A 72,089-nucleotide genomic window follows, 5' to 3' on the forward strand; every position below is an offset into this window, starting at 1 on the left:
GGTGTGACTCTCTAATAAACAATATAGAGTCAGACTATGTCAGCTACCGTACTCAATTATGCCATCTGCGTACCTCTGATCTATTGTTTGATAATGAACTAGGAGAGTCCAGAAGCCACTGTAAGAGACTGGAAAGAGCGTGGGGGATTAACTTTGCAACATACTTAAACTCCAAGATTAAGAATGCCAAAGCTGAATACTTTGCAAATGAGTTTCTGACAACTTTAAATCTTACACTGGCAATGTTATCAATCACACATAGGGGCATATTTATACTTGTTCTACCCCGAATTTGTGTTATTTTTTTTATGCAAATTCGGTGCAAAACTAACTCCATATTTATACTTTGGTGCTAGACCAATCTAGCGTCAAATTTGTCGAGTTAAAGTCATTTTTTGGATGTGGAAACCTACCTTGCGTTAATGAGATGCAAGGAATGCATTCCCGTGCAAACAATGACTCTATGGCCTTAGCGCCATATTTATTCCCGTGCTAAAATCAGGCACTGGGGGGGGGGAGGGGTCAAATAATGGGGCAAAGCTTGCTTTGCCCCATTTTTTAACACCTGGGTCAGGGCAGGTGTTAGGGGACCTGTGGGCCTATTTCCATGGTGGAACACGATGGAATAAGCCCACAGGTGCCCTCCCCAGGCACCAGGGACACTCCCACCCACATCAGAGGGACAACGGAGGATGGAGGACCACATCCCAGGTAAGTATAGGTAAGTATGGGTACGTTTTTTTTTTTTAAGTGCCATTGGGGGCCCTGAAATGGGCCCCCTACATGGCACTGGGAGCAATGTCTATGCCTAGGGGACCCTCGCCCCCTGTTCTAGTCATTTGGGTGGTGGGCATGACCACTGTCTTTTCCAAGACAGGAGTCATGTGGTATGGATGGTTCTGCATCAGAAAATGACTCTAGGCTGGTTAGAGTGATTTGTTTTACTCTAACCTGCCTATTGCCATTTTGTGGAGGAAAACCTGCCTCTCCCAAACCGCCAGCCCCACCCGGCTAACATCATTTTTTTTTACGATAGCCTACCCTTTACACTGGCTTGCACCATTCCAAAAGTATGGTGCCCGTCTGGTGCACAGAAATGCTGCAAGCCAGTGCTGAACTTTTTGGTTCAAGACTGTGTTAGTGCAGTTTTGCACCAAAAAGTATAAAACAGGGTCATAATTTGTTACATCAAACCTGTGTGTCTCATCCTGCCTTTCCAATCTTTATGTGATAACTCAGGTGCCAATTTTGAGAAGAATATAGTGGATATTTTTGCAATCTTCTTTAGTGAGGCCAAGTCTCTGATTGCTATGTCTTCGGCAGAGGACATTTTGCAGGTAAATCTAAATGCATTTTCTACAGTAGCTGTACTTGAAAAATGTTGTCAACTATCACAGATTGAACGTATTATTATCACTGGCTCAAATGTGTCTGGCTCACTGCTAGATCCATTACGTCCTAGAACCTGAAAGAAGCTTGCTGACTTTGTGGAAGACCCACTAGCCATTTTATCTAATTAATCATTGCAGATGGCAATGGTGCTTCCAAATTGGAAAAAGCACCTGCATGGCTCCTTCTGAAGAAACCCTCTGCTGATCCTACAGATCTTAATAACTGCAGATTTTAACTCTTCTGACCTTATTTGGTAAAATTCTAGGAATAATACAAAACTTTTGGATGTTCTAGAAGAGCATAATTTACTAATGAGGTTCACTTTGGTCTTCAACCTCTCCATGGTACGGAAGGAGCACTGGTTATGTCTTTGAATGACCTACGCATGGCAGCAGATGGAGGTGGAAAGTGTTTATGCAGTCTTGGTAATACTTGCTGTCTCTGCCGCATTTGATACAGTTGATCACAATATGTTACTTTTAAGGTAACCTGAAGTAGGGATAAATGGAAGAATGCTTAAATGGATGGCTTCTTCTTTGAATGGATAAATGCAAGCAGATTGTCTTTCCAAATTTCTCTTATTGTTTACAGGAGTTAAATGGGGAGTAGTTCAGGGCTCTTCCCTAAGTCCAACACTACTTAAAGTGTACGTAAGCTCCATTGCAAGAATGATTGTATCCCACAGCCTTACATTTGTGAAGCATGCTGGAGACACCCAGCCAATCCTGAAACTGGACTGTACTTCTGCTGACCCAATGAGTTCCTTTCACAAATTATGAGACATTTTTCAGTGGCTCAATGTCAATTCCATTATGTTCACATGAATTAGACTGAATTAATGAGTTGCTTCACAGAATCTCCAGAGTGATGTCTACCAGTAGACTTCTGGCCTCCCTGAGGGTAATTTAATCCCATCACATCTGGTTTGGTTTGAAATGTAGGAGTATACAGGGATAATAACTTAGTCCTTTTGTCACATGTGAACAAATTATCATCTGACTGCTTTCGAAAAATGAAGGCATTGCGCCAAAAGAAAAAAGTACCTCTGCTCCCCATTCAATGCTGTCCCTTGGTGGTCCAAAGCATAATCGTAAGTAGACTTGACTATGGTAACTCTTTGTTCCTGGATGAACCTAATTATCTTATCCAATCCCTACAGCACATCAGACTGCATCAGCAAAACTTGTGCTTTCACTGCCTCACCACTCCCTTCACTGGCTTTCTGTCAGTTAACGTAATATGATGAAATCATTTTCCACCACTGAACCCAAGAGAAAGTTCCAGATGATACAGAATTCAGTGGCCAGACTGATCCTCAAACAGCCCAAATGGACCCACATCACCTAGGATCTAAGGACCACTGGTTCCTTGTACAGAAAAGATGCCAATCCAAATTACTGATAAACGTATACAAAGCCCTCCACGACCAAAGACCACCATACATGAACTTTTACCAACCATGCAAAAACCTTCAATCCACCTTCCTCTCCATGGCACAGACCCAGTTCATCCACTATAGTGACAGCGAATGTCAATCCTTCTCTCACCTCGCCGCCAAGTCTTAGAATTCCCTCCCCCTTCACCTCTGAACATCACCCTCACTGACGAACATCAGAAACAGACTCAAGACCTAGCTCTTCCACAAAATCCAGCAGCCCAGCACCTGGATACCCTCAAGGGTGATCAGCCATGCTCTACAAGTACCGACTGATTTACTGATTATTCATTGTACTCAAAGCCTTTCATCAAATGGGTCCTCTTCCACTTTGGTATAAATTTTAACAGTATGTGCCTTTCAAACTATTTTGTTCAACCACTGAAAACCTGCTGAAGGTTCCAAAATCAGAGAAAATGTGGATCAGAGGCAGAGTTTTTTATGCCCAGGCATCTAGCCTGTGGAATAGTCTGCCTGCCTTCCAGTTCACAAATGAACTTTTTGTATTCAAGAAAGTCATAGCGATATGCAGTATAAGCTCTTGACTAACCTAATCTGAATTGGAAATCCAATATTTAGTGTCAGGATGCCTTTAAGGTAACAGTTTTGTGCTTTCAAAGTAATGTTAATACCACTCATCATCATCATCATAATAATAATAATAATAATAATAATAATAATGATAGTAATAATGCTTCCTATTCCCTGGTGTACATTTCTGACATGTTAGCCTGTGACGCTGTAAGAAGTGGATAGTGATCCGACAGTGAGAAGCACATTACTAATAATTGATCAATTGTTTATAATGAGAAATTATTAGGCTCATTTTCTGTTTGTATGGGTCACAAAAATGACACTCTTTTCATTATCAAGGTCATTAAGATTTCAATTTGTTTGTTTCATGTTGTACACTTTGAAAGACTTCGCCATGTCTGAGTGTTTTAATGTTTGCTCCATCATTTTCAGTAATCTTTAGTTTTCTAGCTAAAGTCACAGGGTTTTTTCAGTTGAGTCCATTTCAGTTCTCTGGGCTCAACATTAGAAGAGAACACTGAAGAGGAAATTAAGTTGATTGTCCTGTGTTTTTGTTTTACTGTTTCATGCCATAAAAATCTATCACCTCAAATTTTTACAGTTAAGTGCTTCCCATAACTGCAGCACCAGCAATCAGGTTTAATCTTGACTTTAATAGCCTTGATGTTTCTCCTTGTAGGTGGAGTTGATACTCATCAATAAACGCTGCATTTTTGGGAAATGCTCACAGCACATTCTCAAATGAAGCATATGTGTTGCTTGAAGGTGGACTGTCTTACCTGACCCAATGTATTTAATGAAATATGTTTAGCAGCATTTGTATCTAGAACAAATGAAATGTGATCCTTTCCAATAGAATATTGAACTAAACTGCAACATCAGTGTGTGCAAATTTAATTGAGGGGCCTTCAAGCAAATGCAAATAACACAGGGTTAGAGAAAACATTCAAAATCTAGTATATAAATTCTAGTGATTTAAGCAGAAAACTGAAACATCCAACCACAAGCCATTTAATACCCTATAATAGCTACATGTGCCAGAGGGATTTTCATTTACAGGTAATTGTTTTCAGGTGTGCGTGTAAAATTGGTTCAACTGAAGGGACGCTGAACTACATCTTCCAAAATGTATTAAGCTGTTAAACTAAATCCCAGGAGGCGAGCACTGTGTCCTTGATTCCAGAAAGTCCTCTGGTTACTTTAGCCTACTAGAATGCAGCAAAATAAGAACTGTGTGAGTTATAATCAGCTAAAATGGAACATCTTGAGATGTCTGAGGTAGCCCTTCTTGTCTCATTGATGCCAACATCGCCTCAGTAAATTTTGAAGTTTCCCACAGTTGCATCCCATTCCCACACCCCCCTAAAAGTATCATCCAACTCCTAAAATAATTTCAATTTTGTCAAATGACAGACCTTACACCATTACTAGAAAACAACATGCAAACTTTCAAAAATGCACAAAACAATATAGTCAGCAGCTGTGAATATGATGAAGAGTGAATTACTGCACAGCTTGTTGCTGAGGTCATTGACATTCCAGAAGAAGATGTGGGATGTATTCTGTTCAGAAGATACTCCTGATGGTACCATTGGACATGAAAGATCACCATTACGGATGGATAACTAAATTACATTACTCAGAATTTTACTCACAGAACTCAATCACAACCTCACTCTTTCTATCTCAACCACCAGCACTTTCCAACCTGGCTGCTCCACATTGACATTAAAACTCACCACTACCCAACTTCCTATACCAGAAGTATCTGACATCCTCACTTAGCCACATTAATTTAAAAGGTAGCAAAGAAAACAATGTAGAAACAAGATTAAAAACAAAAATAGGCCCACATCAACCCTCTGCCCTTGCTCCTCAAATTAAGGGAAAATTATGTATCCAGCTCACTTCTGTAGAGATTCTTACATCACTGACTTCAGGACCCTTTGACCAATGGGATAAGCAATGTACACATATATAAGATAAAATCTAGTTTCCCCCTTCTCGAAGTTGACAGCAACAAATCAACAGAAAGCAAAAACATAAACCACTTTCTTTCATCAGCTTCAACTTCCTACATATGTGTTGTCTTATGATGGCTGGTGTTGGTCAAAGTTGTCCTGAATCATATTTGGGTCAGTCACAGGCTGCCATTCACCTCTAGGCTCCACCTGTGAATCGGAAAAAAATAATTGGGAATCTCTTCTTCAAGAGTTTTTCACTAAGAGCCTGTCCTCATGAAAGTTCAGTAGGAAGAGGTATGCCATTATCAGTCCTTCATACTCCTTATATATCCAAAGCTGCCTCAGGAATGCTAAATGAAGGTGACTTCCCATTAAAGGTTACCTCCAGCCTGGCAGGATATAGTATAATATAATCTAACTGTGTTCTTGTAGTTTCTGCTTCACTTTGGTGTGTGATTTTCATTCCCTTTGAAGCAACTTGGTGTTCTCTGGCAACAGCATGAATTTAGAAAACTCATATAACACTTGCCCTTTTTTAATAGCAGCTGAAGGATTTCACCTCAGTCCATGAAGCAGAGAAGTCAGGCAAACATCTTCCTAAGAAGAGTACCTGGAAGGGGCTTCATCATCAATGCATAGTGAGCACATTTGTCCAAAAATCAGGAGGGCCTTCTGCACCCTCAAGGATACCCACCATAGTGAAGGTGTAACACATTGCTCTTATTTCATCACCCATAGTTCATGCTTGACAAAACATGGGCAGTCATCTGGCCACATCACTATGCTGTGGAGTCCACAGACCCTGCTTTCCATTTCACATATGCAGCTTCCTGCTTCTGTGACTCTCTCAACAACATTGCAGAGATCCTGACAGAGCAGCAAGACATCCATTTCCATTTAAATAATCACACCCAAATTGAGTGTGATATCTTGCAAATCAAGGGGCAGATTTAAGAGCCCCTAGCACCTCCCTGCGCCACATTAGTGGCATTTGTTTTACGCTAATGTGCCCAACAAGGCTAAAATGGTGCGCCAAATTCATTAAGTGGTGCAATGCATCCATTGCGCCACTCTGTAACCCTTTGTGCTACATTATGCCTGTGCCAGGTATAATGTATGTGTTAGAAATGGGGTTTCTGGTTGGCTAGGGTATGCACCTCAGCCAGGCAGAACTTACCCACTCTAGTCAGGGCAAAGGAGTTACACGTCCAAGAAACCCCCTGCTCACCCCCTTGGTAGATTGGCACGAGCAGTCAGGCTTAACCTAGAGGCAATGTGTAAAGAGTTTGCACAACACACACAACACACGTGACACAATATCCCCACCACAAAGGAAACACAACACCAGATTAAATGAAAATATACTGTATTGTACACAAGGCAATTATCAGACCAAACATCACATATCAGTACTATCCTGCTACCTTAGCAGTTGTCAGAACGTTACACATTAGTTACTCTGCAACCTAGCAGTAGTCACACATAACACACAGGTTACTCAGTATTCTGCAACATAAGCAGTAGTCAGGAAAACACGTTATTACATCACAGCACTTGTCATAAGAATATCATAAAATGCCCATAGTAGGAACATTAAAAAACATATGGCAAGTTAGAAAAACATATTAGCAATCATGTCCATAAAAGGAACATTTGCATACACATATGTAAAAACATCAAACGCAGGTAGGTAATATATGAATCAAACAAAAGTCTGTAGAAATAACTTTGGATTGCAACTATAATGGTCCTTAAAACAGTACCTGGTTGGATGAAGGCACCTCCAGTGCCTAGAAGGCGAACAATGGGGCCCCCGGCGCTCCTATGCGCAAAACAGGGGCCTCCCTTATACTCTGGGGTCAGAGGAGGGCGACATGCACCTCCTCTCTTTTATAGACAGGCCCCTCTGGGGACCGTGATTACTGGCGGCCCCCCAGGGCCCCACCGGCCCTCACGAGGGGGGCCAAAGCCAGCAAAAACAACTTAGGGCAGGAGGGGGCACCACGCACCCCCTCCAGTTTAATGACAGGCCTCTCCCGGGACCCGTGATCTCTGGGCCCCCCCGGGCCTCCACTGGCCCTTCCACCAAGGGGGGGCCCACAATAATGCCTGTTTTACCTAACAGCAGAAAAGGAGCGTCCTGCTCCTAACGCAGAGGCCAGGGGGAAGGGGGCACTCCACGCGCCTTCCCCTGGTCCTGCCGTGAAGCCACAAGAAGATCGGACCCCTCCTGGGCCACAGCACCCTCAGGTCCAAGGTCCTCAGGTGGAGGGCCCAGCTACAGGCCAGCACAAGGGAAAGGCAGCAAGTGGCAAGTCCTTTACAGTGACCAGGCAGGTCACAGGTCAGCACAGCAGCAGCAGTCCATGGCGGTTCCTGGTGAGTCCTTTCAGCCTTTGGTGTCCAGTTCCAAGATGATTCCAAGAGTCTCCAAATTGTGGGGGAAATTCCCCTGTACTTATAGTCAGTTCTTACAGTGTTTTACAATGGTAGGGAGAGGAGGTTGCAGCCAGTTACAACTGGTTCTGGGAGTGCCCCCTCTCTCCTTTCAGCACAGGCTCCAAACATCAGTGGGGGGTTAACGACCCTATTGTGTGAAGCCAGGGCACAGTCTTTACAAATGCAGGTGTGCCCCGCCTCTCCCTTCTCTCAGCCCAGGAAGACTATTCAGTATGCAGATGCACCTCTGTGACACCTCCACCCTCCCTGTGTACAGGCTGTCTGAAAAGTATGCACAAAGCCCCAACTGTCACTCTGCCCAAACGTGGATTGGAGTCAAGCTACAAAACACCAGAGTCATAAGCACAGATAAATGCGCACTTTCTAGAAGTGGCATTTCTGTGATAGTAATAAAAAATACACCCACACCAGTAAGCAGCATTTATTATCACCATCACAACCATACCAAACATGCCTACGCTACCCCTCATAAATCAGACAATACCCCTTACACATAAGGCAGGGCATTTTTAATGCAATCCTATGAGAAGGCAGCACTCACAGCAGTGAGACACCAAGTTAGGCTGTTTGTCACTACTAGGACAGGCCATGCAATATGGCACATGTCCTGCCTTTCTACATACATGGCACCCTGCCCATAGGGCTAGCTACGGCGTACCTTAGGGGTGACTTGCATGTAGTAAAAGGGGAGTTCTGGGCCTGGCAAGTAAATTTAGATGCCAGGTCCCTGTGGCAGAAAACTGTGCACACAGGCCCTGCGCTAGCAGGCCTGAGACAGGTTTGAAAGTCTACTTCAGTGGGTGGCGCAAGCAGCGCTGCAGTCCCACTAGTAGTATTTAATTTACAGGCCCTGGGCATAGAGATACCACTGTACAAGGAACTTATAGGTAAATTAAATATGCCAATTAGGCATAAGCCACTCATACCAACTTTAGATGGGAGAGCACCTGCCCTTTAGCACTGGTCAGCAGTGATAAAGTGCTCAGAGTCCTAGAGCCAACAGCGAGAGGTCAGAAAAACCAGGAGGAAGGAGGCAAAAAGACTGGTGAGGACCCTGCGCAAGGCAAAAAGTCCAACAGTATGCAAAAGGGGCATCCCCCTGTTAGGGGGGGCAAAAAAGTGGTGTAAGGAAATCTAAGAGATTTCTTTGCATCATTTTTTTCGGCACTTTTAACACCTGCTCAGAGCAGAAATTAAAAGGAGGCACACCATTATTTACAATGTGCCTCAGTGGACTTTGGAAGATCAGCATCAATACTTTTTACGCTAATAATGCAATGCTCTCAACTACCATCAAAAATGTTGATGCTAGTTCCCTAACTACAGCCCTGGTGCACCGTATCTTAGATAGAGCGCACACATGGTGGCATTAGGGAGGCGCTAAGGGACGAAGGTGCAGTGCCACTTTTCTTAAATAAGGCCCCAAGTGTCATATTTTGGTTGCAAGATGGTATCCATGGATGTGGCTGAATTGTGTCTCACCATCACCATTCTTCTTGTGTCATCTGCCCCAGTGGTGGAGAGCTCAGTAAGCTAGTCTTTTGTCATGTTTGCCAGACCCACTCATCACCTGGTGCAGGTCTCAATGCACAAAGCACCTTTGCTTCTTCCAATGGCATGTTTGTTCTACACTCCACACCATATCACTAGAGGTGGTCAGCAGCCAGCCGCACTGGATTCCCTTCTGGATTGATAAATATAAAAGGGGGCAAACCTGCATTCCTAGGAACTAGGGTAATATGTTATATAGAAAACAATGACTCTTTCTGAGTTCAGTTGGAAATACTTAGTTATTGTATTATGGAAATTAAAGAAAAACCTCCTTAGTTTGATGTGATTAGTACTAATAAGACACAACTGCAGAAGCAATAACTTATGATGATGCAACACTGTAAAAGTATTCGTACCAACACACAGTAATACAGCGAAAATACCACACAAGGACTCCACACCAGTTTAGAAAAATAGCCAATATTAATCTAAATCAAACAAGGCTAAAATGACAAAAATCCAACATATGCAAACAAAGATATTCATTTTTCGATTAACAAAAACTGTCAATCCATAGAAATCAATGGATGCATTGTTTTTACACAAAGTACCTGGGATTCATCAAAGATAAAGCTGCACAGATGAGCGCATGTCGGAAAAGTAATTGATGTGTCAATTCCTTACTCTCAAGTGAGGCAGTGCGTCGATTCTTCTCCAGTTGGGTAGGCAATAGGTTGTTTCTCTCTACCGCAAAAGACTGATGCATCGTTTTCTGAATGGACAGCATTGGACTGTGCAGGTTCACTGTGTTCACTTGCTCACTGTGCAACTGGATTCAAGCTAGTCTGGCTGTTGAATGGTGATAACCTGAAACTGGTCCCAGGATGCTTGTTTCAAGTCCAGAGAGGACCTGTCCTGGCAGTTCGGACTGGACTGTTTCCATGAGGAACAGGGTCAAGACTGTTTTGCATATGGCTGGGTCCAAACTTGGGTGGCATGGTGAGCAAAAAAACGATGAATTAAACCCAGATCTGTGACTGGGGGTGAGTGTTTGCATCGTCAGCACTCCGTCCATCATCCTTTTGTGTTGTTATGTAGGACACTCCCCAGCTCCCTTTGTGTTACTATCTAAAGGGAATTCACAAACAGTCGAACTGTCAGCCTGACCCAGACGTGGATTCCAGAGGCAGGAGAGTCACAGAATGGTTAAGCAAGAAAATGCCAGCTTTTTAAAAGTGGCATTTTCAAACCGCCAATCTAAAAAACACCTTTACCAAAAGATGTATGTATAAACTGTGAGTTCAGAGACCCCAAACTCCATTTCTCTATCTGCTTCCAATGGGAAACTGCACCTAAGATATATTTAAAGGCAGTCCCCAAGTTAACCTATGGGAGAGACAGGCCTTGAAATGGTGTAAACTGAATTTGACTATCAAAACATGCAAAACCCATCAGTAAATGTTCTACTTTTAACATGCACTGCACCCTGCCCATGGGGCTACCTAGGGCCTACCTTAGGGGTGTCTTATATGTAGTAAAGGGAAAGTTTGGGTTGAATTGACAGTGCAAGACTGCACACATGGACACTGCAGTGGCAAGTCTGAAACTGTTTAAGGGCTACTCATGTGAGTGGCACAATCAGTGCTGCGGGCCAGTAGTAGCATTTGATGTACAGGTTCTGGGCACCTTTGGTGCACTTTACAGGGGACTTTCTAGTAAACCAAATATGCCACTCATGGATAAACCAATCACCAATATAATTTAGACAGAGAGCAGAGAGCATATGCACTTTAACACTGGTTAGCAGTGGTAAAGTGCCCTGTGTCCTACAGCCGATAGAAACTGGTCAGAACAAATTAGAGGAAGGAGACCAAATATTTGGGGATTACCCTGCAAAAAGGGCCAGGTCCAGCAAAACCACTCACCACCAATACCTTGATGGACTTCCCTAACTGGGGAAATAGAACACGGACCCTGCCCTGCAACAGAAGAGGCACGTTCCAGTTCTACACCTTCCTGAACCTAGTTGGATCCCTCTGTTCGTACTCTCTGGGCCCACAAAGTAAACCAATGGGGGACCCCTCTCTTCATCTGCGGATACCATCTGTGCAGCACCTAGACTTACTTTATTCACATATGTATCCTAGTGGGTAGATAGTACCACCATGGCCAACACAGTGATGTGGCCTACTCCACCAGCGGGGTATAACTCAGGGGCAGCTCTGTCTACCAGGACAGCAGCCACTGTAGCTACTGACAGCTGGATTAAATCCAGGCCTCAGGCCTTTCAGGGCACTCTAACCACTGTGACATTGGAGAATAGGGGCAGTAACCCCAGGTGCTTGGCATCCTTTGTCCACTCTCCCTTCCACCAAGTCAGGAATGGCGGCATGACAACACTGGTCCTCCCTTCTGGGGCTCTGTACACTCCCCCGGGAGTGGCACCCCATAGTCCAGAATTGTCATGGAGCTTGGGGAAGCTGTTCTGCACAATTCTTCCTCCAGTGCAGAGATGTTAACCTGCAACTGGTCTTCCAACCTAAGGGCAGTGCCCTCAGGTTGGACTGTGGTCAGGGGCAAGGCTTTCCTCCTTTTGCTCTACCTTCTGGGGTTATCCACCTCTCCACCAAGAGTGCCTCCCCCCAAAATCTAGAACTATGAAGGTGCTTGAGGAAGCAGTCCTTGACAATTCTCCCACCAGAGCAGGAATGGCACCCTAACACTAGTCCCCCAGTCCAGGGTCTGTACCCTGAGGCTGGACCGGGGCCAGAGGTGAGTCCCTCCCTCCCCTGCCCCCACTTTAAGTGTTCCATCCCACCCCACCTTTGAGAGTACCTTTAGAAGTCTCTCCAGGGGGATGACTGGGCCAAACACCTCCCCAACAGCCCATGAACCTGTCCATCCAGCCTAGGGTCTGTACCCTTAGACTGGAGCACTGCCTGGCAACCCAGGAGTTCATGGGGAGTATCCCTACCTCCCCAAGGAAACACCTTCTTCAGGTTTTGCACTGAGTCTATCTGGTGCTGGTCTCCGGACTCCTGCCCATCTGGCAGTACATGGAGCCTCTCCAGACCAGAAGTGGTTTCACCAGGGTCATTCCTGGGAAGCTCTGACCTCAGAGCTGACTCCTGACTCTTGAGGTCTTAACTGGGGACTGCCTCCCACTCCTACCCAATGTCTGGTCTCCTGCAACCTCCACTCTGGAGTGGTATTGCCAGACACCAGGACTGGGGAGAAATGCTGGTGACAGTTGGTCCCCCAAATCCTCCTGACACTATGAGGTCCCCTTCAGCAGATGACTCAGGGTACAGGCTAGGTTCCCCCTTGGCATTCCCTCATGGACTTCCCCAGGATCTGGGACTAGGTCTCGGGCTACCTGGGCCTCAGCTCACTCCCACTCCCTCTCTCCTGAGAGAGGACATGGGACCCCTCACCTATCCCACTACACTGTGACCTACCCGGATCACTGCCAAACTCCACACCACCTTTGGTTGGGAAAAATCTGTGGCACTTCCCTCAGGAGCACCACCAAATGTATTATCAAACTCTCTGGTACTCACCAAGAGGTCTGCTTCCAGTGCAAGTTCCCTGGGGTCAGAGAGCTCACACTCTACCTGGTGTTGGCATAGATCTGGAAAACAAAGACTGAACATATGCTCTGCAGCAATCACATCATACAGCCCCTCACAGGTGTTAACCAAACTATTCTCCACCTCACCATCCAGTGCCTTGCAAAAGTACCCCACATCACCCTCCTCCTGAGACTGGTGAGACAGTATCTGACTCTCTGACACTCAAGCCACACTCTTCTGGGATGTCTCCATATTTCACAACCAGGACTTCAACCTGGGGGAACCCCTCTCTCTGTCACTCTCACCTAGAGCTGGTAGACTGTCCCTCCAACCACTAGGAATATGACTCCCCTGCCAGTGCAAGACTGCACACACAGACACTGCAGTGGCAGGTCCGAGACATGTTTACAGGGCTACTCATGTGGGTGGCACAATCAGTGCTACAGGCCCACTAGCAGTATTTGATTTACAGGACCTGGCACCTCTAGTGCACTTTACTAGACACTTACTAGTAAATCAAATATGCCAAACATGGGAAAGCCAATTACACCTGCAATTTGTACAGGTAGCACTTGCACTTTAGCACTGGTCAGCAGTGGTAAAGTGTCCAGAGTAACAAAACCAGCAAAAGCAGAGTCCAGAACACAATCAAAACTAGGGAAGCAGAGGCAAAAAAACAGAGGAGGCTACATCTAGGATGCCAGGTCTAACACTGACCAATCAGGAAAGGGCACTACAGGGCTTATGTTGGTAACTTTGTAGTGAATCCTAGTTTGTTTTAATGGGATAACAGGAGTTAGCTTAGCCTTTGGCTGGCAGACTCGTGCCCCCCTCACCTAGTGACTTTTAACCTACTTAGCTTGCTCTGTCTTAGCCCCTTTATTTAATTAATTCTTCTAAGATGGCTGCCATGTTTATAGTTAGGCCATTGTGTTTAACTTTATGTTATCAGTGCTACCGCGCTAAGGCATCAAATCAAGCGACAAAGACAAACAAACTGTAGGTGTTCACATTAGGTACTTTTTCTCTTCACGCTTTTGAGGGAATTGTTTATATTAATTACCGTCCCAAGCATGCTGTGTTATCTATTGTTTGGGAACAACCTACGTCAGGGTCCCAACTAGATCTGTATAAATACATCACACTTTAGACAGATAATCAGAGGATTCCGGGCAGCTACCATCGCTGCTATTGATGCTGCACGTTGCCTTGACGCCGACCCGGACTTCGAGTTCCTATGGAGTCTGAGCTCGAGACCTCATCCAAAGGTAACAGGGGTTGGGGGCTCCTTCCAGGGACATGGCATCGGCAGATTAGGTTCAACATACCCAGCTCTTCTCTAAGTAGAAGGTTAGGCCTATTATGATAGGGTACTAGGACATATTATACACTCTGGCCCTCATTACAACCTTGGCGGTCGGTGTTAAAGCGGCGGTAAGGCCGCCAACAGGCCGGCGGTAAAAAAAATGGAATTATGACCGTGGCGGAAACCGCCAACATAGACAGCCACTTTAACACTCCGACTGCCACGGCGGTACAAGAAAACAGCGCGGCGGTAACCGGCAACAGACAGGCGGAAGACAATGTACCGCCCACCCTATCACAACACGGCAATCCGCCACCTTTTCCGGGGCGGAACCAACGCGAATAAAAATAAACAGCATGGCGGTCTCCGGCAACAGACAGGCGGAAGACAATGTACCGCCCAGACTGTTATGAGAGGCCAATCCGACACCTTTTCCGGGGTGGATTCAACGTGAACAAAAACACGGCAGAAACAGGACTTGGAAGGGAAAACGCTCACCTCTACACACCCCACGAGGAACCAGGACCCCATGGAGCCGGAACTCCAAATTCTACCCGCCATTCTCTTCATGCTCCTCTACCAGGAGCACGACCGACAGCGGCGACCACCACGGTGAGTACTGCACCTATGACACAGGGGAGGGGGGAGGGAGGCAGGAAAAGAGAGTGACAAACACACGCAACACCCCCACCCCCACCCTCACCCACAACAACATACACACAAATACATGTTGAAACATTACAGTTACACCCCCCCAGCCCCCCTGGAAGAACGCAAGGACAAAAGGAAATGAGTTGAACGATTGTACTGAGTAAAACTCCATTAGTCAAAAATATATATATACATTATTAACAAATATGTACACCAAGATTTCAAGTCCATGTACTGCACCTACATAGTCCGTGGACCACTGGGCCCAAAATGCATGGGCGAGGCCCACAAAAGATACCCGATCCAAACGGAGAGAACACTGCTGGGGCATCAGATCGAAATAAAACAGGTACCTCAGGAAGAAGGGAAGGGGGGGGACCTCACCTGGAATAGTGCACGACGCCAGCTCCACGAGGAGGCTCCATGCCCATTGAGGTATCCTGGGGAGTGCAAAGCCACAGTCTCTCAAGTCTCGCCAGTGGGTGGTTTGTCCACTGCTTTATCCTGGGGAGTGCAAAGCCACAGTCTCTCAAGTCTCTACAGTGGGAGGTTTGCCTACTGCTTTATCCTGGGGAGTGCAAAGCCACTGTCTCTCAAGTCTCTACAGTGGGTGGTTTTCCCACTGCTTTATCCTGGGGAGTGCAAAGCCACAGTCTCTCAAGTTTCTCCAGTGGGTGGGTTGCCCACTGCTGCATCCTGGGGAGTGCAAACCCACAGTCTCTCAAGTGGCTAACAGTCTCCACTGGTTCTGGAGGGGGCTTTGTGCCCAGAGTGCTTCATCCTGCCAAGGACTGAGGTAGTGGATGTGATATTCCACTGGTTCTGGAGGGGGCTTTGTGCCCAGAGTGCTTCATCCTGCCAAGGACACAGGTAGTGGATGCCTTTCTCCAGTGGTTCTGGATGGGGCTTTGTGCCCAGAGTGCTTCATCCTGCCAAGTACTGAGGTAGTGGATGTGATACTCCACTGGTTCTGGATGGGGCTTTGTGCCCAGAGTGCTTCATCCTGCCAAGAACTGAGGTATTGGATGTGATACTCCACTGGTTCTGGAGGGGGCTTTGTGCCCAGAGTGCTTCATCCTGCCAAGGACAGAGGTAGTGAATGCATTTCTCCACTGGTTCTGGATGGGGTTTTGTGCCCAGAGTGCTTCATCCTGCCAAGGACAGAGGTGGTGGATGCCTTTCTCCACTGGTTCTGGATGGGGCTTTGTGCTCAGAGTGCTTCACCTGCCAAGGACAGAGGTAGTGGATGCCTTTCTCCAATGGTTCTGGATGGGGCTTTGTGCCGAGAGTGCTTTAACCTGCCAAGGACAGAGGTAGTGGATGTCATTCTCCACTGACGGTGGGCCAACATGGAAGCTGTCCAGGCCCCTGGAACTGACCACCAGCCACGTACGACTGACCACTGGGGATGGCAGCCATGTCTGCGGTGGTGCCACTGGCACAGGATGCATCGTGGCCGCTAGTGGTGCTTGCGGCGGCCTCAGTGGAGGTGGTGCTTGTGGCGCTCATTGGGCAGTGGTGCTGGTGGGTGGCTCAGTGAGTGTGCTGCTGGCGGTGGTGTCCTGGGCGGCGGTGCTGGTGGGTGGCTCAGTGAGCGTGCTGCTGGCGGTGGTGTCCTGGGTGGCGGTGCTGGTGGGTGACTCAGTGAGCGTGCTGCTGGCTGCGGTGTCCTGGGCGGCGGTGCCAGTGGGTGGATCGGTGAGCGTGCTGCTGGCGGCGGTGTCCTGGGCAGCGGTGCTGGTGGGTGGCTCAGTGAGCGTGCTGCTGGCGGCGGTGTCCTGGGCAGCAGTGCCCGTGGCGGCGGTGCACGTGGCGGTCTTGTCTGCCGTGCAGGTTGGCGGCGACTTCCCTTTCTTCCTCAGGCCCTTCCCCACCTTGGATGGTGGCGCAGCTGTCTTGCCACTCACAACTGTAGTCCTGGGAGAGCCCTTGGTGGTAGGTGTTTTGGCCTTCTCCCTCTGGGCTGTGGCCAACTTCTTTAGTTTTTGAGGTTGGGGAATGTTCTTATGCTGGCTCCTTGGCACACTGGCTGCCCTGCTGCTTGGCTCACTCCAGAAGCAGGTTACTGCTGGCATCACTGTTCCTGTTGATGTGGTGGCTGAGGTGCTGGGTTGGGACCTGGACTGGCGGGCCCTAGGGGACAGAAGGGGTGGGGGAAGTTTAGGGAAGAGGTCAAGGTTTGACAGGAAAAGTTTTTTAGACATACTGGGACGGGTAGATGGAGGGGGTTTGGAGTGGAGGAAGAGGTAGTGGTTGTAGGAGGTGTACGTTTGCTGACTTTGGGTGAAGGTGCTTGGGCTGGAGGCTGACGTGAGGTGGATGGCTGTTGGGTGGGTGTGTGACTGCGTTTGTGCAGTTTGGGAGGAGGGCTCACAGACACACTGGGAGAGGACGCAGGGAATGTGTGAATGGTAGTGGGGTGGTGAGTGCACGTGCGCGGTGTGTGATGATGGGCGTGCTGGTGATGGACATAGTGACTGAAGACGTAGTGCATGCAGGTGTGAGTGGAGATGTGACAGGGAGGGAGGAGGGAGACGTGGAGGAGGGGAGCACAGTGGAGGCAGTGGATGTTGGGATGTGTGCATGGGTATGATGCTTGTGTGAGTGATTGTGGGATGTGTGGTGCTTATGTTTGCCAGAGCTACCCTTGTGTGTTGAGGTGTGTGCATGCTGGTCTGATGGTGTGCTTGGGATAGGCTGAGGTACTGGGGATTGGGTCTGGGTGGAGGAAGTTGGAGGGGGAGGCTGGACACAGGGACAATGGCTGCCATCAGTGCTGAGGCCAGAGTCTGAAAAGCCCGCTGTTGGGCTGCCTGACCACAATGAATGCCCTCCAGGTATGCATTTGTCTGCCTCTCTACACCCTGAATGGCATTCAGAATGGTAGACTGCCCAACAGAAGGGATCTGAGGAGGTCAATGGCCTCCTCACTGAGGGCAGAAGGGCTGACAGGGGCAGGGGCTGAGGTGTCTGGGGCGAAGGAGATGCCCACCCTCCTGGGTGAGCGGCCACGGGACACACGCTGAGGGGCTGCTGGGAGGGCGGTGCTGGTAGGGGGGGTGGCGGCTGTACCTGTAGATCCGGTGGGTACAGAGGGGCCCGCCACCGCAAGGGAGCTCCCATCAGAGGAGGAGTCGGTGTCGCTGGTCTCAGCCCCTGTCCCAGCCGTGGAGCTCTCCTCGCCCTCAGTCCCACTGGTGAATTCGGAGTCCGTAGTCTCTCCAGGGCCATGTGGGATGCAGCTCCCTCCTGCTCCGGTGGAACGGCTCCTCCGCCTGATGATGCTAATGCACACAAGAACAGGGAGACCACAAAAAGTGGGGGGGAGAAAGTAGAAAGACATGTTCAGTGCATGCAATACCGCTACCGTTGGCGGACACTACAGACACGCCAGCCCTCTGCACTACGCCATGCACTTAGAGTTCCCTAATTATTCAGAGGGCCATGGGGAACAAGGCCTATGCCCGATTGCTGCTCACAGTCACAGGAGCCTGACTAGGGGTAGATGGCTCTTACCACTTGTGGAGATGGGGTGCCACTGAGCCTGCCTCACAAAGGGTCCTTGCCTGCAAAACTCGCCCTGGCCTAGGGTAACCCACTGCCCACCTCCCCCACCCAGACACCTCCCATGCGCGCTGAATCAGCTGAATGAGAGTGTACTCACCCCCTTGTGGCTGCTGTGATGCCCTCAAGTGCCCATCCAACTCCAGATACGCCACCGCCAGAATCCGGAACATCAGGGGGTCATGGTGCGACGGGCACTCCTCCCACGTTGGGAGGCCATCCCCAGCTGGGCCTCCGCTGTCTTCTTGCTCCAGCGGCGAATGTCCTGCCATCTTTTACGGCAGTGGGTGCGCCGTCTGTGGTGGACCCCCAGGGTCCGGACTTCCTTGGCGATGGCACGCCAAATATCCTTCTTCTGGTGGGCGCTGACCTAGAGGAATAGTACAGGGGAAAAGGAGAAAATATAACCATCCGGACCGTTACTGTCATTGGCCCACGTTCCCACCGTTGCCCTCACGCACATACACTCACTGTCGCTTCATGAACGCGTCATCCCCCCCCTATCTCCCATCCACACCACTCCAAACAGGCATTGCCCATACAGCATGCTCACAGTGTACTCACCTGTTTGTCTGGAGGACCGTAGAGTAGCGTGTACTGGGGGAAGACCCCATCCACTAGGTTGTCCAACTCCTCCGAAGTGAAGGCAGGAGACTTTTCCCCAGACACTGTAGCGATTGTCGCTTCCAGACTGAGGTCACAGCAGCACTTGCAGAGTAGGTCCTCTCCTGTCGAAGATCAGGTATCAAGTGAGTGAACAGAGAGAAAATGGCAGTCACGTCCGCAGCGGTGCGTACTGTCAACGCCGGCGTAGATCGTCATTGGCTCCTGGGACCCATAGGGTCCAATGTTAACCAATGCAGGATTGCGCCGCGGTCTTCGACCGCCTACCGCGACGGTGTACAACGCCAGCGCAGTTACCTCATATCCCATTGTCCCACCTTACAGGTCAAGCAGCCGCCATTTCAGGGGGCCACATGGCATTAATTTTCAATGCGTCACACATATCTAGGCCTTGCATACACACTAAGACAGGCACATAGTGGATTGACAAATGTGTGGAATAAAGTTGTGTTTTCGTACCTCAGTGTTGGCTGAACCTCTGCTCGCTGTTCTCATCCATAGAGCACGTCCACTGGGGCAGGTGAGGAGATGGTGGCATCCTCCGGTGTACAGGCAGCTGGTGGACCTGTCGACAATGGAAGAGCGATATGTAATTGTGACCTACAGACTTGACCATGCCACAATCCATAAACTGTGTGCCCAGTTGGAGCCAGACCTGATGTCAGCTATCCACCATCTCACAGGTATCCCCCCTCTAGTGCAGGTCCTGTCAGTACTCCATTTCCTGGCAATTGGGTCTTTTCAAACGACAGTGGCCATAGCATCAGGGATGTCCCAGCCCATGTTCTCCAACGTGTTGTCCAGAGTGTTGTCTGCCCTGCTGAAACACATGCACAGCTACATAGTTTTCCCTCAGGTGGAGGATTTGCCTACAGTGAAAGGTGACTTCTATGCTTTGGGACATATCCCCAACATCATAGGTGCCATTGATGGGACACATGTGGCCTTGGTCCCCCTGCAGGAGTGAACAGGTGTACAGAAACCGGAAGAGTTACCATTCTATGAATGTGCAGATGGTGTGTTTAGCTGACTAGTACATCTCCCATGTGAATGCCAAGTTTCCAGGCTCAGTGCATGACGCTTACATTCTGAGGAATAGCAGCATCCCTTATGTGAAGGGGCAACTCCAGAGGCACCGTGTGCGGCTATTAGGTGAGGACATGGACCCTATACAGTGTGAATATTTGTCTGGGTCTGGGGTTGTCCCTAAGGGTTTGTGTGTGTCTAACAGTTGTCCCTCGACATTTGCAGGTGACTCTGGCTACCCCAACCTTTCATGGCTACTGACCCCAGTGAGGAATCCCAGGACAAGGGCAGAGGAACGCTACAATGAGGCACATGGGCGAACTAGGAGGGTTATAGAGAGGACCTTCGGCCTCCTGAAGGCCAGGTTCAGGTGCCTCCATATGACAGGTGGTTCCCTATTATACTCACCAAAGAAGGTGTGCCAGATCATCGTGGCCTGCTGTATGCTGCACAACTTGGCTTTGCGACAACAGGTGCCTTTTCTGCAGGAGGATGGTCCTGAAGGAGGTGTTGTGGCAGCTGTGGAGCCTGTGGACAGTGAAGAAGAGGAGGCAGAAGAAGAGGACATAGACAACAGAAACACTGTGATTCATCAACACTCCCAGTGAGACACAGGTAAAAAGACATAACTGCCTCCTACATCTGATACACTTGTTCTACCTCTCATCTGTCTGTCACTTTCACCCAGTGTATGGACCCTGATTTGTCACTTTCCCTTTCAATTTCACAGATGTGGGTCCCACTGTGTGACCTCTGCTATGTTTCCTCATGGACTAGAACTGTGTGACATAGGTATGTTGACAATACAATGGACATTGCTATTTACCTCAGTTATTGCAAATACACATTTATGAAAGCACAGACTGACTCCAGATAGTTTTGTGATTTAAGGGTGTTTATTTAAGTGCTAAATATTGGGGGGGGTTGTTAAATGGTCAGGGGTGATAGTGGAGGAATGCCCATGGCAAAGTCCAGTCTATTAGTCTCATAGGTGCATTGTCCAAAGGGGCATAGGAAGTGGAGCTGGGGCATTTTAAGTATGGACAGGGTGACAAAGTGGGACAGAAGGATCACAATCAGTGTGGTCTCATTTCTTGGCGGGGGTCTTGGCATTGTTCTCTGTCTTTGTCCTGGATCTCAGGGACCGCTTGTGGGGTGGTTCTCCATCTGCAGGGGGTCGGGTGCTGGTGTTGTGGTCCTGTGGCAGTGCCTCCTGTCCACTAGCGCCGGCGGAGGTGGTGGGCAGTTCATTGTCCAGGCTAGTGTCAGGGGCCTTGTTGTGCCACAGTGTCCCTCCTGGTGTTGACGAGTTCCTTCAGCACCCCTACAATGGTGCCCAGGGTGGAATTTATGGATTTGAGTTCCACCCTGAACCCCAAATACTGTTCCTCCTGCAGCCGCTGGGTCTCCTGAAACTTGGCCAGTACCGTTGCCATCATCTCCTGGGAATGGTGGTAGGCTCCCATGATGTTGGAGAGGGCCTCGTGGAGAGTGGGTTCCCTGGGCCTGTCCTCCCCCTGTCACACAGCAGCCCTCCCAGTTCCCCTGTTTCCCTGGGCCTCTGTCCACTGAAGGGTGTGCCACTGCCACTGCCCCCAGGTCCCTGGTGTTTTTGGGGTGGTGGGTTAGCCTGGGTTCCCTGTAGTGGTGGACACACTGCTGCTTGACGTGTCCTGGGGACAGAGGTATGGGCCGCTGGGTGGGGAGGCTCTGTTGTGGCCTGTGCCAGTGTGAGGGGAACCAACTGTCCCAAGGTCCCAGATGGGCCGGGCTGGTCATCTAGATCAAGTTGGACAGAGCTGCTGTCATCACTGTGGGCCTCTTCTGTGGGTGGAGTGGACATGTCTGGACCCTCCTGTCCGGTGACGTTGGGTAGGGGTCCTGCAGGGGTTTAAAGGCATGATTATTGCATCGGTGTGTGCCATGGTGTGCAATGGGTGGGTGACCCTGTACCCCAGTGCTTGCATTCCTGTGTAGGACTTTTTGTGATAATGGTTTATGGAGGTGTGTGGGTATGTGCAGTGGACATGCTTTGGTGATGGGTGTCCATTCTTTGGTGTTACATGCAGGGCTTGGGTTTGGGATGTGTGGTTTGTGATATTGGGACATACGTGAGGAGTTGGAGTGATGGGGGTGAGGGTAAGGGTGGGGGTATGTAATAGCATGCAGGCGGGTGGGGGAATGAAGTAATGAAAGATTTGACTTACCAGAGTCCATTCCTCCAGCTACTCCTGCGAGGCCCTCAGGATGCAGTATAGCCAAGACCTGCTCCTCCCATGTTGTTAGTTGTGGGGGGAGGAGGTGGGGGTCCGCCGCCAGTCCTCTGTACTGCGATGTGGTATCTTGAGACCACGGAACGCACCTTCCCCATAGGTCGTTCCACCTCTTCCTGATGTCATCCCTAGTTCTTGGAAGCTGTCCCACTGCGTTGACCCTGTCTACGATTCTGCGCCATAGCTCCATCTTCCTAGCTATGGTGGTGTGCTGCACCTGTGATCCCAATAGCTGTGGCTCTACCCGCATGATTTCCTCCACCATGACCCTGAGCTCCTCCTCAGAGAACCTGGGGTGTCATTGCGGGCCATGAGGTGGTGTGGGTGATGTGTTGGGTGGTGTGTGTTGTGATGTGTGGGGTGATATTTAGTGGTGTGTTGTGTGAGGTGTGTGGATGTTGTGTGAGTGATGGTGTAGTGTGCCTGTGCCCACCCGTCTCCTCCATTCCTCGGGCCTCGTGCTCGCTGCCGTCCCTCGCATCCGCCGCTCCACGGCGGGTGGGAGGTCCTTCTCCTTCCTGGCAGCCAAGACCTGGAACTCCCTCCCCACCAGCCTCAGAACCACCCAGGACCACTCCGCATTCCGGAGACTCCTAAAAACCTGGCTCTTCGAGCAGCAGTAACCCCCCCCCCTTTTTTCCCCTAGCGCCTTGAGACCCGCACGGGTGAGTAGCGCGCTTTATAAATATTAATGATTTGATTTGATTTGGATGCTATTGTTCTTTTAGGTGGTGTCTCTTTCTGTCCTTCTGTCGCAATTGTGGTCGTAAGGGTTTGTGGGTGATGTGGGTGTGTTTTTATATTGTATTGGCTGTGTGGGAGTGGTGTGTGTATGTGTATCAGGTGTGTGTATTTCGAATTGTCCAATGTGGTTGTGTTTTGTAAAGGTGTGTGTATTTTGAGCGCGGTGGTGTGTACCGCCAAAATAATACAGCGGTTAAAAGATCGCCAGGTGGATTCGTGGGTCGTGATAGTGTGGGCGTATTCCTGTTGCCGTGATGGTGGAGGTTTTGTTATCGCCAGTTTATCATTGACCTTTGGTGTGGCGGACTTGTGTGGGTATCTGGATTTTGGCGGATTCCGAGCTGTGGGTCATAATGACCGTGGCGGAATTCCGCGGCCGCGGTGGTGTGTTGACGGTCTTCTGCACGGCGGTAAGCAGCTTTTACCACCAATGTTGTAATGACCCCCAAAGTGTCTAATGTTAACCTATGGAGGCCCATTGACTACAATGGGCGAAAAAAACTTTGCCAGTTTTTCCCTTGCCAGGGCTTATAAAACATATTTGATAAAGTCCCTGCTTATATTTACACTGCACCCTACCCTGGGGGCACTTAGGGCAGATCGTAGGGGTGGCTTACCTGTAAAGACAAGGTAGTTTAAGACTTTCAAAGTTTAATTTGGGGTTAACTTACAGGCAGCAGTAAGGTAGGCCTACCTTTAAAATGACACGGACACCCCAGAAGTGTACCTATGGGTGCTCTATCTATACAGGGGTCCCTAAATCTACATGCCCTACCATATACTAGGGACTTACAGGTACACTGTCAGAGCCAATTACAAGTAGGTCTCATTGCATATACCATTTTATTCAGAGCACTGGACCTGGGACTGATCAGCAGTGCCCATGACACAGTCAGTCAGTAACCTCCTGTATCAGTCCAATGTTTTGGGGTGTGGTCAGGGCAAAAAGGATGACTTTCCCACCGATCCAATTTCAATGTGAGATAGCGTTTTCAAACTAAAACTTTACAATTATTTTTTGAGAGTCTTTTCAGATGAAATCTCTTGCCACATCTCTTTCATCCCTGTCTTTTCTGTCTTTGTTCTTTAAGGAGTGACATGGTGAGCTATATCAATAGAATAATCTGCAACAAAATGTACATCCATCTTTGCATTCCAAATCTTTAGAGTAACAGTGTTGTAGTTGTTTATATATTTTGAAGCTTCTGTTCTTCTGAGGTTGCACATATTTTATTTTTTGGTGGTTTCTGTTTCAATGTGTGTCTCACTGCAGACAAAAAGCTATTCATTCTTCCTTCTGAAATAACAGGACGCGAAAATCCAAAACAACATTGTGTATAACATTTTGCTTTTGATCCATATTTTCGACAACAGTATTTATCACACCGGTGAGTTTGAAAAGTACCTGTTGTCTCAATCCCTTCTCAGAACCTTCTTTTGGGATTGTACATGTTACATATTGTTCTATAAAAGTCAGACTCATCAATGTCTGTTCCACATTTTAGTTCATCTTTTACCCATAACAGCACATTATTATGTGGAGCACATCTAGTCTGGTACTCTTTCGGCCAAAGAAATCCGTGACTTCGTCAAGAGGTGGATTTGTTTTTTTACAGATGAAAGTCATCATTGCTTGAAATTGGTTAAAATATCTGCAAACATTTGTGGGATCCAATGAACAAAGTTCTCCTGGTGTTTTCAGCTTGATATATTTTATATTAGAGTTCGCTCTAGGAGATTATCCCATGCAAAATCAGCACAACTGAGCATCACAAAACAAGTAGGTGATCCTAGATTTCTTGAACATGCATTTCAGCTCACCAGGGCGAAGATACCGATATTCATTTGTACCACGTTGACATGCCATCAAATTGATTAAGCTGCATTCAAGGTGAAAAAAACTTTATCAACAAATTCCCTTGCTGTCATGTTCTGGAGATGTACTCCTGTTTTTATAATGTGATTTACTGCATATGATAACCCAGGCAAGTTGCTCTGAAATAGTAAATCAAATATATAAGGAATACATTGTCACAATCTAGGGTCCTCTCAATATAGTCTAAGGGATCTGTACTTGACTGCTGGTATTTGTACACGGCAGTCATCATACCTACCACCTACTCCAGTAGGAAACAGATGTGGAAAACAACAAGCTTCTAAGCGTTCGACTGACCATTTGATGGAGCTCCTTTTATTTCTTTCTTATGAAATTTCTCTATAGGATCTCCAATAATCTCTTTAGCATGTAGAGGATAAACACGGTAGTGTTTCTAAACTTCCTACCCTCCTTTTCAATTTGCCTGTTGATGTTAGTGTATCATCATCTACATGTGAAATATCTTGAGGGGCATCTACATTTCTATGGTAAATGTTATTTTGTACCAGATAATCTGTTGCTTTTTTACCTTTACTAACATCTACTAACTCTTCCCATATCTTTTTACTCTTAGTAGGCATGCCATTGACTAGAACTATAAGCCCTTCTTCCAAATCTTTTTCCACACCTACAGTTTCAAAACTCTGTATAAAATCTAATGGAAAATAATCAACTCTACCTTTTAGACCCTTCAGGATCTCAGTTGGAGGCAACTTTCCTGTCCTTGGCTCCATACAGACAATTGCTTGGAATGGATGTATACATTGTTTAAGTATAGACTCATGAACATTCAAGCCTTGCAGGTCTTGTGGAATAGAAACTATTTTTAACTTGTTATACGCTGCTGTAGCTGGCATTTCATTCTCCTCGAATTCATTATAACAGTACTGACATATAATTTGTTGTTTGCAACAATCAAAGCGTTCTTCTACAAATAAATAAGCTGCACATTTTTGCCACTGATCTCTGTTATCTTATTCAGTTTTTAAGACACAATAATGTTACAAGTTTGAGTATGTAGTGAGTGCATCAACAAGAAACAGAAATAAAGTCAATTTTTTATGGACACAGTTTTAAACAGTCTAATCTCTTCATGAAAATTATCAACAAAAATAGAGGTCTCCATTTCATCTACTCTCCTGTTCAGATCCACAGAAACAAAATTGCACATTGTCACACATCTTTTCTAACTCTGCCACTCTGCCATAAAAAAGAACCCTATTCAATTCCTCTAAACATATTATAGGACTCTTAACATGGTAAAGCCTCCTAACTAGAGTGCGCATTCATGAGTGATGTAGAGCTAACATTCTAAATTGAGAGGTGCTTTGGCATACTTTCTTTGATAAACTTGCTAGTGTTTTTTTACTTTGCATGGATCTAGTCTTTGCAAAAGTACAATTTTCTATTTAAGACTTTTGCATGGAAACATAGGTAAAAAAAATCTGAGTGTGTCAATTGATTCCTGGTGAAGAGTACAAATATTACTACAATTCCACTTATATACAGTGGCCCATGCACACCTTCCCTCTACCTCTTCAACTATTACTTCCTCTACTTTTCCAGGCACCATTACCTCTTTCTCAGTAGGAGAACTAACTTTCATTTCATAAAACCATCCAGATTTATCAACTGCATGTACTAGTCTGTTCTCTTGAAAGTAGCTTTCTTTATTAAAGAAAGGGTCAGTACTAGAAGTATGTCTCCATTCATCACTAAAAACTTTTGAAAAGTTAGTTCTGTTTATAACTCTTTTCTTTTGAATTGTTCTCCTCATACTCAACGCTATTTTATCTAGTGTTTTCATTCTGTTTAAAATCAAAATAAATAACTTCCTCTTCAGAGCAAGGGCCTTATCAATATATTCTCAACACGTTTCTTTTGTCTGATAGCTTCTCTCCTTCTTTTATTTTTCTTAATACTTCTCATTATATTTAAGATTTCTCTGCTCCTGAACATTCTAACTCAAATTGTCTTAAACTGGCGCTGCCTTCTAGTTAAACTCTGTGTTTGTAGGATTTTTTTACTTCTGCTATCATGTACTCTTACTCCGCTCTTAGTTGATGTAAAATTTGTCTCCTATGCACTTCATTTTGCTGTCTTTCAAGTTGACCACATACTATTTTAAGAAATGTATTTGTTCTCTTACCAGCAGCTCATTTTTCTCTTACTACTTTTCCAGCATTTGCCACTTTTGTTTCCCAGTTTTAAGCAGGTAGCATTTGTGTCTTTCTTTCTTTCTTTACTCACTTTATGATGCCATTGCACCTCTGTGTAACTAAGTAGAATCGTCCACCTGAAAACTGATCAAGAGGTCAATTTATTTACTTATATATGAAATATTTTAAATATTTAAGTACAATATAAATAATTGCCTTATTGTGATTCCTAGCATTATATATTGTATCACACAGCTGACTTATTTCCAGTAAAATGTAGCTTTAAGACTTCAGAAACCAAGACATGTTATAGTACATCTGCCAATATGTTACTTTGTTTTACTACCTGTACAGCACAGAATATGTGTACCTCAGTAAGTGAACAAATACCTCACTATGGGGTCATTACAACATTGTAGGTAAATGCCACTTACAGCAGTGCAGAAGACCGCCAACACACCGGCGCGGCCGTGGAATTCCGCCACAGCTATTATGTCCCACAGCTCGGAATCCGCCAAAATTTAGACACCCACACAAGTCCGCCACACCAAAGGTCAGTGATAAACTGGCAATAACAAAACCTCCACCGTCACGGCAACAGGAATACGCCCACACTATCATGACCCACGAATCCACGCGGCGGTCTTTCAACCGCGGTATTCAATTGGCGGTACACGCCACTGCGCTCAAAATACACACACATTTACAAAACACTACCACATTGGACAATTAGAAATACACATACCTGAGACACATACACACACCACTCCCACACATCCAATACAATATAAAACACACACCCACATCACCCACAAATCCATACGACCACAATTGCAACTGAAGGCCAGAGAGAGACACCACCATCTACAAACTAGAATCCACAGGCACTCAACCCCATCACTCACACAACATCCACGCACAAAACACCACACACCCCTAAACATCACCCCACACATCACAACACACACCACCCCACACATCTCCCACACCACCTCATGGCACCGCAAAGACACCCCAGGTTCTCTGAGGAGGAGCTCAGGGTCATGGTGGAGGAAATCATCCGGGTAGAGCCACAGCTATTCGGATCACAGGTGCAGCACACCACCATAGCTAGGAAGATGAAGCTATGGTGCAGAATCGTGGACAGGGTCAACGCAGTGGGACAGCACCCAAGAACACGGGATGACATCAGGAAGAGGTGGAACGACCTACGGGGGAAGGTGCATTCTTTGGTCTCAAGACACCACATCGCGGTTCAGAAGACTGGCGGCAGACCCCCACCTACTCCCCCACAACTAACAACATGGGAGGAACAGGTCTTGACTATACTGCATCCTGAGGGCCTCGCAGGAGTAGCTGGAGGAATGGACTCTGGTAAGTCAAATCTTAACTATTACATCCCCCACCCTACCCACATACCCGCACCCTCACCCCCATCACTCCAACTCTTCACATATGTCCCACTATCACAACCCAACCATCCCAACACTAAGCCCTGCATGCAACACTAAAGCATGGACACCCATCACCAATGCATGGCCACTGCACATACCCACACACACCCCTAACCAATTATCACACAAGGTCCCACACAAGAATGCAAGCACTGGGGTACAGGGTCACCCACCCATTGCACACCATGGCACACACAGATGCAATAATCAAGCCTTTACACCCCTGCAGGACCCCTACCCAATGTCATCGGACAGAAGGGTCCAGACATGTCCACTCCACCCACAGAAGAGGCCCACAGTGATGACAGCAGCTCTGTCCAACTGGATCTAGATGACCAGCCCGGCCCGTCTGGGACCTCGGGACAGTCGGTTCCCCTCAGACTGGCACAAGCCACAAGCCACAACATAGCCTCCCCCCTCTGGAAACACCAGCACAGCACCCACCCAGTGGGCCCATACCTCTGTCCCCAGGACACATCAAGCAGCAGTGTGTCCACCACTACAGGGAACCCAGGCTAACCCACCACCCCAACAACACCAGGGAACTGGGGACAGTGGTAGTGGGAACACGGTTCAGGGGACAGAGGCCCAGGAACACAGGGGAACTGAGGGGGCTACTGTGCGACAGGGGGAGGACAGGCCCAGGGAACCCACTATCTACGAGGCCCTCTCCAACTTCATGGGAGCCTACCACCATTCCCAGGAGACGATGGCAACGGTACTGGCCAAGTTCCAGGAGACCCAGCGGCTGCAGGAGGAACAGTATTTGGGGTTTGGGGAGGAACTCCAATCCATCAACACCACTCTGGGCACCATTGTAGGGGTGCTGAAGGAACTCATCAACACCAGGAGGGACACTGTGGCACAACAAGGGGCCCCTGACACTAGCCTCGATGATGAACTGCCCACCACCTCCGTCGGTGCTAGTGAACAGGAGGCACCGCCACAGGACCACAACACCAGCACCCCACCCCCTACAGAGAGAGAACCACCCCGCAAGCGGTCCCTGAGATCCAGGACAAAGACAGAGAACAATGCCAAGACCCCCGCCAAGAAATGAGACCACCCTGATTGTCATCCTTCTGTCCCACTTTGTCACCCTGTCCATCCTTAAACTGCCCCAGCACCACTTCCCATGCCCCTTTCGACAATGCACCTGTGAGACTTATAGATTGGACTCTGCCATTGACATTCCTCCACCATCACCCCTGACCATTTTACAACACCCTCCAATATTTAGCACTTAAAGAAACACCCTGAAAGCACAAAACAATCTGGAGTCAGTCTGTGCTTTCGAAAATGTGTATTTGCAATAACTGTGTAAAAATGCTATATCCATTGTATTGTCAATATACCTATGTCACACAGCTCTAGTCCATGCGAAAACAAAGCAGATGTCACACAGTGGGTCCCACATCTGTGAAATTGAAAGGGAAAGTGACAACTCAGGGTCCATATACTGGGTGAAAGTGACAGACAGATGAGAGGTAGAACAATTATATCAGATGTAACAGGCAGTGATGTCTTCTTACCGGTGTCTCACTGGAAGTATTGATGAATCACCGTGTTTCTGTTGTCGATGTCCTCTTCTTCTGCTTCCTCTTCTTCACTGTCCACAGGCTCCACAGCTGCCACAACACCTCCATCTGGACCATCCTCCTGCAGAAAAGGCACCTGTTGTCGCAAAGCCAAGTTGTGAAGCATACAGCAGGCCACGATGATCTGGCACACCTTCTTTGGTGAGTAGAATAGGGAACAACCTGTCAGATGGAGGCACCTGAGCCTGGCCTTCAGGAGCCCGAAGGTCCTCTCTATAACCCTTCTAGTTCGCCCATGTGCCTCATTGTAGCGTTCCTCTGCCCTTGTCCTGGGATTCCTCACTGAGGTCAGTAGCCATGACAGGTTGGGGTAGCCAGAGTCACCTGCAAATGTCGAGGGAAATCTGTTAGACACACACTAACTCTTAGGGACATCCCCAGACCCAGTCACCAAGTCACACTGTATTGGGTCCATGTCCTCACCTAATAGCCACACACGGTGCCTCTGGAGTTCCCCCATCACATAAGGGATGCTGCTATTCCTCAAAATGTAAGCGTCATGCACTGAGCCAGGAAACTTGGCGTTCACATGGGAGATGTACTGGTCGGCCAAACTCACCATCTGCACATTCATTGAATGGTAACTCTTCCGGTTTCTGGATACCTGTTCACTCCTGCGGGGGGTACCAAGGCCACATGTGGCCCATCAATATCATGTATGATGTTGGGGTATGTCCCAGGGCATAGAAGTCACCTTTCACTGTTGGCAAATCCTCCACCTGAGGGAAAATGATGGAGATGCGCATGTCATTTCAGCAGGGCAGACAACACTCTGGACAACTCGTTGGAGAACATAGGCTGGGACATCCCTGATGCTATGGCCACTGTCATATGAAAAGACCCACTTGCCAGGAAATGGAGTACTGACAGCACCTGCACTAGAGGGGGATACCTGTGGGATGGCGGATAGCTGACATCAGGTCTGGCTCCAACTGGGCACACACTTCCAGGATTGTAGCACGATCAAGTCTGTAGGTGACAATTACATGTCGCTCCCCCATTGTCGACAGGTCCACCAACATTCTGCACACCAGAGGATGCCGCCACCTCCTCATCTGCCCCAGCAGACGTGCTCTATGGAGGAGAACAGCGAGCAGAGAGTCAACCAACACTGAGATACGTTCACACAACTTTTTTCCTCAATTTTTTTTAAACCGCTATGTGCCTGTATTAGTGTGTATGCAAGGCCTAGATGTGTGTGATGCATTTAAAATTAATGCCATGTGGCCCCCTTAAATGGCGTCTGCCTGACCTGTAATGTGGGACAAGGGGATATGAGGTAACTGCGCTGGCATTGTACACGTCGCGGTAGGCGGTCGAAGACCGCTGCGCAATCCTGCATTGGTTAACATTGGACCCTATGGGTCCTAGGAGCCAATGACGATGTACGCCGGCGGTGAAGGTACGCACCGCCATGAACGTGACCGCCATTTTCTCTCTGTTCAATCACTTGATACCTGATCTTCGACAGGAGAGGACCTACACTGCAAGTGCTGCTGTGACCTCAGTCTGGAAGAGACAATGGCTCATGTGTCTGGGGAAAGGGCCCTTGCCTTCAGCACGGAGGCATTGGAGAAACTAGTGGATGGGGTCCTCCATAGTACACGCTACTCTATGGTCCTGCAGACAAACAGGTAAGTACACTATGAGCATTCTGAAAGGGCAATGCCTGTGTGGAGTGGTGTGGATGGAAGATTGGGGGGGGAGAATGAGGTGTGCATGTAACGACGGTGAGTGCATGTGCGTCATGGCAAGGGTAGGGATGCGGGCCATTGACTGTGACGGTGCAGGCGGTTATATCTTCTCCTTTTCCCCTGTACTATTCCTGTAGGTCAGCGCCCACCAGAAGAAGGATATTTGGCGTGCCATGGCCAAGGAAGTCCGGGCCCTGGGGTTCCACCACAGAGGAGCACCCACTGCCGTAAAAGATGGGAGGACATTCGCCGCTGGCGCAAGAAGACGGCGGAGGCCCAGCTGGGGATGGCCTTTCAACGTGGGAGGGGTGCCCGTCATACCATGACCCCCCTGATGTTCCGGATCCTGGCAGTGGCGTATCTAGAGTTGGATGGGTGCTTGAGGGCATCACAGCAGCCACAAGGGGGTGAGTACACTCTCATTCAGCTAATTCTGCGTGCAGTGGAGGTGTCTGGGTCGGGGAGGTGGGCTGTGAGTTCCCCTAGGCCAGGGCGAGTTTAGTAGGCAAGGTCCCATCGTAAGGCAGGCCATGTGGCACCCCACCCCACCTGTGTTCAGAGCCAACTACACCTAGTCAGGCTCCTGTGACATCCATGTGTGCAGGAATAGTGCATAGGCCTTGTAACCCATGTCCCTGTGATTAATTAGGGAACTCAAAGTGCACGGAGTAGTGCAGGGGTCTTCTGTGTCTGTAGTGTCCGCCAACAGTAGCGGCATTGCATGCACTCAACTTGTCTTTCTTCTGTCTTCCCCCCCTCTTTTTGTGGTCTCCCTGTTCTTGTGTGCTTTAGCATCCTCAGTCGGAGGAGCATTGGCACCAGAGCAGGAGGGAGCTGCATCCAACATGGCCCTGGAGGGCGAGACAACGGAGTCTGAAGCCACCAGTGGGATGGAGGGCGAGGAGAGCTCCACGGCGGGGACAGGAGCTGAGACCAGCGACACGGACTCCTCCTCTGATGGGAGCTCCCTTGCGGTGGCGGGCCCTTTTGAGCCCACCGCATTTACAGGTACAGCTGCCACCCCCCCTACCAGCACCGCCCTCCGAGCTGCCCCTCAGCATGTGCCCCGTGGCCGCTCACCCAGGAGGGTGGGCATCTCCTTCGCCCCAAGCACCTCAGCCCCTGCCCCAGTCAGCCCTGCTGCCCTCAGTGAGGAGGCTATTGACCTCCTCAGATCCCTCACTGTTGGGCAGTCTACCATTTTGAATGCCATCCAGGGTGTAGGGAGGCAGTTGCAACAGACGTATGCACACCTGGAGGGCATTCATTCTGGTCAGGCAGCCCAACAGCGAGCTTTTCAGACTCTGGCCTCAGCACTGATGGCAGCCATTGTCCCTGAGTCCAGCCTCCCCCCTCCAACTTCCTCTACCCAGACCCAAAACCTTGTACCTCAGCCTATCCCAAGCACACCACCAGACCAGCATGCACACACCTCAACACACAAGGGAAGCTCTGGCAAACATGAGCACACAAGCATCATACCCATGCACACATACCAACATCCAATGCCTCCACTGTGTCCCCCTCCTCCACGTCTCCCTCCTCCCTCCCTGTCTCATCTCCACTCACACCTGCATGCACTACATCTTCATCCACTACGTCCATCACCAGCACACCCATCACCACACCCCGCTCACTTGCACTCAACACCCCCACTACCATTCACACATCCCCTGTGTCCTCTCCCAGTGAGCCCACCTCCCAAGGTACACAAACGCAGCCACACACCCACCCAACATCCACCCACCTCACGACAGACTCCAGCCCATGCACCTTCACCCAAAGTCAGCAAACGTACACCTCCTACAACCACTAACTCTTCCTCCACTCCCAAACCCCCTCCATCTACCCGTCCCAGTGTGTCCCAAAACTTTTCCTGTCCAACCTTGACCTCTTCCCCTCACTTCCCCCACCCCTTCAGTCCCCAGGGCCCGCGTTTCAGGATCCCAACCCAGCACCTCAGCCACAACATTAGCAGGAACAGTGGTGCCAGCAGTAACCGGCTTTTGGAGTGCGCCAAGCCCCATCCAGAACCAGTGGAGTTTCCCATCAACCACCTCAGTCCTTGTCAGGATGAAGCACTCTGGGCACCAAGCCCCCTCCAGAACCAGTGGAGAGATACATCCACTACCTCAGTCCTTGACAGGATGAAGCACTCTGGGCACCAAGCCCCCTCCAGAACCAGTGGAGAGATAAATCCACTACCTCAGTCCTTGGCACCAAGTTCCCTCCAGAACCAGTGGAGACTGTTATCCACTTGTGAGACTGTGGCTTAGCGATCCCCAGGATAAATCAGAGGGCAAATCACCCAATTGAGAGACTTGTGAGACTGTGGCTTTGCACTCCCCAGGATAAAGCAGTAGGCAAACCACCCACTTGAGAGACTTGTGAGACTGTGGCTTTGCACTTCCCAGGGTGCAGCAGTGGGCAAACCAGGCACTTGAGAGACTTGTGAGACTGTGGCTTTGTACTCCCCAGGGCCAGCTGTGGGCAAACCACCCACTTGAGAGACTTGTGAGACTGTGGCTTTGCACTCCCCAGGATAAAGCAGTGGGCAAACCACCCACTTGAGAGACTTGTGAGACTGTGGCTTTGCACTCCCCAGGATAAAGCAGTGGGCAAACCACCCACTTGAGAGACTAGTGAGACTGTGGCTTTGCACTCCCCAGGATAAAGCAGTGGGAAAGCCAGCCGCCTGAGAGACTTGTGAGACTGTGGCTTTGTACTCCCCAGGATACATCAATGGGCATGGAGCCGCCTCGTGGATCTGGCGTTGTGCACTCATCCAGCTGAGGTGCCCCCCCTTCCCTTCCCCCTGAGGTGCCTGTTGTATTTTGAACTGATGCCCCAGCAGTGTTCTCTCCGTTTTGATCGGGTATCTTGTGTGGGCCTCGCCCATGCAATTTTGGCCCAGTGGTCCACGGACTTTAATGGTGGAATACCTTGGACTTGTATTCTTGGTGTATATATTTGTTTATAGTGTGTATATATATATATATTTTTGAGTACTGGATTTTAATAGATTACAAACGTTCAACTCATTTCCTTTTGTCTTTGCATTCTTCCAGGGGGGTTGGGGGGTGTAACTGTAATGTATCATGATGTATTAGTGTGTGTGTTGTCGTGGGTGAGGGTGGGGGTAGGGGTGTTGCGTGTGTGTGTCACTCTTTTTTCCCCTCCCCCCTCCCCTGTGTCGTAGCTGCAGTACTCACCGTGGTCTTCGCCGCCGGCGTTCGTGCTCCTGGTAGAGGAGCAGGAAGACAAAGGCAGGGAGTATCTGGAGTTCCGGGTCCATGGCGTCCTGTTTCCTCGTGGGTTGAGTAGAGGTGAGCGTTTTCCCTTCCAAGTCCTGTTTCCGCCGTGTTTTTGTTCGCGGTGAATCCACCCCAGAAAAGGTGGCGGATTGGACAGTTGTAATAGTGTGGGCGGTACATTGTCTTCCGCCTGTCTGTTGGCCGTTACCGCCGCAGTGTTTGTTTGTACCGCCATGGCGGTCAGAGTGTTAAAGTGGCTGTCTATGTTGGCGGTTTCCTCCACGGTCGTGATTCAGAATTTTTTTTACCGCCGGCCTGTTGGCGGTTTTACAGCCGCTTTAACACCGACCGCCAGGGTTGTAATGACCACCTATGTCTCTTAGCTAATACAGAACTATATGAGTGTATGTATAATTAGATTTCATATTGGTACATATATAAATAGTTTGTGACCATTTGACTGAATATAGAACTGTCTGTGTCACTCTATAACTGGCCGAGACAGAGGATACAGTTTTTTTAAAGATGCACGTCAGTTCCTTCCTGAGTGCTATCCGCAATGTAGTGCTTGACTTAGGGCTCTGCAAGTGTGTGAGTAAGTTTCTAAAACTGAAAATATTATCTCTCAATTATTTAAGCACAAAGCACCATGCTTGATGGCATACCCACAGCCTATCTCAGCTGTCAGTTTTTTCTAGTAAACCTTCGGTTTAGGACTTGACAAAGGGCTTTTAAAGGCCAGCTTGATTGGGCAGTAACAGTTCACATTCAGGCTCTGTACTAGTAGGCCTCGCTCAAGATTAAATCAGTATTTGACTAAATACATGACAAGATTGTGCCACTACTTTGCCGTATATTTGAGTGAATATAAGAGTACACCTGTAGTAGTGCCATGAGATGTTTTAGGACATGTGCTGGCATGTGACTACCTGTTTTAGTACCTGTATGACTCTGTAAATGTGTATGCAAGTGGCTGAACAAGTATCTCAGTGCCTATCAAAGTATTACAGGAGTATGTGAGTGTGGCTAAATTTCCATTTGATAGTGTTTCATATATAAATACTTTCAAAGTATGTAAGTGAATGTAGAAGTCTCTGTGTTGCTATGTCAGTGACACAGTATCCATCCTTTGGACACATGAATGCTAGTTCTTTTATGAGTGTTATGCTCCATGTAGTGCTTGTCATACAGGTCTGCAAATGCGTGAGTAAGATTATAAACCTGAAAAGTATATATCTTAATCACTTAAGCACAATGTACCATGCTTGGTAGCATACCTACAGTATATCACCAAGGTCAGTTATTTGCAATAAAACATGACCTTGAGACTTAAGAAAGAGACTTCACAGGCCAATGTGAGTGGCAAATTACAGAGCACAAACTGACTCTGCCTACTACTAGGCCTTACCCATGATTAAAGCACTATTTGTCTGCATAAATAACAACATTCTGTTCCTGCTAGCTTATATATGTCAGTGCTTGTGTTAGTGTCTACAGAGTTATGGAGTGGGTCTACAATTACCTCAGATAGTGCTACATATATAAGTGTTTTCTGAGTATGTCAGTGAATGTAGAAGAAGCTCTGTGCACTGTCACTGTTCGGGATAGTGCATTCATCCTTTAGAAACATGAATGTCAGTTTCAAGGAGTGAGGTATACTCAATGTAGTACTTGGCTTAGGGGTCTGAAAATGTACTTCAGAAAGTGTAACTTAAGAACATTGCACGTTGCTTCATCACATATCTTCAGCATATCACAAAGGTGAGATATTTGTACTAAACTGTGATTGAAACTTAAGAAAAGGGGTTTTACAGGTCAATTTCAGTGGCTAGTGACACAGGACTGACAGGTTTAACATTAGTAGGCCTCACTCTTAACTAAAACAATATTTGTGAGGATCCATGAAAATATTGTGTCAGTACTTGCCTACATATCTGAGTGAGTGTTGGTGTCAACCTGTAGTAATGCCATGAGATATTTTAGTACATCTGCCAGCATGTGACTGCCTGTTTGAGTACATGTATGACTGCAAATAATTACTTAAGTGGTTGAATAAATACCTCAATACCTGTGTTAGGAAATACAGGGGTATATGAACGTATCTGCAATTGCCTTTGATAACGCTGCATCTATAAGTACTTTCTGAGTACGTGAATGGATATGGCACTTTCTCTGTTGCTCTGTGACTGATTGAGACACAGGATCCATGCTTAGGAAACATGAATGTTAGTTTCTTGGTGAGTGGTATATTGTATTTCAGGCTTAGCTTAAGGGTCTGCAAATGTATGTGTAAGTTTCTGAAACTGATGCACCATACTTGATGGCGGGTCTACAGCCTGTCATAAAGGTCACCTCTGGGGAATAAAACATCATTTTTAAATTGTAGAAAGGGGTTTTACAGGCCAATTTGAGAGTTCACTGACAGAAAACTCAATCTTCATTAAAGCAGTATTTATCTGAAACATGACAAAATTCTGTTGCTACTCGACTTTATATATCAGTGCTTGTGTTAGTGAATACATGGGTGTGTAAATGTGTTTGCAATTACCTTTGATAGTGCTACATATATAATTGCTGTTTGAGTGTGAGTGAATGTAGAAGTCTCTTTGTCGCTCTCTCAGTGGCTGACACACAGGATCTATGCTTTGGAAAGATGAATGTCAGTTCCTTGGTGAGTTGTATACTCTATGTAGTGCCTGGCTTAGAGGTCTGCAAGTGCATAAGTAAGTTTCTAAAACTGAAAAAAAATGTTTTTAATCACTTAAGCACATTGTATGATTCCATACCTTCAGCATATTACAAAGGTGAGATATTTGAACTGAAACAAGACTTTCATACTTCACAAAGGGGTTTTACAGGCCAATTTCAGTGGCCTGTGACACAGCATAGACAAGCTATCCACTACTAGGCCTTACTCATAATGAAAGAAGTATTTGTCTAAGTAAATGAGTACATTATATCACTCTTCCCTATATATTTGAGTGAATGTAGCTGTTCACCTATATTAGCACCAGGATATTTTTTAGAACATTTCCTAGTATGTGAGAGCCTATTTTAGTACCTGAATCGCTTTCTAAAAGTATACATAAGTGGCTGAACAAATACCTCAGTCCATCTGTTACAAAAAACAAGAGTATGTAAGTCTCAATGAAATTGCATTTTGATAATTCTATACATATAACTGTTTTCTGAGTATGTGAGTGATTGTAGAAGTGTCTCTGTCACTCTGTCACTCTGTCACTGCCTGAGACACACATTCCATGCTTTGGAAAAAAGAAAGTCCGTTCCTTGATGAATGTTACACTCTATGCAGTGTTTGGCATAACCTTCTCTACATGCATGAGTAGCTTTTGAAAACTGAAAAGTATATTTCTTAATCTCTTAAGCAAATTATAGCATGCTTAATAGCATACCTACATCATATAACACAAGTGAGATATTTCCACTAAAACATGAGGACCATTTAAGTACACACTCACAAACCAGACACAGGCTCTCCACTCCTAGGCCTTTCCCATGAATGAAACAGCATTTGTCTGTATACATGAGCAGATTGTATCACTACTTGCGTATACATCTGAGTGCATGTAGGTGTGTACCTGTAGTACCTACAGATGATCCAAAAAAAGAGTAATATCTACTGAAATATCTATTTCATACTTCTCAAAGAGGGTGGACATTACATGAGAAATTGTCAGTGTAACACCATAAACACCATCTGCAATACCTGACTCACTATTACTTTATAGAACATATATTACAAATCAAGCACATATAAACCTACTCTATAATTTATTTAAATAGGACTACAAGTCTCTGAATTCTAACCAATACATTCTTTACAAGCCGCACACCATATATAGACATGTAAAACTTTCATATTTTATATTACATTGTGAAATTTGACTTTAACATTTAGCATACACATTTACTCTAGCAATTAGAGCATGCAATAAAATAGCACATTTAGAATATGGAGCTCCATGGCAACATATTGAATACAAACTTCTCACACAGCTACTCTTACCTCAGACAAAGTGTGTATTACTTACCTATTAATAAATATATAAAACTATTCACAATACCACTGATAGATCATATCACCTGCTTTAATATAATACTATGTATTTCATACTATTTAAACAAACTGACATACAAATACATATTTTATTTTTTTCTCTCAATTAAATGTAATTCACATACCTGAAAATTGAGTATGTTGGCAAAGTATGATTTTGTTGCTGTTATCAGATATATTCAATATTCTCAGGAATTGTCAAAAATAATCATAAGAATGGGTTAGCACTCTTACACATAGCAACCATAAATGGCAACCTTCTCACCTTTGCACTGTGTCATACTGCAGATGTAAACAAATACAAACATGCCTTTCATTGTTTAATTGTCTAAGGCCAACTCTGAATGGTTAGTATGTGTTAACTCTTTCATTTACTTTCCTGAAGAACCTCAGTATGGTAGGCTTCTTATCCTTAAATGGGGGTAATCATGATCATTGCAATGAATCTGAGAAAAAAAATAGGTGTCCAAAAACTAATTTAGCATGGTAGTTTTATAACTTCAAGAGCATTCTACACATCATTAGCTATTTCTCTGTAGCAAAGTAAATCCTTAACCCACAATAATAAGTACAAACCTTTTTGATTTTTTTACAAAGACTGAACTCTGGGGGTCATTTTGACCCTGGCGGTCCGAGACTGCCAGGGCAAAAATGACAGAAGCACCGCCAACAGGCTGGCGGTGCTTCCAGGCGTATTACGAACGCGGCGTCACACCGCCGGGGCTGGCGGTATTCTGCCACTTTTGCCCCAGTGTTGATAATCTGCCTGGGCAGCGCTGCTTACAGCGCTGCCCAGGGGATTACGAGTCCCCGACCGCCAGCCTTTTCCTGGCGGTTTGCACTGCCAGGAAAAGGCTGCCGGGACGGGGAGTCATGGGGCCCCTGGGGGCCCCTGCACTGCCCATGCCACTGGCATGGGCAGTGCAGGGGCCCCCTGACAGGGCACCATGCGGCTTTTCACTGTCTGCTATGCAGACAGTGAAAAGCGGGACGGGTGCAACTGCACCCCTCGCATGGCCGCAACACCGCCGGCTCCATGTGGAGCCGGCTCCTATGTTGCGGCCGTGATCCCCGCTGGGCCGGCGGGTGGAAACCAGGTTTCCGCCCGCCGGCCCAGCGGGGATCTCCAAATGGCCGCGGCGGGGGTGCGGCCGCATTGGCGCCCGCGCGACAGTCAGATCTGGGCGGGTGGCTGATGCCGCCCACCAAGGTCGTAATGACCCCCTCTGTCTTTAAGACCCTTCCCATGATACTCTCTGAGCACAGTGACCATAGCACCCATTAGAACCAGTAGGCCACAGCATTTTCTAGAAGGGACATATTAGTTACAAAATGAGCTGCAGCAGGTGTGGTTTACTATAAAGATTTTACACCATATCTACGTCTGCAGGACACCTTTTATGTCTGCTACAGCCAGTTGAAAAACTACTTACCTGCATATTCACAGTACCCAATCAAATCTATGGGCCTGATTACAACTTTGGAGGAAGGTGTTAATCCGTCCCAAATGTGACGGATATACCACCAGCCGTATTACGAGTCCATTATATATCCTATGGAACTCGTAATACGGCTGGTGGTATATCCGTCACATTTGGGACAGATTAACACCTCCTCCAAAGTTGTAATCAGGCCCTATGTGTTTTTTTAAACACTAGGAACTCACCTCCATTTTAACAACATCCCATTCCAAACACTGCCTCATTCAGATCCAGCCTTCCCCTGACCGCTACTACTGTCCTACTGTCATCAATTGTGCAAAGGTTTCCTTCAATAGGATTTCCAGTCCTACCCCAGTCAGGGTGCCCAGGTCATTGCCACCACAGTGCAAAATCATTAGGTCAGGGTGTTAGGAATCTATAATGCTTTTAACCAAGAGAAGCAATTGATTCAACTTTAACCCTCTCTGGACAGTCCAATTAATGTCCACAATTGCCAAACCCAAGTCCCAGTCAATACCACTTTCTAGCAGCCTCTCCAGCCCAAAACATATAGCTGTGCCCAATAATCCACACTCTAACCATTTTGTGGGACAGTGGTAACAGTCAGGAGAAGGCTGGGTCTGAATGAAGCAGTGTTGGGAATGGGATGCAGTTAAAATGGAGGTAAGGTTTTGTTTCTTAAATAGTTTTGATAGGGTACTGTTAGTTTATGACTGGGTCTGTGATTGGGTGTGTGAGACTGTGACTAGGTCTACACATGGGCATGTGAGGATATGACTGGGTCTGTGAAAGGATGTATGAGGGTGTGAGTAGGACTGTGAATGGGATCATCAGAGAGAGCCTAGGTCTGTGAACGGTTGCATCAAGGTGTTAGTGTATCTATGAGTGAGTGCATGAGGGTGTGACTGGGTCTGTAAATAGGTGCCTAAGTGCCTGAGTGGATGAGTGGATGGGTGTGTGAGGGTATGACTAGGTGTACCAATGGCTGCATAAGGGTGTAAATAGGTCTGTGAATAGGTGAGTTAGGGTGTGAGTAAATCTCAGAATGTGTGCATGAGGGTGTGACTAGCTGTATGAATGGGCGTGTGAGGCTATGTCTGGGTCTGTGAATGAGTGCATGACACTAACGAGTGGTTCTGTGAATGGGTGCATGAGATTCTGAGTGCCAGTGTAACTGGATGAATTGGTATGTGAATGAATGTAAACCTTTTTTTCATTGTAGCCGATATTTGCGAATCAGACGCAACCATACATGGGGATCTGCACTAAGTATTGCAACGTATTCGTGAATATTGCATAGCATGGAGAAAACATTCTAAGGTCATAGATTGACCTACAAAAACTTCTATATCACAGCCCTGGGGTCAGAGTAACCAAACACTGACCCCTTATGATACATTTTTGGTCAGTTTTCCCATTATCTAAAATGACAGCCACAATTTTCGAGTTAGGTTGTGGCAAGCTAATCACATCATCTCTGTTGTTGCGTGCATTTGCGATTATGTCATGATCACCGCAAAAACGTTGCGATGAATATGCAGCCCTTGATGTACAAGTTTGTTTTCCCTTTAAGACCTCCAAAACTACTTGACAGATTTACATCAAAGGAGCGAAACTGTAATCTGTGTACCAAAAGCTTGCATTTTGGCACAAATTTGAAGTAATTCCATCCAGTGGTTTAGGCGCTATTGCCGTCCAAAATCTGAATGGAAAAATGAATGGTTTTGGGACCCCCCTTTTTATCTGCCCCCACTTGACGGCTCACCCCAAAACATTTTAGACAGCAGCTCACGTGAGTGTGAAATGTTTGGAGAAAATTGTTGAAGATTCAGCAACCAGCGCCACCGATCTAGGCAAGTAAAAAAAGCTTTTTCTGGGGAAACTATGTCCTAGCTGTAACCGCCTAGTGGTGAATGGTGATTCTTGTTGCACACAGGAAGTTTCAGGATGATGTGTCAAGCGGGGGCCGAGAAAAAGGGGTCTAAAAAAATGACACATTTCCCATGTTAATTCCCATAGGACCAGTCAACACGTCTACAGCCCCACCACTGGTCGGAATTACACCAAATGTGTCTGAAAGCTAGCTGCCAGTAAGAAGATTGTGCTTTTTGTTATTTGGTGTAAATCCATTCAGTAGAATAGGAGATATTTAAGAAGAAATAAATTGTATATAGCTGGCTGGGAATATTTCCCGAAATTCGTGAATTTTCACGAATATGCGTGGGAAAGGAAGAATTGCAATAGACTGACAGCAATCAGACTTGAAATTTGTGACAGCAATTTTATTTCACGAGACACGGTCCCCAGGAGTGAAAATTTAAATTGAAGGTGACATAAGAGATCAGGGTGAAAGTACCATGACCCCAGGGTTGTGATATGGGTGTGTTTTAGTGAGAAATTATAGGTTTAAAATATTTGTGTGTCACAGAATGTGATATTCATGAAAATTTGCAAGTTTTTGTGAATTATTTGCAAAATATTCTCAAATATAGAAAAAATTATTCACTCATACATGCACTCAGAAATTCAGACACCCACTCACACACCCATGCAGACACTCATGTTTCCACTCACACCCACTCGTAGACTCACACACCCACTTTCAGAAACACTCAGACACTCATGCACCCACTCACACAACCACTGACAGAGACAGGCCCTGTGGCCAATCTGCACTGGGCACAGACAAAGGCCATGCACAGCATGGGGTTGAGTGGTTATAAGGGCTTGGCTTCAAGGGGCGGTGGTGGTTGGAATAACTTATAGTATTTAAAATTACTTTATGCGAAAAAACGTAGAAATTCCCAGAAAACAAACAAAGGTTAGAGGGTCATTGTAGTTAGGTACTGAATTTCCTCGTACAAAACCATAGGAATTCAGCAGTTATAGTTAGCGTTAGAGTTCTTTTCAAGTAACTATTACTCACGCCCAAAGGTAACTATAATTTGTGCTTTTGCAATGCACAGCTAAGTAATCATTGATGAGATCTTGTATGGCATCTTTGATATCACTGCGATGTTTTCAATAACATTAATCGAATGGCAAGGGCGCGAGTTTCTTGAAAGAACGCTAATTATAACTGCTTAATTTCGGCTGAATTTCTATGGTTTTGTATGAGTAAATTCAGAACTTAACTATAGACTTGCAGTAACCTTGTGTTTGTTTCAGTAAAGATGTATCTATATATCCATAAATCTGTGAAGCGCTATAATTAGGAAATAGAATTAAAAAACATAGATAGATAGATAGATAGATAGATAGATAGATAGATAGATAGATAGAATCATAGATAATGTTTCCACCAAGGGTTGTCGCTCAAGGTGGATGCTCCGCTTGTGAGGGTGGACTCGCTTAAGTATCATAAATACCACCAAGTAGAAGGACAGGCACTCGTGGGATCCACAATTAACTTTATTCATCGGCATCAGACCCGTTTCAGCATTTTGCATTTTTCAATAGTCACTGCATTTGAGGACACTAATGCAACAGTTACTTTAGAAGGAGCTTGCCGTGCTCCTATTGGAAAATTGGAAATAGACACAAAGAAGGGAATTAACCATCAAAATCAAATGCTGTGACCACATTCACCATATTGATACGTCTGATAGTCCAATAAACACCAATGTCAGACTTTATGTTGAATGGATAGTATTTAGATATAATGTCGAAACAGTGAACCAATGTCATGGATATTAACCACAAAACATCAAAGAAACTCATATTTGCTGCCCCCATATCGATTGGCAATGTCCAAACCTCCTTACAATCATGCTCTTTGCAGGCAATCCTTAGATGTTCCATGGTGCAATTCATTTATCATTCCACGGCCGCAGCGTAAAATTCAATGCGCTTGTGTCTTTTGTGTCCATTCACAGAAGCAATATCCTATTGTCTTCCCTTGCTTGCCACAAACACTGTTATTAAAAATCCTTAGGCACATTTCTGCAGGAGTTGTACCAAATGGACATACTTAACCAGGTTAAATTACCCGACCTCAAGTCAGCGGAACATGTGTCCTCAACTCCAACTGCGACGGTACAGATAGCTTAATCAATCATAGATAGATAGATAGTTGTTCACTGAAAACAACAAAGGTTACAGTGGCGTTATAGTTAGGTTCCGAATTTCCTTGCACAAAACCATCGAAATTTAGCAGTGATAGTTATGGTTAACTCAACTAACTATAACTGGCACCTTAAGGTAACTATAACTGGTACCCACATCATGCACAGACTCCTCATCAATAATTTTATAGAAAATGTTGCAGTAATAACATTGATGACACCATTGAAGATATAATCAATGATGTAATATGTGGAGTGAGTAGCTATGCAGGTGCAAGTTATAGTTACCTTGGAGTGCGAGTTAATAGTAAAATAATGGGGGGGTGTCCTGCGGACCCATCAGGCCCCAGGGACTAGCACATAGCCAAGACTATGTTAATAAAGTATGCAGGGGGGGCATGCAACCCCCCACCCCCAGTGACTACCACCTCAACGAGATAATATCTAAATGTAACAGGGGGGTCTTATGGATGTATAATATTGAAATATGAAGGGAGGCCAGTAGGCCTTCCCGCAACCTGGGGACCACCACCTCCCTGGGAGAACAAAGAAGAAGAAAAAAAGTTGGTCCTATGGACTCCCCCTAGGCCCTAGGGACCACCATCTCCCCGGGGCTACAAATAGACAGAAAAAGGGGGTCTGTTTTAGTCCTCCAGCATGGGGACCACCAGCTTCTAGGACACAACTTCAAAGTTGCCTCCCCCCTCCGAAGCCATAAATGGCCCTGGGGCCTGGCACCCCCATGGCCAGCTCCTGCTGGTTCCTACCCTTGAGGTGCTGCCAGGTTCTGACAGCTCCCACCAAACAAAAGCAAACATAACCCAGCTCCCGCTTGTTGAAAGCAGAGTTTTCATCTCTTTCCCTGCAAGCAAACATGCATGCAGGGCAAGAGATGAAAAAAAAACATAGCTCCTGCAAGCAGGGAGCTGCTACTTAAAGAAGCTCCCTGCTTGGAGGAACAATGGCAGTTCACGCAGGATGCGGGGAGCAGGTTAGGCCTGCAGGGCCTTCAGGATCCCCACGCGGTTCTCTCCCAACGACAAATATTTTGCTTGTGCCATTCTATGGAGAGAACATTGAAGCAACAAAAGCAAAGGTCTCTACATAGAATCACTTTGAAGTGCCACACAAGCAAGATGTTTAGTATGAATGTTATAGTTAAGTTTTGATGGACAGCAGACTGGACTCACCTGTGACCTACTGGAGAATCTCTCTGATTGTCACTCAGTAGATTGAAGGTTCAAATTCTGGTATCTCGTGGCAGTGTGTCTGTTTATTTACTATTGTTTTGACTGGTAATCTCCCATGGTAACAAAACATTGAAGACTGTTTCCCGGCAATATCTTTGGATTGAATGTCATAATAATGTCTGGACACTATAACCAGGAGTAGCCTGTGGTGTCGTTGTTAAGGTCTTATGCACACAGACGGTTGAGAGTTCTAGTAGATGTGTGTTGGGGTCATTTCCTTCCTTTAGTTTCTTTTCAACTTCAAATCTTTAAGGTACATACTGAAGGGAGAACTCACTGGTTTTAATTAACAAGTACATTTTTCTTTTCAAATTGTCCTAAAATGTCTCATTCTAAGTATATAATTAATCAAAGTCTAGAAAAGCTCTCTCTCTATCAATTTCTCCCTAGCAACGTCTTCCTCTAAATGTCTCTCTCTCTCAATCTCTCACTTCCTCCCTCCATCTTTCTTCTATCCCAAAATGGGATGGAATAGAGAGCAAGAGAGATTGGTGTGGCAATGGTCTTTCTATACAATGACTTCAAAGTGTCACACTAGCAATATGCTAGGTTCAGATATTATAGCTATGTTTGCACTGTACAGCAGAGGCTCTTGTGGCCTACTTGAAAAGCTCTTGGACTGACACAAAGTAGGTTGAAGGTTCTAATCCTCCTATCTCATGGTGTTTTGTCTGTTTGTTTACTATAGTTTTGAATGTTAAACATTCCTTGTGATGGAAAATTGAGGTTGTTTTCCTGTAAAATATTTGGGTTGTGGATAACCCTCCATAAACACCAAACCCCAGGCCAGGACCTGCGGCGCACAGTCAGTTGGTAATAGGGTGTTTGTCGCACAGCCCGGCTGCGGGCCAGGCCCAGTGGCTAACACACACAGCCAAAGCCAATGCATTGCATAAGCTATGCATGGCAGTCATTGGATTAACATATAGGGGGTCATTCTGACTCCCACCGGGCGCGGTCACCGCGCGCCCGGCGGGAGCCGCCAAAATACCGTACCGCGGTCGGAAGACCGCGGTGGGTATTTTGAGGTTTCCCCTGGGCTGGCGGGCGGCCTTCAAAAGGCCGCCCGCCAGCCCAGGGGAAAACGACCTTCCCACGATGAAGCCGGCTCGTAATCGAGCCGGCGGAGTGGGAAGGTGCGACGGGTGCTACTGCACCCGTCGCGTATTTCACTGTCTGCTATGCAGACAGTGAAATACAAGCGGGGCCCTCTTACGGGGGCCCCTGCAGTGCCCATGCCATTGGCATGGGCACTGCAGGGGCCCCCAGGGGCCCCGCGACACCCCCTACCGCCATCCTGTTCCTGGCGGGCGAACCGCCAGGAACAGGATGGCGGTGGGGGGTGTCAGAATCCTCCAAGGAGGCGCAGCTTGCTGCGCCGCCTTGGAGGATTCTGACGGGCAGCGGAAAACCGGCGGGAGACCGCCGGTTTTCCTGCACTGACCGCGGCCAAAGCGCCGCGGTCAGAATGCCCTGCGGGGCACCGCCGGTCTGTCGGCGGTGCTCCCGCCGACCCTGGCCCCGGCGGTCTGAGACCGCCGGGGTCAGAATGACCCCCATAGTAATTAAAATGGCTTTAAATTAAAAAAAATAGAAGGTTAGGAAATAGAATTTGAGAAAACATAGAAATTCACTTAAAAACAAAGGTTACATTGACATTATAGTTAGGCTCACATTTTAAACGTTCTAACGTTTTAACACTACAGAAACCCTTATTTTTTTAGAATACTCTACCAACTGTCTGATTTATTTCGCTGGTTCTTTGTATAATTTTTTAAAATATAAAAAATACAAAAAGTACCATTACACGTACAAGAAGCCATAGCCTTTTGGGTTTCTCAATGCTGTTTGTTGTGTAAAATAAATGAGAAACACTGGCTTTGTATAATTTACATTTGAAAATACTTTACAATTAAAATAATTAGACTCAAATAAGTATAATAATATTTTTTTAGTTATATATGTCGGCAGAGGGTAGTACTACTATCAAAACAAGATATTGTCATCAGAGCAAAAATGGAGACAGTGATAAACAGCAATTTGTGCATCTGCTTTTTACAAGTGCTTGTCCTAAACACTGGAAGACACAACCTACATGCAAATCTGATTGTTGGCAGTATATGCTTATATTGCAGTTAAATGCAGTGTTTTTTTATTTTTATTTTTTACAAGAATGTTAGGGATTGCCCACCCGTTGTGAACCTCCGTAGAGGGTACGCGACTCTGGTGTAGTTTTCTTAGCATGAAAATACATATATAGAGAGTTTAAACATTCACTTTTTGGTAAGAGGTTTACTAACAAGTTAATAAAAATGGTGGAAAACCAAGATAAAAGCAGTGTTGTGATAGTTTTAGTGGCTTTTGGGGAGTCACGATGCCATCGCGCATCTTGCTGGAAGGTATTTCTGGAATTGCGGTGGGTACATGACTCCGATTTTCTAAAAAAATATCAAAATACCATGACACACATTTCTAAAGTTTACTTTAAGGTAACAGTTTTAGTAATAGTAATAATATAATACTATAGGTAGCGAGACCATTTATTTTCAAAGTTGTTTTAATATATTTTAGTGAGTAGCAAGGCATGCATGACAGAGCTGCACACACAGGGGCAGTGCATCCCATGTGACACAGTAACAAGTGGTTCTGATATGTGAAACATCTTTTTATCATAAATAGAGAAAGGACCCACCGCTTTTCCCAATAATTTTGGGTGTGGCTGTACATGTGCACATCTTCATAGGAGACTGGGAGTTTACATTTTGACAGATATTTTGTTGTTGCAGTTTTCTTTATTGAAAAAAATGCCATCTACACCAAAAGATGTCAAGGAGGAAGAAAAGAGCATTTTGCTGGAAGAAGAAGAGTTCCCAAAGAAAAATGAAAAATATAATATGAAAGTTGTTTAGCACTCCTGCGAGTGAGAAGAAAGTGAATGCTAGAAAGGTGACCTGAACTTTGTGCCATAAGTGATTTAATTGGGGCGGGGTGATAACAAATAGTCCTGTGGTACATCAAGCATATACAAGCACATCAGAACTATCCACTCCACTCAATTGGCTAGAGCAGAAATGAAGAGCCTAGAGAAGGAAGAACAAAGGATGCCGTCTTCGAATAATCAGCCAAGAACATCTTCCACCAGAGCTCATGTTTCCCATGTGCCACTTTTTATTCATGAGTTTGCCAAGGTTGGAATATTTTGCCCTAAGTGTGCTGCTACTCTGAGCATGGGAGAGCAAGCAGTCTCAACACTTGTGTAGATAATTAATGCACACCATTGTTAAGTTTTGTTTTTAAGATACAGATCTGTAAAGAAACAAAATAAACACCAAAATACATAATTTTTAGAACCAGTTACTCCAGTTAAAGAAAGAAATGTAATATGATTTAAGTATGTTTATAATAGTGTTAATGTCCTGAATAGATGATTTGCTAAGTGTTTAAGTAATGTATTGTTGAGTAACTATGTACATCTCTAGTATATCAGTGACTGACTGTATTAGATGTGCTGGAAGGTAGATTACTGGTAAGAGCAGGTGTGAGAAGGTAGCCTCTTTCTAGCCTTGTTACCCCCACTTTTGGCCTGTTTGTGAGTGTATGTCAGGGTGTTTGTCACTGTTTTCACTGTCTCACTGAGATCCTGATAGCCAGGCCTCGGTGCTCATAGTGAAAACACTATGTTTTCAGTATGTTTGTTATGTGTCACTGGGATCCTGCTGGTCAGGACCCCAGTGCTCATAGGTTTGTGGCCTATATGTATGTGTCACTGGGACCCTGTCACACAGGGCCCCAGTGCTCATAGGTGTGCATGTATATGTTCCCTGTGTGGTGCCTAACTGTCTCACTGAGGCTCTGCTAACCAGAACCTCAGTGGTTATGCTCTCTCATTACTTTCAAATTGTCACTAACAGGCTAGTGACCAATTTTACCAATTTACATTGGCTTACTGGAACACCCTTATAATTCCCTAGTATATGGTACTGAGGTACCCAGGGTATTGGGGTTCCAGGAGATCCCTATGGGCTGCAGCATTTCTTTTGCCACCCATAGGGAGATCTGACAATTCTTACACAGGCCTGCCACTGCAGCCTGAGTGAAATAACGTCCACGTTATTTCACAGCCATTTTACACTGCACTTAAGTAACTTATAAGTCACCTATATGTCTAACCTTTACCTGGTAAAGGTTAGGTGCAAAGTTACTTAGTGTGAGGGCACCCTGGCACTAGCCAAGGTGCCCCCACATTGTTCAGAGCCAATTCCCTGAACTTTGTGAGTGCGGGGACACCATTACACGCGTGCACTACATATAGGTCTCTACCTATATGAAGCTTCACAATGGTAACTCCGAATATGGCCATGTAACATGTCTATGATCATGGAATTGCCCCCTCTATGCCATCCTGGCATAGTTGGCACAATCCCATGATCCCAGTGGTCTGTAGCACAGACCCTGGTACTGCCAAACTGCCCTTCCTGGGGTTTCACTGCAGCTGCTGCTGCTGCCAACCCCTCAGACAGGCAGCTGCCCTCCTGGGGTCCAGCCAGGCCTGGCCCAGGATGGCAGAACAAAGAACTTCCTCTGAGAGAGGGTGTGACACCCTCTCCCTTTGGAAAATGGTGTGAAGGCAGGGGAGGAGTAGCCTCCCCCAGCCTCTGGAAATGCTTTGTTGGGCACAGAGGTGCCCAATTCTGCATAAGCCAGTCTACACCGGTTCAGGGACCCCTTAGCCCCTGCTCTGGCGCGAAACTGGACAAAGGAAAGGGGAGTGACCACTCCCCTGACCTGCACCTCCCCTGGGAGGTGTCCAGAGCTCCTCCAGTGTGCTCCAGACCTCTGCCATCTTGGAAACAGAGGTGCTGCTGGCACACTGGACTGCTCTGAGTGGCCAGTGCCACCAGGTGACGTCAGAGACTCCTTCTGATAGGCTCCTTCAGGTGTTAGTAGCCTATCCTCTCTCCTAGGTAGCCAAACCCTCTTTTCTGGCTATTTAGGGTCTCTGTCTCTGGGGAAACTTTAGATAACGAATGCATGAGCTCAGCCGAGTTCCTCTGCATCTCTCTCTTCACCTTCTGATAAGGAATCGACTGCTGACCGCGCTGGAAGCCTGCAAACCTGCAACATAGTAGCAAAGACGACTACTGCAACTCTGTAACGCTGATCCTGCCGCCTTCTCAACTGTTTTCCTGCTTGTGCATGCTGTGGGGGTAGTCTGCCTCCTCTCTGCACCAGAAGCTCCGAAGAAATCTCCCGTGGGTCGACGGAATCTTCCCCCTGCAACCGCAGGCACCAAAAAGCTGCATTACCGGTCCCTTGGGTCTCCTCTCAGCACGACGAGCGAGGTCCCTCGAATCCAGCAACTCTGTCCAAGTGACCCCCACAGTCCAGTGACTCTTCAGTCCAAGTTTGGTGGAGGTAAGTCTTTGCCTCACCTCGCTGGGCTGCATTGCTGGGAACCGCGACTTTGCAGCTACTCCGGCCCCTGTGCACTTCCGGCGGAAATCCTTCGTGCACAGCCAAGCCTGGGTCCACGGCACTCTAACCTGCATTGCACGACTTTCTAAGTTGGTCTCCGGCGACATGGGACTCCTTTGTGCAACTTCGTCGAGCACCGTTTCATGCATCCTTGTAGTGCCTGTTTCTGGCACTTCTCCGGGTGCTACCTGCTTCAGTGAGAGCTCTTTGTCTTGCTCGACGTTTCCTCTCTCTTCATGTCCAATTTGCGACCTCCTGGTCCCTCCTGGGCCCCAGCAGCGTCCAAAAACGCCAAACACACGATTTGCGACTAGCAAGGCTTGTTGGCGTCCTTCCGGCGGGAAAACACTTCTGCACAACTCTCCAAGGCGAGAGGGATCCGTCCACCAAAGGGGAAGTCTCTAGCCCTTTTCGTTCCTGCAGAAACCTCAGCTTCTTCTGTCCAGTAGAAGCTTCTTTGCACCCGCAGCTGGCATTTCCTGGGCATCTGCCCATCTCCGACTTGCTTGTGACTTTTGGACTTGGTTCCCTTGTTCCACAGGTACCCTAGATTGGAAATCCACAGTTGTTGCATTGCTGGTTTGTGTCTTTCCTGCATTATTCCTCTAACACGACTTCTTTGTCCTTAGGGGAACTTTAGTGCACTTTGCACTCACTTTTCAGGGTCTTGGGGAGGGTTATTTTTCTAACTCTCACTATTTTCTAATAGTCCCAGCGACCCTCTACAAGGTCACATAGGTTTGGGGTCCATTCGTGGTTCGCATTCCACTTTTCGAGTATATGGTTTGTGTTGCCCCTATCCCTATGTTTCCCCATTGCATCCTATTGTAACTATACATTGTTTGGACTGTTTTCTAAGACTATACTGCATATTTTTGCTATTGTGTATATATATCTTGTGTGTATTTCCTATCCTCTCACTGAGGGTACACTCTAAGATACTTTGGCATATTGTCATAAAAATAAAGTACCTTTATTTTTAGTATAACTGTGTATTGTGTTTTCTTATGATATTGTGCATATGACACTAGGTGGTACTGTAGTAGCTTCACACGTCTCCTAGTTCAGCCTAAGCTGCTCTGCTAAGCTACCATTATCTATCAGCCTAAGCTGCTAGACACCCTATACACTAATAAGGGATAACTGGGCCTGGTGCAAGGTGCAAGTACCCCTTGGTACTCACTACAAGCCAGTCCAGCCTCCTACAGCAGGTAAGTACCTACGCTTAGCAATAGGCCACTAACCTCCACTTAGGTCCAGTTAGGTCTCAATAAATTAAACCCAGTTCAACCTTTGGTAGCTTGGCAACAAGCAACAAGGCTTAACTTAGGAGACAAGTGTGTAAAGCATGTAAAAATCACAAAACAGTAAATAAGTAAAACACAAAACACAATAAAAACCCAACACCAATTTATAAAAATTGATTTGATATTTTATCTTTAAAATGACACCAAAATGATTAAAGTCAGATAAGGGAAACCGGAGATATAAATTTTTTAAAGAATTAGGTGGTCATTACAACATTGGCGGTAAAAGCTGATTACCGCCGTGCAGAAGACCGCCAACACACCGCCGCGGCCGCGGAATTCTGCCACAGCTATTACGACCCACATCTCGAAATCCGACAAAATCCAGACACCCACACAAGTCCACCACACCAAAGGTCAGAGATAAACTGGCGAAAACAAAACCTCCACTGTCACGCCAACAGAAATACGCCCATACTATCACGACACACGAATCCACGCTCCGGTCTTTCAACCACGGTATTCCATTGGTGGTACACAAAATACACACACATTTACAAAACACAACCACAGTGGACAATTCCAAATACACATACCTGATACATATACACACACCACTCCCACACACCCAATACAATATAAAACACACACCCACATCACCCACATCACCCACAAACCCCTATGACAAAAACACAGAAAGAAGGCCAGAGAGAGACACTACAAACTATTACCAAGCATCCACAGGCACACCAGACCATCGCCCGCACTACTTCCACGCACAAAACACCACACACCACTACATATCACCACACTTATCACCACATACACCACCCCACACATCACCTACACCACCCCATGGCACGGCAAAGACACCCCAGGTTCTCGGAGAAGGAGCTCAGGGTCATGGTGGAGGAAATCGTCCGGGTAGAGCCACAGTTATTTGGAGCACAGGTGCAGCACACCTCAATTGCAAGGAAGATGGAGCTATGGCGAAGAATAGTCGTCAGGGTCAACGCAGTGGGACAGCACCCAAGAAATCGGGACGACATTAGGAAGAGGTGGAACGACCTACGGGGGAAGGTGCGTTCCGTGGTCTCAAGACACCACCTGGCGGTACAGCGGACTGGTGGCGGACCCCCACCTTCTCCCCTACAACTAACAACATGGGAGGAGCAGGTCTTGGCGATTCTGCATCCTGAGGGCCTCGCAGGAGTCGGTGGAGGAATGGACTCTGGTAAGTAAAATCTTAACTATCATATCCCCCACCCTACCTGCATGCTATCACAGACCCCCACCCTCGCCCCCTCCCCTATCACTCCAACTCCTCACAAATGTACTAATAACACAAACCACACATACCAACACCAAGCCCTGCATGACACAACAAAGCATGGACACCCATCACTAAAGCATGCCCAGTGCACATACCCATAACACCCCCTCAACCATCATCACACAAGCCCCCACACAGGAATGCTAGCACTGGGGCACACGGTCACCCACCCATTGCACACCATGACACACACAGCACTGATGGGCCCTGCTGGGCAATGAAGTACTGCCTTGGCAAGCACCGCTGAACAGGCCAGGGACCGCTGAACAGAGCAAAGACCGCCATGGAATGCACCACTGAACAGGTCTGACACTGGCAACGCAAGTACCGCTGAACAGGCCAGGGACCGCTGAACAGGGCAAAGACCGCCATGGAATGCACCGCTGAACAGGTCTGACACTGCCAACGCAAGCACCGCTGAACAGGCCAGGGACCGCTGAACAGGGCAAAGACTGCCATGGAATGCACCGCTAGCCCATTTGCGGCAGGGGCAGTGACGCAACTGGGACGTCACGGGGTGTGTGCTGCACTCTGGGCACCAGTCCCTCTCCAGAACCAGTGGAGACTGTTATCCACTTGAGAGACTGTGGCTTTGCACTCCCCAGGATGGTACAGTGGGCAAACCACCCACTGCAGAGACTTGAAACACTGTGGCTTTGCACTCCCCAGGATTGAACAGTGGGCATACCACCCACTGTAGAGACTTGAGAGACTGTGGCTTTGCACTCCCCAGGATTGAACAGTGGGCAAACCACCCACTGCAGAGACTTGAGAGACTGTGGCTTTGCACTCCCCAGGATTGAACAGTGGGCATGGAGCCCCCTCGTGGATCTGGCGTGGTGCACTCATCCGGCTGAGGTGCCCCCCCTTCCCTTCCCCTTGAGGTGCCTGTTGTATTTCTATCTGATGCACCTGCAGTGTTCTCTCCATTTTGATCAGGTATATTGTGTGGGCCTCGCCCATGCATTTTGGGCCCAGTGGTCCACGGACAATGAATAGTGCATTACCTGCACTACTAATCGTGGTGTATATTTTGTTTAATGTGTATATATATATATATATGTATATATTTGCTTACTGTATTTTGATATATTACAATGGTTCAACTCATTTCCTTTTGTCTTTGCATTCTTCCGGGTGGGTTGGGGGGTGTTACTATAATGTATAGATATGCATTGGTGTGTGTGTTGTAGTGGGTGAGGGTCGGGGTGGGGGTTGGGATGTTGGTTGTGTGTATTCCTGTGTTTTTGCCTCCCCCCTCCCCTATGTCGTAGGCGCAGTACTCACCGTGGTCCTTGCCGCCGGCGTTGATGATCCTCGTATAGGAGCAGGAAGACTATCGCTGGCAGAATATAGAGTTCCGGCTCCATGGTGTCGTCGTTCCTCGTGGAGTATGTAGAGGTGAGCGTTTTCCCTTTGAAATCACTGTTTCCGCCATGTTTTTATCCGCGGTGAATCCGCCCCGGAAATGGTGGCAGATTGGTAGGTTGTGATACTGTGGGCGGTACATTGTCCTCCGCCTGTCTGTTGGCGGTGACCGCTGCGCTGTTTGTCTGTACCGCCGTGGCGGTCGGAGTGTTAAAGTGGCTGTCTTTGTTGGCGGTTTCCGCCACGGTCATAATTCCAATTTGTTTACCGCCGGCCTGTTGGCGGTTTTACCGCCGCTTTAACACCGTCCGCCACGGTTGTAATGACCACCTTAATGTTTTCTAGCGCATAGAAGCAACTAGTGCTCAAAGGGTTAAAAAAGGTCACACTGGACAGGGACAAAGTCCAGAGGTCAGGCCGCCCATATGGTAACACTGTTACACTTACTTTCAGAAGTGTTTCTTGATTCAGGAAAGTGGTCCACAGCAGCAGCCAATGTCACGGATTCGGGCGGGTCTGATCAGGACTCTGGTTGGGACACCCCTTGAGGTCATTGAATATCCTAAAGAGGTAGTGTACTGGGGCAGAAGAGCAGCTAAAGGCATACACGGAAAGGACAGCTATGGACAGGCACAGGAAACAGGAAAGTAAAAGCAGAGCAACCCTTGTGTGAACAAACAGGAAACGGATTACTAATGGACAAACGCGCTGGGGTTGTACACAGAGTAGGGCGCAGAACCTTCCACAGTGACAGGGAATATCAGTACCTCTGTGCAGTTTACTCTTACAGATAGTCACCCTGCCAGCCCCATAGAAAGGAGGCAGCAGAAGTGATTCTGTCTCTGGACCCTAGAGCACAAACAAGGATAGTACTTACATATACATGACAAGCTCTTGTGGGTCCAACTGGAAACACAGTGGCGATTCCTGGAACAACAGCAATAGCACACTGTCACTGTTAGGCACGAAAGACAACGTATAAAACTAGACAAGGATGGGGGCTGGAATTGCCTCCTGGAAACCAGGAACCAACCCCAGTACACAAGAGGACACTTATACACTGGTCAAGACTCATAGAGCACTTACCAGACACAAATACAGAGAGGAAACAGAAACAGAAGAGACAAACTAAAAGACAGAGGCAGGAACTGGGAAAAGTCTCAGGCTGAAGCAAAGGCAGGTCTAGGACTGGAAAACACGGCGCAAACTTCTGGCTGGGACCAACAGAGACAGGACTGGGAAACTGAGAGCAGGCTCTGGCTGGAACAGACAAGGACGTGGCTGGAATACAGGGAGTAGGAAAAAGCAGTAAACAGGACTGAGAAACAGAGAGCAGATTCAGGCTAAAATAAGGCAGAAGCCGGACAAAGAAACAGGGAGCAGACTTTGGAACAAACAAACAGGTACAAGGCTAAGAGGTAGGGAGCAGACTCTGACTGGAACAATCAGGAACAGGGCAGAGAAACAGGAAACAGGTTCAACCTGGAACATAACAGGAACAAAACTGGAACACCATCCGATAAAGGGTCTGTAACACAAAGGAATCGAACTCCAATGCACAACGGGGATCTTGAGGAAATGGCTGCTTATAAGCAGTTCCAAGCTGGGTTGCACAGGAGAGGTCTCAGGTGTGTGTAGTTTGAGACACTTGCAAGTCCTGGAGGAGAGGATCCAGTGAAAAGGAGCAAATGGACTTCTCCCATAGAAAACAATGGGAAACAGAATCCAGGCTTTCCTGACTACCAGGCTGTACATTATGGGATTTGCAGTCCCAGGAAGCAAATTAAGTACTACACAAGTATACCATGGCGAAAAGAGAAACAAACTGGAGTCAGCAAGGGAGTCTAGATAAGTGTTCAAGGTGATTCCCAGGCTACCGAGAGTCCCCTTACAGCGCCCCATAGAAATGGGACGACAGAGTCGTAACAGCCAGGTGTCCAGAGGTTCTGGTTTGCCTTCTCGGGGTCTGGGACTACAACTCCCACAATGCACCTATTCAACTTATGGAGTTGCTCCAAATGTCTTCAGACTTCTGGATCTTCTTCCAGAGTTCTTTTTTGGGTCCTTGATGTGTCCACAACTTGATCCAAGGTTCCAGAAGCTCAGAGTTGCTCCTTGGAATTTGGGACTACAATTTCCAGAATGCACCTGGTCAAATTCCTGAAATGGCCACTGGATGCTGGTCAGTTGGGCTCTGCTTGCAGGACTTGATGCAGGGGACTCTGGCTAGCTCCTTTGTACCTTCTTGAAGCAGTAGAAGACACGCAATGTCCTTTCAGTGGTGAAGCCCAAGTGTGCAGCTGGTGTAGTCCTTCAGAGTGCAGTGTCCTGGTGCAGGTCAGTGGTCAAGCAGGGCAGTCCTTCTTCTTCTTTTTCGTATTCTTTGTTGGTATCTGAGGTGTGGGTGCTGCTCTGCCATATATATCCTTGCTCCTGGTGTGGAAAGCGGGGGTGACTGTCCCATCACAGGCAGGCTCCTTCCCCCTTTGACGACCACTTCTTGGGACATGTGGCTAAAAACAATCCCAGGGAGCAACATTCTTCAAAAATCCATCATGATGTAAACTGATTTGTGGAGGTTAGATCTGTCTGAGCTAACCCGCTGGTGTGGCTAAAAAAGCCTAAACACACCCCTCTCCTGCCCTCTCCTAATCTGATCAAGAGGGTATCTAATTGTCTGGGGTTGCAGGAAATGGGGTGATTCCTGAGCTGCCTCAAATGTTCTTCCCTGCCTTTGAAGATTAGTTTGGCTGCCCTCCCCCCATCCTGTTTCACTATCTGCTGAGGCAGATCTCCACTACCAGGCACATCCTTTGTGTTCAACCCAAGCCACTTCACACCTCATCAAGGCAGCCTGGCCATGCTTTCAGAGGCTGACCAATCAGAGAAGGGCACTACAGAGTTGAAGTTGGCAACGTTCAGTTAGAGTTTTAAAACTCTTTACCTGAACTAGTTATTTTAAAGCTAACAATGGAAAGTTGTGGGCTTTATTATAACAATTAAGTTGATACCAAACTCAAGGTACCTGTCTCTTGTGGGGACGTTGTTAATTAAAATAAAGTCTCCCCATTTTAGCCTATGGAGGCCATTCACTACGGTTACGGGAAAATGAATTTGACTATTTTACCTCACTAGGGCTTATAAAATGATTTCTATATGGTTTCAGGTTATAGTTACATAGCACCAAACACCAGGGGCACGTAGGGCATACCTTAGGGGTGACTTACATGTAAAAATAAGGTTTTTTAAGACTTTGGAAGTACATTTAGTTCCAAAGTTGAATTTGCATATAACTTTAGTTTAAAAGTAGCCAGCAATGCAGATCTGCCTTTAAAAAGAACTGGACACCTCAGCAGTGCACCTATAGAGGCACTACCAATGATGGGGTCCCTGAACCTACATGCCCTACCATACAGTAGGGACTCATAAAAAGGTTGACCTAGCCAATTATAATTAGTCTAATTGCCATACTCATTTTACACAGAGCACGGGTTCTGGGACTGGTTAGCAGTACCAAGGCACCATCAGAGTCAGGAAAACACCATCAAAAAGTGAAAAATGGAGGCAAAAAGTTACAGGGGCTCTGCAATTAGCCCTGTTTTCTCACAAGTAGAGTATACCTGAGTGAAGTGTTGCCTGAGTGAGTGTATGAGTAACTCAGTGGTTGCATGATTGCATGTATGGGTGAATGAGTGAGTGTGTATGTAGCTTGATGAGGGAACAAATGGGTGCATGAGTAGTTGTGTGTGTGTGAGAGAGGGTGCATGAATGGCTGTATGCATAATCACATTAGTGAGTGCATGAGTTAGGGTATAGGGAAGTGAGAGGGTGCATGAGTGCTTGTATCTGTGAGTGAATATGTGCATAAGTGGGTATATAGATAATCTAGTGTATTTGTGGCTCAATGGCTGACAGGGTGCATTTGTGGGTGTCTGAGTCAGTCATAGGGTGTTTGAGTGGCATGAATGAGTGAGTGGTTGAATGAGAGGCTGCTTATGGATGAGTGGGAGGGTGCATATGTGGTTGTATGCATGATTGAGTGAGTGAGTGCATGGGTGGGTTTATGGATGCGTGAGAGGGTTTATGCCTCATTTAATGGGTGAGTGAGTGGGTGCATATGTGGGTGTTTAGGTAACTGAGTGTGTGGATGACTGAATGGGTGCCTGACTAGGTGCATCAGTGGCTGTGAGAGCGAGTCACAGGGGGTTTGAGTTGCTGTATGAATAAGTGAGTGATTGAGTGAGTGAGTGGGTGAACGAGTAGCTATATGGGTGAGTGAGGGAGTGTGTGAATGGTTGCATGGGTGAGTGAGTGGGTACTTCAGTGGCTGTATGGCTGAGTGACAAGGTATGTACTGGTTGCATGGGTTGAGTGAATGGGTGCATGAGTGGTTGTATAGGTGAATGAAAGGGTTTGTGAGTGGCTGAATGTGTGAGTGAGTGGGCGTGTAAGTGAGTGTATGGGTCAGTAAGTGCATGAGTGACTATGGGTGTATCAGTAGGTGGATAAACTGCTGCATGAGTGAGTGAGTGGGTGCATGAGGGACTTTAGGGGTGAGTGCGTATATGGGTAGGTTTCAGTGCATGAATGGGTGCATGGGTTAGTGATAAGATGCATGAGGTGGGTGTTGGGGTTGATTTGTGGGTGTATGCCTGAGTGACAGTGCATGAAAGGTTGTGTGAGTAGAGGTTGCATTAATTGTTGAATGGTTATTAACTATATGCATGAGTTTCTATATGGGTGTGTGAGTAGATGAGTAGCTGTATGGGCGAGTGAGTGAGTGCATGACTGGGTGTATGGGTGAGTGATAAGGTGCATGAGTGGCTGTATAGGCTAGTGAATGAGTGGTTTTATGAGTGAGTCATTGTTTGCACAAATAGGTGTATGGGTGCCTGAGAGAGTGCATAAGTAGATGGATGATGGAGCGAATGGGTGCATGAGTAGCTGTGTGTGTGATTGAGAGGGTGCATAATTGGTTATATGCATGACTGAGTGAGTGAGTGCATGAGTGGGTGTATAGGTGAGTGAGAGGGTGCATGACTCCTTGGCTGGGTGAGTGAATGGGTGCATAATTGGGTATATAAGTAACTGAGTGTATTTGTGGCTGAAAGGGTTACTGACTGGGTGCAAGAGTGGCTGTCAGAGCGAGTCATAGAGTGTCTGAGTTGCTGTATGAGACAGTAAGTGGGTTCAAGAGTAGCATATGGGTGAGTGAGGAAGTGTAAGAGGCTGGCTATCCATATAGTGTGAGAAAATGACATGCACTGTGCAGAGAGTCCAAGCAACCCACCTTTGATATCCAATGCTCCACCTAATGCTCTGTTTTTGTGGTACTTTGGGTGAGCAATTAGGCTTATCTAGGAGATGTGCTAAGCATTTGTTGTACTCACACCATCAATAAATGTGGACGCACAATCAGAAGTATAACTCGAGACCAATTTACAAAAATACTTTTATAAAATGTTTAAGACCAAGATCATCAATATGTGGTAGGTACTTTGGCTCTTATGAATTTTCTAAATTTAGAAAATGTTCTCTTTTTTGCATAATTACGCAGCATAGGAATCAATGGGGTGATGTTTAAAAAGGCATATAAAATCAGGCAATGTTCTCACAAATGCCACCTTCTACTTTTAGGTTGAGGTTGTCAGAGTGTGTAATGAGTTAGCCAGAGAACGTCGGGTGTGTCCCAGTTCAAGCGGGAGCAGTGGCTGAAGATCTTGGAGCTTGCACCCTTAGGAGAAGGGGATCACTTGAAAACACACATCAAATTTGGACCTAAAGGTAAGTCCTCTGGGTCTCCTTGAACAGTGAAGGTTGCAAGGGGTTAAGGACCCCTAAAACACAGCTTGTGGTTGATGCATGGGCCAGGGAGGCTGGGTGCAGCACACATAGATCAGCCAGCAGTTGTGTGTCTTAGGGTCCTTGCAGTCAGGAGCAGGTGACTTTGAGGATGGATTTCAAGTCTGCAGGGCCACTGAGGGGGGTGGTACTTGGATGTCCTGAAGTCCCGAGACTGGTGCTTGCTTCTGACTTTCAAGAGTCCGGAGTGGACTTTGCTCCTGGGTGTCCGGTGTTTGGGGTCTAGTACCCTATGTGGTGGTACACCACAGCCCTGGAGAGATACAGTGCCACCAAATGTGGCATGTCTTTTCCTTAGGGGCTAAAGTACAGAATTTGGTGGGACTGCTGGGTCCGAATCATTGGTCAGCAGCTGGTCACTTTACTGTACTTCACGGGTTCCTTGCCTGCATGGTGCAAGAGATTGATACCTTCACTCTGATGAGGGTTCTTGGCAATTTTGGAAATGAATGCTGGCCGTGCTCTGGGGATTTGTAGAGTCCTTCGGGTTTCCAGGTAACACTGCAGTGGTGATCATTGAGTCCTTGAAGCAGCAGGCAGGGATTGGTGCATTTTTCTTTGTACAGCAGGGCTTCAGTTCTCGTGCCTTGGGTCTTCTTTGTCCTGGTCTTCTTTGTGGCCCTCAAATCTGAGGTATTGATCTAGGAATGCCCTCTAAATATTGCATTATGGGGGCTTTTAGGGAAAGTATCTGGTGGTGGCCAATGGTCATCCTATCTTAGGGTAGCTATACCCATTAAGGGACCACTTCCTGCTAGAATGGGTCACATTCCTATCCCTAATTGCCTATTTTCCTACCATCCAAGATGGAGGAAACTGAACTGGAGCGGTCACCTCTCCTGCCACACCTGGTGGCAAAAACATTTGTGGCCAACTGCTACTAGTTGCAGAGGTCAGATTTCGAAGGCAGCAAAGCCTATGAAGCTGACCACTGTTGCAGGATGACACCTCTGCCAAAGAAAGGCTTTGGGTTCAGGCTCCTGAGAGCACAGGCTCTCATCCAAAAGTCCATAACCATTTCTTGTGGTGGTAGACTGGTTAGGACCAGTCAGCAACCCTTCCAGGGCAAATCCATCATTGGCATCAGTGCAGGTTTATTATTCTGACTTGCTTGATACCAAACAACCCAGGGTTCAGAAATGCCATCATGTTGCTGGGGAACTCGTGATGACCAGTGTTCTGCACATGCATTTGCTACAGCTTCCCTGCATACTTACTATGTGTTAAGAATTAGCAAAGACACGGTAGGGGCATATGTGCTCAAGCACACATATGCCCTCACACGCTTTACAGTGCACCCTGCCTTAGGGCTGTAAGGCCTTCCAGAGGAGTGACTTATGTTTATTGCATGCAGTGCTAGTGGACATGGTGCTCTTGGTGAGTGCCATGTCGAGTATGCAACTTTGGATTCACCTTGTCATGCACTTGCAATGGCAGTCTCCATAAGGCTGGAATGGAGCCTCTCAGAGTGGCACAATTGGTGCTGCAGCTCTGGGCGGCCCACTTCAGTACCCATGCCCCAGGTACCAGGGGTACCATTTACTAGGGGCTTACAAAAGTGGCTGGCGTGCCAAACATAGTACAGTTTTGGGCAAAGAGATCTTGCACTGGGAATCTGTTTAGCAGAGGCCCAGGACACTTACAGTTCACAACAACATCATTTTGTAGGCAAAAAGTAGGGCACTAACCATGTCAAAAGACGTCCTTTCTCACAGGAAGTGTGTGAGTGGTTGTATGGGTGAGAGAGCATGTTCATCAGTGGCTGTATGGCTCTGTGTAGGAAAAAACTACTAAACGAGATACAACAATAAGCCTGAAGATATAATGGTCTTCAGGGATGGATCACTATGGATACGGATAACTACAACATGATATACTGGAACCTAACCATGACACATGATACAGAGCGGCTGAACATAAATAGATAATAGCAAATGAAAGTGTTCTATCACAAAATTGTATAATTTTATTAAATAATTTTACAAAGATTAAAATACATCGAAGACAAATTAGAATGTGAGTCAATGAAAAACAAAATACCTAACTCAGACAAACCACACTCATACTTAATGAAATTATACAATGGAAGAAATACATAGGTGAAGATCTGCACTGAATGTGCTAAAATTTACATAATAACACAAAAGACTAGGAAAAGCAACAATGACAAGTCAATACAGTGAAAAAAATCTAGTCAAAAGAGATACAAAAATAGTTAATATTCTGGTACAAAAATAATCTATACTGGAAAAAGAACAGTAATGACGTGGGGACCAAAGGCCTACGCATGTTTCGGTGTTCCTCAGTGATAAAGGTCACCTTCTTCAGGGCCGTTCCCAATGGTACAATCCAATGATAATCTAATTTTAGCAGCCGAGCTTCCTGGTCAATTTAGTAATAGGTTCTGGATATGCATGGATAATGCAGTCATGATATCTAGTAAAGAAAAATATAGTTATATAAAGATATAATGCTAGTGTCCTGAAAATCACCAATTCTGTTTTATATAAAAACAGAGGAAAGGGAAATGTTTTTTTAGAAATTAGTATTTATAAGTCTATCATTGGTCCTTACTTCGTCATATCCTCATTCAATTGTAGATAAATGATGGACCAATCATGTAGTAAAAGAACATATTATTCTGTAAGGATCGATACCGTAGGAGTCAAGATAGATATTCAACTGTAGGATTAGTAGAAAAGTTAAAGAATGAAAAAATGAAAAATGAGAACTAACAAAGTGATTAGGATAATTAGTTCAGAGTAGCACGAGAGAGTCAGGTGATTAGTATGTTCAAATTTAAGGGTGCCTTGTGTAGTGCTGCTTCTACTCCTTATCCCAATTCTATAAGGCCATGCATCCAAGTGTATAGTGAGATTAGTTATGGTGGACTAATAATTATATTCTTACTTATAGTACCTTTTATATCAGTCTGTACAATACGGCTGGCAAATAGCTGTTTCATTCTCGTAGTGAGGCATAGGAATGCCTGTTGTTGTTAATGGAGATGGACTGACTAGTGGGCAAAGAATAAGTATTCCAATCAAAAAATGAAGAAACTCAGTGGCAGAATGTCAATATAGTTATGCACTGAGTAGTCACCTGGAATTCGATAGGATGGAACGGACTAGTGGGTTCCGTTCTATAGTTTTTACGGATCCTCGAGTCCAAGTTGTGTCCGATAACAATTTCGAAATATATATATGTGATGGAAGAACTGAACAAAATAAAGAAGAGTTACTTGAATAGTCTGCTAGTACAATAAGGGAATCCCATTCTAATATGGGCTGGTCAATAAATGGGGAAAGTAGGGCAGGGACCCTTCCTAGAATGCTTAACTGTGTGCTGGCTGGCTTCGCGTATGCTGGTTAGAATCGGCGACGCCGGTCGCATCGGTTTTATCGGGAGTCTAATTAATGGATTCCTGGCGGCACTAGACCGCACACGAAGAATGTAATGTGGCGATCCACGGCGGCCTTTGCTGTATGGCTCTGTGACAGGGTGCGTGACTGATTGCATGAGTGGGCATATAGGTGAATGAGACAGTGTGTGAGTGGTTGTGTGTGTGAGTAAGTGGGTGCATAAGTGAATGTATTGGTGAGTGACTGGGTGCTTGAATGGTTGTATGGCTGAGTGAATTTTTCCATGAGTGGTTGTATGGGTGAGTGACTGGTTGAGTGAGTGGCTTTATGGGTGAGTGAGTGTGTGTATGAGTGGGTGTGTGGGTGAGTGAGAGGGTGCATGAATAGTTGTATGGGTAAGTCAGTGGGTGTATCAGTGGGTGTACACGTGAGTGAGTGTGTGAGTGGCTGTATGGGTGACTGACTGAATGGCTGTGTGGGTTAGTGAGTTGGTGTGTGTGTGGGTGTACATTTGAGTGAGTGTGTGACTGAATATATGAGTGAGTGAGTGTTTGCATCCGTCGGTGTGTGGGTGCGTGAGAGGGTGCATGAGTGATTGTATTGGTAAATCAGTGGGTTTATGAGTGGGTATATGGGTGAGCGAGTGAGTGTATGAGTGACTGAATGGGTGAGTGACTGCATGAGTGACTGGATGGGTAAGTGAGTTGGTACAAGAGTAGCTGTATGGGTCAGTGAAAGAGTGTACTGATTGTATTAGAGAGTGAGAGTGATGGGTGCATTATTGAATGTAAGGGTGAGTGATAGTGTGCTTGAGTGGTCCTAATGGTGAGTAAATGGGTGCATGGATGAGTAGCTGTATGAATAAATGGGTGCACCAGTAGCTGTATGGGTGAGTGAGAGGATGCATGAGTGACTGTACGCAAGAGTGACTCTGTCCATGAGTAGGCTGTATTAGAGAGTATGTGTGAGCCCTTTAATAGATTAGTGGGTGTGGGCATTAGTGGCTCTTTCTGTGAACAAGAGGATGCAAGAGTGCCTGGGTGCATGAGTGATATATGGGCATAAGTGGCTTTATTAGTGAGTGAGAGGATAGGCAGGTGTATTGGTGAGTGAGTTGGTGTATCAGTGGCTGTATGGGTGATTAGGGTATGCATCAGTAGTTGTATGTGTGAGTGACTGAGTGCTTGAGTAGGTGTATCAGTGAGTGGGAGGGTGCATTAGTGTTTGTATGGATGAGTGATTGGGTGCATGAGAGGCTGTATGAGTCAGTGAGAGGATACCTGAGTGGGTTTATAGATGAGCAAGTGGGTGCATCAGAGGCTGCATGGGTGCATGACAGAGAGTATCAGTGTATGTATAAGTGTGTGTTTGGGTGTGACAGTGTATACATCACTGTGTGTCTGGGTATATTTCTGTATGTGCATGGATATGTGTATCAGGTATGTTTTAATTGGTCTTTATTGCTGTTGTAGAATTATTGAATACTTGTAGAAAGAATATATGCATGGATCATATATTATTTAACCAATATAAAATTAGTTCCCTATATAATTGCCAAAGAATATGTCCTTTAATCTTCATTGAAAAAGAAAAAAAGACAAATAATAGTTAAAGTTTGATATTATTAATTTATCTATTAAAACATGTTATTCTGTAATAAAACCATATTGTTAATAAGAAAACACAACAAACTTATTTCATTATATAGCAATTATACATATTATTTACACATCTCCTGAGCTCCTGTACACATGCTCTCAGTTTCTATACTTTTGCTCTATAAAAAAAATTCTATAGATGACCCTTTGTGCAGGGTCATCCCCAAACTTTTTGCCTCCTTCCTCCTATTTTTCTGACCTCTTGTTGTTGGCTCTAGGACACTGAGGGCCAGATGTAGCAAAGAAAATTTTGCGAGTTGCAAATTGCGAGTCACAGCGACTCGCAATTTGCAACTCGCAAAATATTATGCAGAAAGGTGTCTCAGACAACTTCTGCGACTCGCTATGGGGTCGCAAAGACCCACCTCATGAATATTAATGAGGTGGGTCGCAGTTTGCGACCCCATAGCGAGTCAAAGCACTCACAGGGATGGTGGCCTGCTGGAGACAGCAGACCACCATGTCTGTGACTGCTTTTAAATAAAGCAGTTTTTTTTTTTTCTTTTTGCAGCCCGTTTTCCTTAAAAAAAACGAGCTGCAAAACGAAAAACTTCCGAAACCATTTAGTTTCGTTTTTTGCCTGCTCTGAAAAAATATTTTTGGCCATTCACAAAGGGGAAGGGGTCCCATGGGGACCCCTTCCCTTTTGCAAATGTGTTACCATCCACTTCAAGTGGTAACTGCGAGTTGGTTTGCGACCGCATTCGCGGTCACAAACCAACTCTGCATGGCGATGCGGTCGCAAATAGGAAGGGAACACCCCTTCCTATTTGCGAGTCGCAGCCTCAAATTGTGAGTCGGTACCGACTCGCAATTGGAGTTGCGCCTTGCAAACTGAGTTTTCGCAGTTTGCGAGGCGCAAAAGGCTTCCTACATCTGGCCCTGAGTGCTTTATCACTGCTGGTCAGTGCTAAATTGCAGGTGCTCTCCCTACTACAGTTGGTATGATTGGGTTACACCTAATTGGCATACTTAATTTACCTCCAAGCTCCTTGTACAGGGGTATGTCTATAACCAGGACCATTAAAGTAAATGCTACTATTGGGCCTGCAGAGCTGTTTGCGTAGCCCACAGAAGTAGACTTTCAAACCTGTCTCAGGCCTTCTAGCACAGGGCCTGCATGTGCTGTTTACTGCCACAGCGACCTGGGATCTAACTTTACTTGCCAGGCCTGGAACTCCCCTTTTACTACATGCAAGACACCCTTAAGGTAAGCCCTAGCTAGCCCTACAGGCATGGTAGTATGTTTGTAGAAGGCAGGACCTGTGCCCTGTTGTGTGGCCTGTCCTGCTAGTGACAAATAGCCTATTTGGTTTCTCACTGCTGTGAGTACTGCCTTGCTCATAGGATTGCATCGGAAATGTCCTGCCCTGCCTTATGACTAGGGAGAATTGTATGATTTATGAGGGGAATTTCGACATTTTTAGTATGGTTGTAATGGTAGTGAGAAATGCTGCTTACTGGTGTAGGTAGAATTTGTATTACCATTATAGAAATGCAGCTTCTAGAAAGTGAGCATTTCTCTGTTCTTATAACTCTGGTGTTTTGCAGGTTGACTTCCAATCCACATCTGGAGCAGAGTGACAGCTGGAGTTTGTGCATACTTTTCATACAGCCTGCACACAGGGAGGGTGGAGGTGTAACAGAGGTGCAACTGCATTTTGAATGGTCTTCCTGGGCTGCCAGAAGGAGAGGCAGGGCACACCTGCAATTGTAAAGGCTGTTCCCTGGCCTCACACAAAGAGCTTGTTTACTCCCAACTGATGTTTGGAGCCTGTGCTAGAGGAGAGAGATGGCCACTCCTATCACCAGTTGTAACTGGTTGGAACCTCTTCTCTTCCTCTTTGGAATTGCTTTGCAAAACTGAGTATAAGAACAGGGGATTTTCCCTCTGTAAAATAAACAAGAAACATCTTGAAGAAATGGACACAGAATGCTGCTAAAAGGCTTCACCAGGAAATGCCTTGGACTGCTGCTGCTGTGCTGACTTGTGACATTCTGGGCCACTAGGAGGAACTGCCACTGACTGCATCTCCCTTTCGCTGGCCTGTTGTTGGGCCCTGCTGCCCTATTCTTCACTTGTGTACTTGAGGGGCTGTGGCCCCTGTGCCCTGTATCTACGTGCTTCTCAGGGCAAAAGAATACAATGCCCTTGATTGCTGCAACGTAAAAAAGAGTGCTTTATTTTTTTGAGCAAGCACCCGGAGAGCGTTTTACTTTTGTGGTTGCCCTGAAGCGATATGTCAAGTCGATAACTGCGTTCAACTACCGGAGGAAGCCTGGCAAGTCCGAAGCACTCCCTGTGATTGGCACCCCTGGGGCACTAAAGCACATTTGAAAGTGCCCCCGGGGCTCAGGAGGGCTTCCGGTGGTTCCTCTGGGGCACAAGCAGGAACTGTTTCCCGGAGGATGACCGTCGCAGCCCGGATTGAGAAGTGAGTGTGTCTCTCTCGAAGTGGGGGATCTGCTGACCAAGGCCTCCATCTTGCCAGGTGGGCTCATATCCCGTTCTGAGAGGAGCACACCATCAATCCAAGTTGCTGTCTCGTCAGGGGCAAAAGGCCACATCAGAGCAGTGCACAGCACAGGAGGGGCTCCTGAGCGGTCTCCTTGTTGACCTGGGCAGTGATGGTGCCCCCCAAGTCATGGCGCTCCTTTAGGGGACACCATAGTTGTTTGGTGTGGCTTGCGACAGAAGCTTGCCACCCCCCCTGAATGTTGTTGTGGCTCGTAGGTGGGGTAAAAACCTTATCAGAGGTCCCCTATTACTGCTGGTCCCCCATCCCTTATATTTTGGTGGCATACAAGCAGGCCAGAGTGGTGACCCTCGACGGTGACCCCCGGTCCAGCGGAAATTAACCTTACCTCACCATGGGTGCTGAAAGTGGAGCAGAAGATCTCCACGGTTAGGACACAGATGTCCCCATTTTCCTATGCTGTTTCAGGTTTGTGGCAAAACTAGAAATATGCTGATGAGGATATGAGAATTATCCATGATATGCATAATTTCAGTGATGATGTTTGGGCATGTGGAATATGTGTTTTGCTATGATGCTTGCAATGGTGGGAGTATGTTTTTATGACTTGCCATGTGTTCTCTAATGCCAGGATGTCTGTTTTATGGGCATTTTTTGTTGGAATGTTCAGAAGGGCAAGTGCATTTTTAGTAACGTATTTACTGTGGCCTTCGGCCTTTCTGGTAATATGTACTTTTACCCTGATATGTGCATTGTGGGAATGTTTACCTGATTCCTGCTTATGTTGCAGGATAACCAGTAACATATATGTTCCACGTGACTACTGCTGGCTTTCGCAGAGTAATATTATCGGGTAATGTTCCGACAACAGCTTAGGTAGCAGTAGCAGGGTTTTGCTGACATGTTATGTTTGGTCTAATGATTTTGTGTACAATACAGTTCATTTTTATGTGGCTTGGTGTTGTGTTTCCTTTGTGGTGGGGATAGTGTGTCATGTGTGTATCTAGCAGAGGCATCATGTTGCCCCTAGACCCGCTTATGACATAATACCTGTTTTTCATAAACATGACACCGTCCCAAATGAGGAGCATATCTGCTTCTTTATCCATTATACTCTCTACCACAACTTGCATCTGCACTAACCTTTTTATCATCAACCAAAAACAAACCAATGTTGAAAACTCGTGACAATGCTACATATGACATTCCTTCTTTAAATACTGTACTTTCAATATTAATAAATGCAGCATCTACACTTAAACCCTTGATTGGTAGACAGTGACAACAAATGCAAGACAAACTGGGAATAGCTTCCGCTACACATATAAGTACTTTACAAGCAAAAAACATACACTACATCGAGCAATTTACTTCTTCCTGTAGTGGATCCTATTTTGTTTTAATGGGACTCAGGAGTTTAGCTTAGCCTTCTGGCTTGAGGGGCTTTGCCCGTGCCACAAAGTGACCTTAAATCTACTTATCTTGCTCTGTCTTAGCCTATTTAAGTAATTATTTCTTTATCAGTGCCACTCTGTGAAGGTATCACTATCAGTGTCAAAGTTAAGTGAGATAGGTAGGTATAAACATCATGTCCCTTTCCCACTTAAGTGTGACAGGAACATAATGTACTTTTGGAGGGAATTGTTTATACAATTGCCGCCTCAAGCATACCTCCTTATCTATTATTTGGGAACATACCTGCGCCAGGGGAACTACAGGATCTGTAGAAATACATATGATGCAGACAAAGTTATCAGAATGATTCCTAGCAGATGATATCAAAGCCATCTATCAAAGACATCGCCCTGATGCAGACCCAGCATTCGTGTCCCCTTGGAGTCAGATCTAGAGACCTCATTCCAAGGTAACAAGCGTTGGAGGCACTTCTCATGGCCCTGGTACTGGCAGATTAGGTTTAATACACCTAGCTCTCATTAGGTTAGAGACTAGGTTCTCCATGCTAGAGCATTAGGGATATATTACATTTCATGTTTATTGCAAGATGGTGGCGGTCTTTGTATTCACAACTCTCATCTTTACAATTCTGCTACTTGCATTGTTTATTACTCTAATCATTGCAGCTCATGCATTTTATCATAGAGTCTGGCCTTTTTAATAAACCTATTGAAAACTTTCCTACATCTCCTGCATCTCCTTTATTGCCTGTGACAACAACTACTGACATTCTTGCAGTTGAGACTGCAGACAGGCACGTTTTTCTACCTGACAGGGTGTATGATGTAAATATCCAAATCGAGGGAGCCATTAAGCACACCAATAGTGTACTCTTTTGGGTTGAACTTAATTGTGATATTCTATTCGAAGAAAGAGACTGGCCACCTGAGAATGTCCATAAGCTCCCACATGGGGAAGATGTTATTGTGCCTTCTTTCTCAGATCTTGTTCCAGAAGCAGTAAAACAAGCCTACGCTGTCGACTGGGCTTTGGCTCAAGCACTTGCGCTGTACCACAACCACATAAGGTGGGTTAGAGATTTCCCCTACCACATAATTCCAATTAGGTCTACACCCCAGCCTCAGCCCCAATATCCTGTTAAACCTGAGGCTAAAGCTCCAGTGAGGGACATCCTCACTCAGCTCGAGTACCAGGGAGTACTTGAGCCCTGTTTCTCTGCAATGAATAACCCATTGTTCCCTGTTACAAAACCAGACCATTCATGTCGAATAGTCTTGGACTGCAGTCACCTACACAGTCATACAAACACTTATGCAATTCAAAATTCACACAGCACTACACTAATTAACAACATAGTGTGTAAAAAATACAAAACAATCTTGGATATTTCCAATGTTGTTTCTGCCAAAATCTTAGCACATGAAAGTCTGGACCTGAGTGCATTCTCATTTGGCTATAAGAACAGCCAGGGTTGTTCTCAGCCCATGTAACATCAATATTGCATGATATTGACCCAGAGGCGTTGTTTTATGTGGATGATATCTATCTCACTGATGATGACCTCAACATTCATCCTGCCAGGGTCGATCGGATCGTTCTAGGATTTGTAGCCCTTGGCTACAAATTTTATTTCCAGAAAACTAAAATATCCTTTCTCAGTGTATTGTTCCTGGGATACAAGCTATCAAATGAGGGCAAGATCCTGGCTCGCACTTTTTAGAAAAATGTGCTCAACTCCAACCACCAAACACTGTCAAGAAACTACAGTCATTACTTGGTTTCTTTAACTTTGGCAGAACATACATTCCTGATTATGCACAACACATCAAGCCACCGTATGATCTAATTCACACACATTTTTTAAATAGACATTGGATAATTGAACAGACACACATGCTTAGAGGATTGCAGCATGGCATGTTAGAAGCAAAACACTTCCACACGTGACATCAAAACTGTTGAAAAATGGGTTATTGGTAAGGGCAG

Source organism: Pleurodeles waltl, chromosome 8 (genome assembly GCF_031143425.1).
Source record: "Pleurodeles waltl isolate 20211129_DDA chromosome 8, aPleWal1.hap1.20221129, whole genome shotgun sequence".
NCBI classification, from domain to species: Eukaryota; Metazoa; Chordata; class Amphibia; order Caudata; family Salamandridae; genus Pleurodeles; species Pleurodeles waltl.